This window comes from Puma concolor, chromosome C1, assembly GCF_028749965.1.
Source record: "Puma concolor isolate L17-30 chromosome C1, mPumCon1.1.hap2, whole genome shotgun sequence".
NCBI lineage: Eukaryota > Metazoa > Chordata > Mammalia > Carnivora > Felidae > Puma > Puma concolor.
In genome coordinates this window covers 28,649,434-28,720,247 of record NC_141674.1, presented here as the reverse complement: position 1 = coordinate 28,720,247, position 70,814 = coordinate 28,649,434, and the positions used below count along the sequence as shown (strand labels likewise).

General features: G+C 52.1%; 1 long non-coding RNA gene across 2 annotated transcripts; it reads right to left on the bottom strand.

Annotated features, from left to right (window-relative positions):
* Nucleotides 1-43,546: 43,546 nt before the first annotated feature.
* On the bottom strand, nt 43,547-46,716 carry LOC147577924 (uncharacterized). Of its 2 annotated transcripts, XR_015254157.1 has the most exons (3): nt 46,051-46,716; nt 45,227-45,430; nt 43,547-43,972 (listed from the first exon to the last, which is right to left on the bottom strand). It is a non-coding gene; the product is annotated as an uncharacterized LOC147577924 (long non-coding RNA). The 2 variants fall into 2 exon arrangements; XR_015254156.1 differs by having other exon boundaries at nt 45,227-46,716.
* Nucleotides 46,717-70,814: the final 24,098 nt, after the last annotated feature.

The window sequence follows — 70,814 nt, the reverse complement described above, 5'->3', positions numbered from 1 at the left end:
GCCAGCGCTCAGGCCGTGCGCCACACCCACGAGATCCCAGTATCTGACGGTGGGACTCATGCATTTTTACAGAAGTTTCTTAGTGGAGCCCAATGTGCAGCCAAGGTCAAGAACCAAGCAATATAAAAAAGAAAAAAAAAAAAAAAAAAAAAGAACCGAGCAATATGGAAGTCTCCTGGAGGGTCTAGTGTGAGTCGAGGTTTTTCCTTGACGTTTTTGTTCCAGTTGTTGCTTCTCCAAAGCCCCGTTTGCCCTGGTGACGTTGAGACCATGAAATGAGGAAGTCAGAAGGGGAGGTGTGATGCGTGGCTCTTCTGGATGAGTCTCATCAGGGTCTGTACTTTGACAGTAATAGCCCGGTTCAGCCCTCCAGGTTCAGATACTTCATATGCCTGCAGGGAATGAGACTCAGGGAACCAACTCAAACTGACTAGACTCACAGATGCCAGATGTACAAGCCAGATGCCATTTATTACAGTGCGGGGGGGGGGGGGGGTGGTGGTGGTGGATATGACTTTATTTCTATGAATAGAACTCTTATATTCACCATTCAGAGAGATTTCTTCATGGTAAAAAAAAAAACCTACTATGTATTTTCTTCCTATCTTTCTTTTTCCACACATAGTTCTCTTTTTAACAAACTGCAAACAATTTGTACAATGTAGTCTATCTTAAGTGACTTCTTGTATAGCTACATATTATGCACAATCGTGCAAACGCTCCATTGAGGAATTATACGACAGCTGATGGAACCGTTGGATTTTTAAATATTTAACTATTTTCACATTTTGGTTGTGACATCATGCATGTGGTTATTTCCACGTTACGCACCCGTCTCTTAGGCCTGATCCCCAGAAGTGGGACCTCTGGGTCACATATGTGACTCTCTCTGGGACAGCCACGCATCCTGAATCTTCTCCCTGCTGCTGTGCACTGTGTGTATGTGTGTATGTGTGTGTGTGCATGTGTGTGTGTGTGTGTGTGTGTTTGTGTGTGTGTGTGAGAGAGAGAGAGAGAGAGAGAGAGAGAGATCCATGTGACTAGATCAGTAATTTCCAAATGTTCCAGAAGGTGTAAATAGATGTTTCTGAAAGGGATGGGGGAGGAGGCTCTGTGGTCAAAGTTAAAACACAAAGTTGGGCTAAACACAGTTAATGTAAGTTTCTTTCTGTCTGGACCTCTGTGAACATCAGAGTGGAGTCAAACGCCAGTGAGGGAGCATCATCCTTGTGGCGGGGGCCTCACGGGGCACGGGGCCTTCATCACGCTAATGTGCCCCTGGCCTTGCCTTCACACCCGCATTTTTTGGAATGGGTGTCTTGGTCCCAGCAGTCTTTTTAGTGTAGCCAGTTTTCCAGGGAAGGCGTTTTGGGAAAAGCCAGGCTAGACCTTGGATTCCATCACGGGCTGAGGTCCTGAGCCTTTCAGTCCAGTAACGACCCCTGTCTGCTGTCCCTCCTGTTCGAGTTCATTCTTCCAGTACATTTCCCCTGATGCTGTTGCACGCCAGGCCTTGGTTTTCTCTCCCTAGAGTGACTCCAGAGGCGGCGGTCCCTGGGCCACCTCATTCCCCTGCTCCACCCTCCACCGCTGGGCAGACCTACTTCTTCAGACTCCCCTCTGCTCCCCGCACCCCTGCTCTCCGGCTCGCCTCCCACCTTCCCGACCCGCCTTCTCCGGCCATGCCGGCCTCCTTCCCCTCGTGCACTCCATCCACACGTGGGCCAGGACCTTTATCCAGAAGGGACTCAGCCTGTGGCTGCCCAGGGAAGTCCTGGAGGTGAGTGGGAGGTAGTGAGGACACAATGGGGAGACAGGGGAGGGCGGTATACAGGATCCCCCGTCCATGCCTTCCTTCTTAAACTGGATAAAATCAAGAGCAGCAAATGCCGCTTCTGGTGGAGAGGCCAGTGCCCTGGGCCCCCGCCCTCCCCATCTCCATGGCAACCAGTGCACAGAGGTCTCTGTGATGGAGCTGGGTCTCACCCCTTTCTTCTAGGAACCTGAACACCAGAGGGCTCCTCGGCCTTGACCCTGGCATCTGCACTTCCTGCGCTCTCTGCCTTTCTCTCTTCTCCATTTACCCAGTGCAGAGCTGTGGCACCTCTCACAGTGCAGTTCCTGTGCTTGAAGATCGGGAGACAGTGTGAGCCGAGTCTCTTGGTTTCAGCTGAGCGACCATCGGCTCCCGTGACATGTGCCGACTCCGCCAGCAATAACGTAGCCCATTTATTGCATCTCTACCGTGTTCCAGGCCCTCTTTCATATATATTATCTTATTTACTCATAAATCATGAAATGTCAGAGCTGGAAGGGGCCTTAGGGACCATCACTCCAGCGGTTTTCAGATTTGCTCGCAGCCATGAACTTCTTTTTTCCTAAGCGAAACTTTGCTGCACTAGCTCTATCCCCGGAGCAGGTCAGAGAAACCGTGCTGGCCGCGGACCCCAAGGTTTGCTCGTCCACCTCCCCTTTGCCTTACGGGGACTCCGGGGGCCCATGGGAAGCCACTGGAAAGCCGCTGATTTAGCCTCCTCCTTCATTTCACAGGGAAGACCCAAGGCTCACAGAAAGGAGGCCGCTGCCAAGGTTACACAGGGAGTGAAAGCTGCCTGGGCACGGCCCTGCGTCCCCTGGCCCCCTAGGATGTGCTGTGCTTCTCCACCCTGTCTGGGGATAGGCACTGGTCTGGGCTGAGCTCTGGCAGCCTCCGTCTGGCCACAGCGGCAGAAGCCAGGCCTTCTGTTTAGACTGTGACCCAGTTGTGTGCAAGATGGAAAGACGCCCTTTGAGCAGGTGGTGTGGGCAGTTCCCACAGATGCCGTCTGGAGTGGCCAGATGTGTGGGCACCCGATGCCCTCCTAGGGCAGGCTAACCTCTTGTGCTGCTGAGATCCAGCCGGTGCAAGGCTGCTCTGAACATTTCTAGCGCCTCCTGGGAGGTGGACACCCCTCACTTCCGCTGCCTAAGCGGGTTTGCATCACGCGGGGATGGGAAATGGAATTTGCCCTGGAGGTGGCTGATCCCAGAGGAGTGGTTGGCCTTTGGGAAACCCAGATTCCCAGCACCCTGCCTCAGGGAAGGCCTGCACAGCCGGGGGCCTCCCTTGCCAATCTGAGCTGTCATGCTCCCTGGGGGGGGGGGGGGGGGGGCGGAGGGGCGGGGAGGGTAGGCTAGCCTCCCTTGTTGAGGAGACACTGCCGGGAAGCGCCAGAGGGGGAGGGAGGTGGATCCTTTGCTCTTCTTGACGAAACAGCTTTCTTCTCAGGCTCCTCCAAAGGGTGCCCACGCCACTCACGGAGGAGGAGGGAAGGACAGCCCTGATTCTGCTGCAAGGCCCCCACTCCTTTGGGTGAAGCGGGCCGCGAGGCTGGCTGCAGAGGCAGGGATGGCCGTGGCGGAGACATGGAGCAGGTGAAGGAGGCGAGAAGGGGAGGAGACAAGAAGCATTCGGTGGTCATTCCACAAACGTGACTGGTGACGTTCTGCACGCCAGACACTGTGAGGTGCTGGGAACAAGGCTGAACACGCACGCCCCTTCCGGGGGTCTCCCTCAAGCTTTTCCGGCCCCTGTTATTTGCACTCAGGAACCCTTGAGCTTTTCCTCCGTAGCACACGCCACAGTGTGTAAATTAGGTGTTTGTGATCGGTTGCCGCCTGTATCTACCGCCAAACGGCAAGTTTTGTTCACTAATGTGTCTTCAGGCCAAGTGCGGTGCCTGGCACACACGAGGTCCTCGTGCAATGTTTATTGGATGAATAAAAAGAGAGTTGCTTTTGCCGATCACAACATGCACTCTCTTCAGAGTCCCAGAATGTACCGTTTAAAGACTGTACCCTCGCAGACCAGGCACATGGCTGGTCAGGGGCGAGCAACTGAAGACTCTGCTGCCTTAAGGGATATAAAATGCTTGAACGCTGATAGGTGGGATGGACAGCATGGATGGCAGAGCTGGGGGACTTCATCCGGGGAGAAGAGGGCTGTGGTCTTACCAGATGGAATCCCCAGCTTTTCTTTTGCCTCCGGATCCTTAGTGAGAGAGCTCCAGGGGCAGGAGTAGGAAGTGCACATGTCAAGGAGCTGTGGCAAGCTATGCTGCTCATCTGGAATTTGGGGAAATTGGGGGCTCAGCTGGCATCCAGCTGGCATGCTCAGATGTGGGCGGGGCATAGGATTGGTGCCATAGCTGTCATGGCGGAGAGGGAGAAATCCTCCTGTCTAGGGAGCGAGTCATGTGCCTGCGGTGTCCACGATAGGGCCCTGTTCCAGAATCTCCCACCGGAGGCTGCAGAGAAGCTTGCTATGAGGATGGGGGTGGGGCAGAGGTGGACGAGTCCTCCTCAGGTGGCTCTTGGCAGTGACTTCCTAACCCCGGAAGCTCGAAGAAGCATTGAGACAGACATTTTGAGAGGGATTGTGACACCTGGATATTACACACTATAATGGAACCAGCCAAGTGGTAAATGTAGCTTTTAAATAGGTTTTGTGTTCCCCATTAACTGCCCTGATGTTGATTAGCCCTGACAGCCAAGGAGAAGGGGCTGGTCAGCAACTTTCCCCTGACAAGGCTTCCCTGCTCCCCAGGGCTGTGAGAGCTCAGCCTACCAATTCAGCCATGTACCAGAAACTGCGTGGACATACCTGGGGAAGGGGCGGGGGGATTGCTTCTTGAAGGAATCTGAAGGGTGGGCTTAGCCCTAGGCTCCTACTTTCTTTCCACCCTTTTCCCTACCCTTGCACCTCAAGTAGGGTTGACCATGGAGATTTTGAGCCAGGTATAGGGGATGACCTCCCTTTACTATATAGGTGTGGAAAGGGGGCCACACTATTGAGGGACTTGCTTAGTCTGGTGGTGCCCTGGGAACAGAATTACCCTCCAGAATTTGAAACACATGGAAAGGCAACTGGTGCTGATCTGTTTCATGGTCTTCTCTAGATGCACCTTCCGACCTGGTGCTGGAAACAGGTTCACACACAATGATCGAAACCGTGGAAGATTCCAGAAATATGGTAGCTCCCAGACATATCCACCTTCACGGCGTATCAGAAGAGATTATAATGAAGGAATCTGTAGGATTATTGTCCCTGGGGAGAAAGAGGCAGGAGAGGCTGGGGAGATTGAGTCCCACCTGGTAGCTATGATCAGGGTTCATAGGTATGTTGGTGGCTCCAGATGATGGAGAAGGCTGGCTGTGTCCTTAGCTGGCAGGAAGAAAGAATTCAGAGAAAGTCGATCCGGGGCAGAGAAGTAACCCCAAGGTTCTAACCAACCCCAGGATGCTGAGCTTAGAGGAACAGGTGTGGGGGCCACGTCTCCAGCCTGCTACTGTCATCATGTATTCTCAAAGGAGAGTTTTACCAACTGATCTCATTTATGTATTGTCCAGTTCAGGCCCTGGGTCCCGAGTCTCTGATCAAAGGAGAAATATCCCCTTTGTGTGCCTTCCTCTGGGTGAATGGCTTTTGCTCAACCCCTGACTGAAGAAGGCAAAGTTGTAAAGTCCTGGAAGTTTATCTTAAGTGGCTCCCTCCTCCTTTTGCATCTGTCTCTGTGGGTGGCCTACATCGGCCTCACAGTCCTTTACTCCACTGCACTGGCAATGTCCACTCCCCCCGCCCCCAGGATGAAACCTTTGAGAACTCTTTCAACTCATTAGAGGTAAATTGCAGAGCCGAGTTTTAACTCTATTCCATCTGACTCCATGCTCGTGCTCCTTCAAGCACCCCATGTGGTTTTCCCATAAAAATGCTCATCATAGCACAATCTACGAAATAAAAAACTGGAAATAACCTAAATGTTCAACAATTAGGGGGTTGTTTAGTAAATCATGGTGCATTCATTTGTTAGAACATTACACAGACATTAAAAGTGATCATTACAGAGACTGTATAGCAACTTGGGGAAAGGTTTATGATACGACACTAAGTGAAAATACAATGCAAATACTACAATTGCTTCAGTTGCAATGATGGAAAATATGTCAGTGTGTCAACAAGGGCTGAAAGATAATATGTAGAAGTGAAAAATGGCCGTGTTAGAGTAGAGGAGTGATGGGGTGTCTTTTTTTCCCTTTTAAAATAAGTTGCTTCCCTTTTTTTCTTTTTTCTTAGTCTTTTTTTTCCCTCTGAGATAATATTTCAAGGTTGGTATAGAACATATAGAATATCCGATCAGACAAGACCAGAATCGGTGAAATTTCCACAGTGGGAAACTCCCTAGAATAGTGATGCTGACTCCTTCATGTAAAAGGAGCCCAGCTCAGACAGAGAACCTCTATGTTGTGGTTAAGAGTATGCGTGGTGCAATCAGAGAGACAAGGACCAGAGTCTCAGATCCATTATGACTATCTGTATGAGCCTGACCCAGAGAAAGTATTCCTAACTTTGCAAAAATGCAGGGTCAAGGCAATCTGATATAGAAGATAAATTTCTCAACACATTTTAATTCCATAGAATGTCTTCCTAACCCCTCCTCCCTCATCTACCATCAGTACTAAGTATTTAGATTTCCCTACTCTCTTCCAAAGCAAAACCTAATGTTTGGTGGGAGAGGGGAAGGAAGGAGAGCTGGCTTGGCTGTTGCTGTCCATGGTTCTGAGTCAGTGCTGCACAGAAGTACGTGGTTCTTTCTCTGGAAAGTTGTGGGAGCTAACACTCCTCCTGCCCTATCCTATTCATCTCTGAAACTAGATTTATGCTACCAACTTCAATGTAGTCTTCATTCACTGGGAGAATGAAAAGCATTGGGACTTCTGGAGCTGGCCAGGAAAGGGAATTAGAACAAGCTACAGGTCGGGGACAGGGAAGGTAGATGACATGTCAGCCCTGACTGACTTACGATCTTGGTTAATGACAGCAAGACACATCATATCTTGGGCAGAAAGTGAAAGTTTTAAGTACTAGTATTCTTTGTAAACATTGAAACCAGGAGTGAAAGACTACAGGACAGTTAGTGCTGGTGTCATTTCTCTAATCTGTAGTTGTCAGAGTCTTGGTATATTTTATAAGGTGTAAAAAGTGGTTTTGATGATCTATTCCATAGACTATCTCCAAAACATTGCTTGATAGCAAGCAGCAAACAACAACTCCAATAAGAAGTAATCTGTGTCCACTCTGTCTCTGTCTCTGTCTCTGTCATATTCTTTTTCTATTTATCTCTGTCTTTCTCTGTACTCAGGTAGTCTCATTCTCTCCCTTCCTCTCTCCCTCACCTCCCCTGCCTCTTTGGCATTCCTCCCTCTTCTCTCCCCTCAATCTATTTTTGCTTGTCACAAAAATACTATGTAATTTTCTTTAAAAATTAATTCTACTCTACAAATATGTCTAAAATATTCAAGAGGAAAAAAGTTTCCTTTAAGAGTAGCTTACATTAGAACTGCTTCTTCTAGTATAATCAAGTTAATGAGCACCCCCTTAGAATCTAATGCAAAGTAACTTTCACACTAGTGGTGAGCTTCAAAGATGGATGAATAGATAACTAATAGCATGGTTTCCTTGGCAACCAAGGTAAACTTTGATCCTGATTGGTCAAAAATAGTCAAAGAAAGGATGGAATTAAGTACAAACAGCCATATTTGTCACCAGTGCTCTTTGAAGCAATGAGAAGAAAAGAAATGCAATAATGGAAGGCAGAAAAGGGTAGGGATGGATTGTGAATCTGAAGTTAGGTGCACAAGTTTTCTTTTTGGACTATGGAATTTGGTCTTGACCTTGCTGGAGGAACTAGGAGGCAGGAGTGACACCCTATTCCAATGAAACCAAAAGCAAGAAAAAAAAATTCATTCCAGAGTGTTGGATATGGTCAATCCATGAGTAGCTGTAGCAAGCCATCAGATAGAGGTGGATACGTGCTGCCCATTAGCCCTGAAATCCAGAGCCCAAAGCAGAGCAAACACAGCCCAGAAGGCTGCTGATGTAAGGACATGTTCAAAGAAAATTTGCACCCCAGTCACTCTTTGAAGGCTGTGGACTCTTTCCACTTAATAGCATTTTAATTCACCCATTTTCTCCATTCCCCACTGCCTTCACTCAAGCTTTTATCATGTCTCACCTGAACTACTGCAACATCTTTCTAACTTATTTCTACATAGGCCAGAAGGGTTCTTCTCAACTACTCAAATCCAGGCAGGCCATTCCCTACTTAAATAAATCTCTTGGAAAGGACAGGGATACTTAACATAAGCCTACTTGATATAAACTCTCTAGCATTGAATACAAGGCCCTTTGTGATCTTGTTCCAGACTTCTCCTTGCCAGCCAGCCACACCTCTCATCTCTCACCTATCCTGCCCCACCATGCAGCCTATTATTAGACACTCTGAACAATCTGCCATTCCAGTAATTTTTGTGTCATTCTCTCCCTTTTATCTGGGTTCATCATTCTGACTGAATTGTCTTTTCCTCTCCTACCCATTTCCAACTACCTCATGTCCTTCAGGATTCAGATGAGGTATTGCTCCTGCCTTCCTTGACCATTACCTCCTTCAGAGTCTGAATTACCTTTACCATATATTTCCTAAACATTGACACACACTCTATTTCAACACCTATCACTTTCCCCTCTAACTGTTGATTTTCCTGTCTTTCTGTTTTTACGAGGGGCTCCTAGAGGGCAGGGACTGTGTTTTGCTTCTTGTGACACCGAAGCTCTTAGCATGGTGTCTGGTATATGCTTGGCACTCAGTAAATGTTTGTTGAATAAGTAAATAAACTCAAGATTTCCAAGTCAAAATTAATTACAGACAAGGTTGAAAGTGAGAAGGGAATAAATCTGTCCCTTAACACTGTGTTTGTTTAAGTCTTTCTTCAAATAGAATTTTCTCCTAATTTTAACATATAATTGGGGAGTTAATATCATCAATATTTGTGAAATTTCATGCTTTCAATAGAAGAAAAATAGCACCTGTGAGCAAACAGCAGCTGTGAATGAAACCTGAATGGTGATAGGATGAAGTGCTTTGGGAGAGCAGAGGGAGGGAGAGGTTGCTATTGAGTATGATGACAGAGAGGCCCTTTGTAGCACTTAGGAATCACCTGTTCTGACACTGTGCCTTTAATTCAACATGGTACCCACTCATGAGCTATGACTGGTTGCTAACATGCTGAATTTCTGGAACCTCAGCTCTGGCCATGAGAGTGGGACAGTATCTTAATTTGCTCCACCCCTATTCTCATCCCTGGTTTGTCCCAAGGTCTCCCTGGCTTTGGATCCTTCTGGTTCATTTTTGTTTCCCCTCCTGGTTCTACATTTGTATAAAAGATACACTCTCTATGCTTGCTTTCTTGGAATCCTAGGGTTTAGATCTATCAAGCGATCCCTGCTCCTAGATGTTTTGGATAAACTCTGAGATCTTCCATGTGGTGTGCAGTTGGTTCCCTGCACCAGGAGTTGGGGGAGAAGTAAGTCTTAAAGGATGGTGGTAGCTTAATAGACAGAAATGAAGGATGGAGCATAAATCTTCAAAATGAGGGAGAAAGTGAGTAAATGCATAAGTGGGCGATCAGAGGTAGAGTGCTGATTTGGGCGTGGTGTTTAATCCAACCACAGATGGTGTTCAGTGAGAGCATGGCACGAGGAGAACAGTTACTTGGAGTGGTCGTTGCACCTTGGTGAATGCCCACCACTGATGACACTGGGAGAATATGATCCAATAGACAAGGCAATGAGCTGCAGGAAGACCTGGCAGGAGAATCTGAAACACACTGCAACTGGGGTCAAGCAAGACACCGAACCAAGGACAGCCCAGCACTTAGAGCCCAGGAAGCCATTATGGACATGCTTCAAAACAAGTTTTCTCACAGGTACATAGTTGGGGGCGTGGCCAGGGTCACAGACCAGAAAGATACAATTAGAACTGCCAATCTCCACAGATCATTTTAGGGCTTAAATTTGACAGGGGAACAAGACACAAAGACCAAGACCAAGAGGGATGGGTGGTTGGCCTCTGGCAAGGTCATTCTGGGAGGCCCGCCCCATCCCTACAGGTACACGAGCAAACATATATTCTATCTGAAGTCTTCTGGACCAGAATCTAACATCTGAAAACAGGGTAGGAAGGCAGTGTTCATAGTGCTACACAATAAAGAGAATTGAATTTGAAAAAGTCATTGGCTTGGTCAATTTGGAAGACTTTCAGGGAAGAATAAGAGTGCTGAGCCGTTATAGGAGGTCAGAAGAAAAGGACCCTCCCTCCTTGACAGATATGGCTGTGGAGGAAGGCGAGAACTAGGACAGCAGCTAGGGGGCTAAATGGAATCTTTTATACTGTTATTTTAATAGTTGTAGTTTTCATGTAGAACATGGATGCTGTACATCCATTTCTGGCCATGAACTCCAAGGGAAGAGTCCACCTTAACGAGACCTCCACTCCAGTAGTACAGCCCAGTGCCTGACAGGACAAAGGAATTTCCTGCGACTGTCATCGGGAAAATGGGCCCTTGGATCTGCAGGGGTCTGTGAAGGCAGCAGGGTTTCCTTTGTGTCCTTTGAACTATTGTCAACGTCGCCCAAAACTCAACACAAAGGATCCATTTACCTGCCATCAGACTGAACGAGGTTGATGACTCAAATGGCAGATTTCTTTGCTTTTGGCTGGAAGTACAGCAACTGAGTGTGGCAACATGAGCGAGCTCCTGCTGTTCTGAAGCTCTGATTGCCAGTTATAGACGTCTTTGATGAATAAAAAATGGGAAAGTGAATAAATTATTACTTATGAAATGCAGATTGTTTGGTAGACAAATATCTTTCAAACTTTGGGGCCCTTCAGGGAGGACAACAAAAGGAACGATGAGAAGGTTGGAGTCCATGGACCCAGGGGCCACTTTGAACACCCAGCGCCATAATGAATGATGGCAGCTGTCTCTCTGTCTCTCCCTCCATCTCTGTCTCTCTCTGGGTTGCTACCCAGCCTTTCTGTCTTCCTGACTCTAGGTTTCTAATTTTCTCTGCTTATGCCCTTGTCATTTGGTTCCTATCTTCAGTCTCCCTCAGTCAGGGCATGACTCTAGTCTTCCTGTGCACACAGTCGGGTTCTCAGGGTTCTTAACTACTGTTGGTATCTGTCTCATGGCCTCCGTATCTCCTGGCCTTTTTTTGGTGTTGTTTTTCTTGTGGCTTCTCTATCTATGTCTCCTCTCTCTCTCTCTCTCTCTCTCTTTCCCTTTCTCTTCTCTTCCTCTTCCTTCTCCTCCACCTCCTTCCTCTTCTTCTCCCCTCTTCCCTCCCATCCTCTTTGGTTGGCTCACAGTCTGTAATGGCATTTTCTGCCTCTTCTTTCGTATCTTAGTCTCCCTGGTTCTCAGTTTTTCTATTACATCATCATCGTATTTTATTCTCTTGTTATCTGAAATCATTATGTTTTGGGGGGTTACTTGTGGATTGTCTGTGTCTCCTACCCTGACAGTCCACTAGCCAGGGAGTTCTTTGAGAACAGGGTTTTGCCTCAGTCGTGTCTGTATCCTCAGGTCCTAGAACTGTGCCTGGCAAGTGGCAGGAGTGGTGGGGGAAATGTGTCAATAAATAGTTGCTAATTGCCTGGGTTCTATGTCTCTGAGGGTCTCTGTTTTTGTTTTGTTTGTCTGTCTGGGTCTCCATGAGTCTTGAGTCTCTCCCATGATCTCTATCTCTGTCTTTATCTGTTATGGGCTTTCTGTCTCTTTCTGTCTCCAGGCCTCTCTTTCTCCTTACCTCATGAAGCTTTCTCCTGGCCTCTGTTTCTAAGTTGGCATTTCCCTCATGCCCTGTCTCTCCTCTCTCAGCAGCATGGGAAGGGGCTGGAGGGCAGTCTGGGCCATTCTGCACTGGCAAAAACAGGGCCCTCCTCCCAGACCTTGTCTTCTGTCCTGTGCAGACCTTGCCTTCTGTCCAGTGCTGACGGTTGCTGGGCTTACCTCAGGGATCCTCCAACAGGAACAATAAAAAGACAAGGTTCCTTTGTTTGGAAGCTAACAATGGCGGTCCCTGATAAGACAGATAAAGCTGCCTCTGATTTGATTAACTCCTCCCCTCCCCTCCCCTCCCTCCCTGCCTCCCTCCCTGCCCCACTTTGACCAGGCAGAGTTTTAAAGGGTTGCTCGGGACAGTGACTGCAGCTGGTTGGCCACTGGCTGGGTTGTGGTGTGGGAGCCCCTTTCTTGACAGTTCTTGCCTGCTTGTAGGCTGAGTCATGGACAGATGATGTGGTTACTGAAACCAGCAGCTGCCTCTCTGGACCCATAACTCTGGTTGGATTCATCCAAACTTAATGCAGGGGTCTAGACCCTGGGAAGGGTCAGCCTTGGAACAATGAGGCTCCAGGCTGTCGGGGTTAAGAGCACGAGTTACACAGATGGGTTAAAATCCCAGGTAAGACACTGACTTCATATCTCAGTTTTCACATCTGTAGAATGGGAACAGTAGCCTTTGTCTTATAGGGAGGGTGGTGGATTAAATGTGATAATACGCAGCAAAGAAGGCATCTGGCCCCGTGGTAAACACTTGGTCAGCAGGAGCTATTGGGAATGCTGGACGGAAGAGGGCATATGCAGGAGTTCTGCTGAAGAAAGTTCTGTGAGGGCTGTGTGTAGTTTGAGCAGTAACACAAGATCTCTGGAGGGGGAGGGTGCCTCCCCTGGCCATCTCGTCCAGCCCCCTGCCTCACGCAGATGTCTTTGTAGGCCACCGGGGGGGCAGACAGAAGGTGTCGTGTTCCGGAAGTTCCCCAGAGGCGGACTCTGCAGGCTCTCTCTGTGCCCCATCTCCAGCCTTCCTTCTGTGACAGTCAGTGTGGCTTCCTCATGTCCCCCATGCAAAGCCTCTTGCTTGCACACTGCCTGGTGGCCTGTGGCTAGTGTCCCCCAGACCTGAGAAGAGAAGAGCTCTCGTGCCGTCAGCCGTACACGGTGGCCCTCCAGAGACAGCGCCTCCCAGATGGGAGCCTTCACAGTTCCCCATTTCAGCAAATTACAGGAAGTCAAAGATGACAGAGTCTGCAGTGTGGAGCCAAGAACTCACTCGAAAATATCTCTTAAGCCTTTCCCAAGTTCCTGGAAATTGACGAGTGTTTCCAAGACTCAGCCTTTGGGACTGGGCCAGACTGGGCCCTGCCTTCCTCTCCAGCACCCCTCCTGAACCTGCGAGCGCCACCCCATGCCCTGAGCCTGCCTCACCGTGGCTCTTCACCAACCCCCCGGGCCCATGACTCTGGGCTCTTCGATGTGCCCCCCCCCCCGGCCCCCGGCACCTGCAGATGCGGCAGAATGGGAAGGGGGAGGTTGGGCGAGACTTCCCATCTTTGCTCCAGATGACTCACCACCTGCCTTCGTTTTTCTCTTCCCATCGTTACGTAAGCCTGGCTCCAGGATTAAAAATACTCTGCTGACTACCCCGTCCATCTGTCATTCTCTCGATCATATATATATATATATATATATATATATATATATATATATGTATGTATATGATCTTATTTTTTTAAATATTTCAGAAAGAGCACTTCCATCATTCATATTGTATTAGAGGTGGGTTTCCGAGTCAGCGCTGGCTTCCTCCAGAACAGCTGTCCTGAGGGAGCCAGATTTCCCCAAGCCTCTAGGATTGCAGTCTGGTTCGTGCCTTTACTGTCCTTCAGGCCTGCCTCAGTTCAGAGGTCTGTCTTCCGAGCATTCAGTACTCCCTCAGGTCAGCTTGTTGGCCCTTCCCACAGTCCGGGCTGGCATTTATGACATGGGGTTGTCCTCCTCTCCAGCCTGGGAGTTGGAGGAGGGGATGAGCCGGGTCACTTAACTTGGGGGTCTGGTGGTAGATGGCCTGAGTCCAGTCATCAGGACGGGGGCCCCTGCTCCCTGTTCTGCCCTCATCTCATGAACCAGCTCCTCTGTCCATGTACCAGAATCTTCCCTGGCCTGATAGAGAAAAAGGGCAAGAGTTGAGCTCTCTTCTTGTTGCCACAGAATCTGAGGGCTCTCCGGAGCCGGGGGGACCAACTCTCTTGCTTGGAAACTCACTCATCATTTGCTCATTTGATACATGCTTCTTGGGGGTTACCATGTGCTTGGTGGGTCAGACAGACTGTACCTGCCAAGAGGGTGCAGCTCAAGTAGACGAGATAGCTTCATGAGGACAAGAGAATTTAGTGTCACTGATTGAGCGACAGGTCCTAGGCAGGGTCCTGTCTCGGCTGGATGTCAGTGATGCGACATCCATCAGAGCTCCCAGAGCCTCGCTGTCCCCATCTGTGCAATTGGTATGACAAATTCCATCTCCCGGGACTGACACAGTCAGCATTCATGGGAATGGAAGTGCCTTGGGGGCAGCTGCAGTGAGCAGAACGCGTCATTCGATGTGCATGCGTGCTTTCAAAGCCGGAGATGCCTGTCGGAAATACAAGATGGCTGTGGGAGCAGCCTCCCTTCTGACCACTGCCTCCAGCCACACCTCCTTTGATCCATGATCCACCCTCTGTAGGGGCCACCGACTCATCTCTCCCCGCTGGTCATACAGCCGCCAGTTTCAATATCTCAGGATGACGCTGGAACCCTCTTCCCCCGCGTCTTCTTGGGACTGCTCCTGGCCCGGTGATTAGGTCTCTGTGTCTCAGTTTCCTCATCTGTATAAAGGGCCCATGAGAGTACACCTCAAAGACCATAAACCAGCAAGCACGTGAAGAGCACATAGAACAAGGTCCGGCACATGGGAGAATGGCCAAATGGCCCAAAGGATTTGTTTCTAGTAGTAGTTGTGACAGCCGCTGGTCCTCTGTGCCTTTCACAATGCTGTTTCCGGTGCCTGGAATATTCTGTTTCCACTACCTCCCCACCCCCCCAATCTTGTCAACTCCCACCTGCTGCAAGGTTTGTTTTAAAAAATTTTTTTCTTAATGTTTATTCATTTTTGAGAGACAGAGAGAGACAGAGCGCAAACAGGGGAGGAGCAGAGAGAGAGGGAGACACAGAATCCGAAGCAGGCTCCAGGCTCCGAGCCGTCAGCACAGAGCCCGATGCGGGGCTCGAACTCACGGGCTATGAGATCATGACCTGAGCTGAAGTCGGATGCTTAACCAACTGAGCCACCCAGGTGCCCAGCAAGGTTTGTTTTAAAAAGTAAGTAAGCCTGTCGGGGCACCTGGGTGGCTCAGTCGGTTAAGTGTCCAACTTCGGCTCAGGTCATAATCTCACGGTTTGTGAGTTTGAGCCCTGTATAAGGCTCTGTGCTGACAGCTGGGAGCCTGGAGCCTGCTTTGGATTCTGTGTCTCCTTCTCTCTCTGCCCCTCCCCTGATGGCCCTCTGTCTCACTCTCTCTCTTAAAAATAAGTAAACATTAAAAAAAAAAAAAAAAGTAAGCCTGTCCTGGTCCTGACCTTTGCTTTTTGGTTTTTTTTTTTTTTTCTTAATATATTTTAGTTTTTAAAAAATTTTAAAACTTATTTATTGTTTAATTTACATTCAAGTTAGTTAGCATATGGTGCAACAATGATTTCAGGAGTAGATTCCTTAATGCCCCTTACCCACTTAGACCATCCCCCCTCCCACAACCCCTCCAGCAGCCCTCAGTTTGTTCTCCATATTTGAGAGTCTCTTATGTTTGGTCCCCCTCCCTGTTTTTATATTATTTTTGCTTCCCTTCCCTATGTTCATCTGTTTTGTATCTTAAGCTCCTCATAGGAGTGAAGTCATATGATATTTGTCTATTTGTCTTCCTTTGACTAATTTCGCTTAACATAATACCCTCCAGTTCCATTCACGTAGTTGTGAATGGCAAGATTTCATTCTTTTTGATTGCCGAGTAATGCTCCATTGTGTGTATGTACATTCTCCACATCTTCTTTATCCATTCATCCATCGATAGACATTTGGGCTCTTTCCATATTTTGGCTATTGTTAATAGTGCTGCTATAAACATTGGGGTGCATGTGTCCCTTGGAAACAGCACCTGTATCCCGTGGATAAATGCCTAGTAGTGCAATTGCTGGGTCGTAGGGTAGTTCTACTTTTAGTTTTTTGAGGAACCTCCATCCTGTTTCCCAGAGTGGCTGCGGGTCCTGGCCTTGTGACGCTGTGGTTCTCAGACACCCAGGCCCTCGCCCTCCTCTGGCTCTGCTTCTTCCAGTTGGTGCGCATCTTGGCTTGTCAGCACTCTCTCTTTGACAAATACGTGTCGAGGAACTGTCACACGCCAGGCCCCCACCCCTCTTCCTCACTTCCCCCTTATCTGGCACTTACTGTGGGCCTGTCATCGTTTACTTTTTGGCAAGCCTGGGTTGAACCGTGTTTCCCTCACTTCTAATGGCACCACTGGGCTCTGTGAGCTCCTACTATGGGCCAGGTGATGGATCAGTGCCCCTCCCAGTCATCCCAAGAGAGATTGTGCCCACTGCAAAGGCGAGGACAATGAAGGCCAGTGGATCCCCGCCACATCCCCCAGGGCAAGACGCTCCCTTACTTTGGCTTCAGGATCATGACGGGCCCCCTGTCTGAATGCTCTTGACCTCCCAACCCTGGTGTGCCTAGACTTGCCTTCTCCATCCGGTCCCAAACTGAAAGGCTGGCAGGCACCCAGCTCCATGGCCTGGGCAGGGCAGACCAGGCTGCTGTCACTCTGTCTCCGCCTAAGCCATGCGTCTATCCTTCCAGTGATGTGCCCTCCAAAGCAGGACCTGCACCCTGGTGAATCTGAGGGTGGTCACTGAGCACGGGGACTTCTGCTCTGGACTAGCATGACACAGATGTCCGCTGGCCTCAGCTTAGCGGCAAGGGCCGGCAGGGAAAGCAGGAGAAAGGGAGGAAAATTGCTTTTTTGCTGCCCCAACTCTAATCGCCTCTAGGCTGGTGTATAATCAATAAAATATCAGAGCCTGTGATGGGCCTGTGCGTCCGTGTCCCCGGGAAGACCCAGCCTCTGTCTTGACTCAGTCCCAGTCCACTCTGTGATTGTTACCTGGGGTGGGGGGGGGAACGCTCACGAAGCCGCTCAGATGTGCCCCCCGCACGCACGCTCCCTCCCCGTGCACACAGAGCCACGCTCACACACACACACAGACGCAGCCTGCTCGCAGGTCCTCCCACAGACCCACCGCGGACCCGGAGACGTGCTCGCTTGCTCGGCTTTCGCAGACCCTTCTCACCCCGGCCTTCGTGGATGCACATCCGTTCTTAAACACGGAACCGCTTAAGGCTCTTCCCTTTGTCCTTAGTTCTGTCTCCCTCTCTTTCCAGCGTTCTCTCTCTCTCTCTCTCTCTCTCTCTCTGTTGGAGATGAGGGGGATTTGGAAGCAGCATCTCTTTGTCTCTGGCTGGCAGCATCCGCACACACACGTGCCCCCCCTCGCACAGATGTACAGGCCTCTCGACCGGGCTCTGATCTGCGGGGTGGCCAGTGAGGGCTTCCAGGAGGTGGTCCGGTTCAGACGCCTGGCAGACAGCCGTGGTGTCAGGATGTCTGATGATAGAAACAACAATACCCAGAGCAGAAACGCTGGCTTTCGCGTAGAAGGCAGGCGCACCGTGGGGACTCCGAGCAGACTCACCCCGCCAGCCTCCCTCGGTTTGCGCCTGTGGCTCCGGCACTTACGGGCCGTGCAGCTTTGGGCAACTTGCATAACCTCTCTGTGCCTGGGTTTTACCGTTGGTAAAATGGGAGTATGTCAGCACCCACGTCACGGGATGGTCAGGAGTTAAATGGATTACTTAGAATGCTTAGCACACTGGACGCATTAGCTGCCGTTCTGGCACTCCGTACTAGGCACTGTGACGAGGGCCAGATCTCTATTATCATATTTAATTTTCCTGTCAACCCTGTGAAGACGTTGCCCCATGGAGATTAAATGACCACATGCTTGTTAATGGAGGAGCTGGGCCTAGAACTCGGCTCACTGATTCCTAAGCTTTATACTCTGCTGGTCCCCCGTGCATGGCAGCTCTCCTTTCCAGAGGCAGAATCTGGGGTCGGGGGAGGGAGGGCAGCCTTGCAGAAGGACAGACACAAAACACAGGAGGAGCTAAGACCCCTCCCATTGGAAGCTCTAGGCAGATGGCAAAGCTGGGAAGCTCTTCCCTGCCTCTGGGGGGCGCTACTCCCTCTGCTGACATGCTTTCCCCCTACTCCCCTACTTGGCCAACTCCTGCCTGTTCTTTAAATCTCACAAGTCACAGGGAAACCTTCCTTTGCTCCCAGGCCGGGTGAGATCCCTCAGGTAGAGCGCCACCTACCTTCCTCCCCCTGCAGCCTCCCAAGTCGTAGTTAAGGGGTATCTCTACCATTGCACCTGCTGCACCCCGCCCCGCCCCCGCCCTTCAGCTCTAAGCTCCAGAGGGTGGCAACCATGTCTGTTTTTTGACCCCTGCAGCCCCGATGCCTAGTGCAGTGCCTGGCACATCGTGGGTGCTCCGTTAGGACTTATCAGTGAGTGGATATACTACGGGATAGATTTAAGATTATTTGTACCGTGATGACTGTTTGGCAACAGCTAATTTCCAACATTAGTAAAGTCACTGAGACCAGAATAGCAGACGCATTCCACTTTAAATATAAACCTCTATGGAGACGACTCTCAGCCTGCACCTCCGGCAGAGACTCTTGTCTTGACTTCTAATCTGGATCTTCGACTGCCCGCTGCACGTCCGACCCAGGATATCTTGGCTGAAAAAGGCCTCAAAACGCTTTGCTGGCTTTCCCGCTTCGGTCACTGGCCTGTGCTGTGTCTTCCGGGCATCCCAATCCAAACCTGGGCTGAGCCTGGTCTCCCCAGGCCCCCGGATGGCTTGTAGGGTGGCGAACGAGTGACCCCGAGCCACAGGGCTCTCCTTCCAGGGTCTGCCATGAACTTTCATTGTGGGGAGGTGGGGTGCATGGGGCAGAACGCGGCGATGCCGAGCGGCAGGGAGTGGCTGGGAGCCCCGCGGACTCCCCGAGGGACTGGTTAGTATTCCACGAAGAGCCTGGGGTCTGGGCGGGACCACGAGGCCACAGCATGGACGGCCGCTGCCGCCGAGCAGACAAGAGGGTCGGCCGCCGGAGGCAAAGACCACCAGGATTGCAAAGGCCCAGGCAGGGATGGCGTTCATTTGTTTTTCTATAATTTATGATCTTGCTACCTCCAAAAACGATGCGACGTCACTTGCTACAAATATGCTGGTAAATGCCTACAGGGAGATTGAAAATAGATGGCTGGAGATCAGCAAGCAGATAGATGGAGGGGAGGAAAATGACATCAGCCGCAGAAGCATCGTCTCCCGTCTGAACAGTGCTTGCGGCTTCCTGTCGTGACGGTCCTGGCCTCATTTGACCTCTACCATGTCCTTTCATTCTGCAGATGGCCAGGGAGGCAAAGCCGCCCATCCAAAGTCACTCAGCTGGCCAGTGTCAGGGAGAGAGGGGCAGTGGCCCCGGCAGAAGGCCCAGATGAGGCTGTCCCAAGAGTGCCCCTCCCCCCACCTTTGCAGCATCCCCTCCCAGCTCCCCCTGCAGACCCCCAACCCCTCCTCTGCTTTGCAGAAACATCCTGCATCTTTGTCCACCCGGAGCACCCTGTACACAGGGACCAGATTCATCTAGCCTCAATCATGGGCCTGCGACCCCACTGCTGCCTGGGTTCGAAACCCAGCAGCTCTCCATCTGCAGAAGCATCCACACGCCCCATGCCAACACTGCCCACGTCCCTCTCTGCCCAACCTGGAGGGTCAGCCTCAGGTCCTGTTCCCCTGCCTTTCCCACCAGGAAGCAGCCACAGTGGAGTCTGAGCTCCTTGCAGTTCTAGACCTCCCCTCCTCATGCACCTTTCCGCTCGGACAGGGAACCTAGCAGAGCGGTCAGGCGCACGGACCCTGGAGCCAGATGGCCTGTGTTCCAACTCCAGGTCTGCTACCTTAGCTGTGCCACCCTGGACAAGTCCCGTCCCCTCCCTGCTCCTCGGTTTCCTCATCTGTCAAATGGCCTCCCTTATAGGCACCTCTTTTGGAAGGTGGTCGTGAGGATTCGGGGGGTAGGTAACGCACGCCAGGGGCATAGAGTCGTGCCTGGCCCTACCCGGTGCTGTGAGTATGAGATATGCCCGTTGTTCACCCCTGTCTCCCGGCTTGGGCCCCCTGGCAGCCTCTGCCACCACATCGGCCACCGAAACCCCAAACATCCTGAGGAAACATTCCGGGGGGACTTCCTCTCCCCTTTCCGTGATGCCCTCTGCTTACGGGGATGGCTCCAGCTATGTGTTTCCCACAGTCTGAGAATTTGTTTGAATCCTAGGATGCTGCCTTTGATCAAGTGGGTTTTCTCTGCCTTTCAAGAGAGTGTCTTAATACCCACCAAGATGGTGAACTCCCAGGACAGGGACACTCTCTTATCTTCCCGTGAGAGTCATAGCAGATGCTTTGCAAACCCCTGTCAGGCTTACGTTTTATAACATATGCCCCCTTCTGCCCTGGCAAATCCTTCCGCTCACTCCCAGAGGGGGGTGCTCTGGCCTGGGGGTGTGGAGACATTGGACAGTCTCCCAAAGGCATGTCATAGATATGTCGCTATGAGCCAGGTGACACAGTGGGGCCAGGCGGGGGTAGGGAAAGGGACTGCCAGTCCAATCAGATGGCAGGAGGGTAGCTTCCCAGACCTAGAGGGTAATCACGGGCCAGCGAGTCAGACCAAGGCCATCCAGGATAGGTTGTCTCTGCTAAGGTCAAGAGCGGCCATGGGAGCTGGGCACCAGGAGGCTGACAAGAGGCCACAGAACTGGGAAGGAGGAAACAAGATGGTCATTTCCTATTGTTGCAATCATTTTTCTTGCTTCATTCATGCCGGGCATTCTAATACCTCAACCAGCCCCCTCCTGTCTTCTCTCTTGCTTACTAAGCAGTCCTCAGCCGCAGCCCCCGGCCTGTACCCACTGGCTGCTGACCTTGGGCAAACACTTGACTTTTCCGGCCCCACCTACACAGAGGGACCAACAGTATCCTTCATGGCATTCTGGTGGCGAACGTGATGTAAAACACTGGTTCCCAGACCTAGCCGGGCAGGGGAAACACCCCAGGGGTTACCTACCAAGGCAGGTACCGGGCCCCACCTCAGTTCAAGGATGCTCATCAATCTGTAGTTTAAAAGAAATCCACAGGTACTCCAATGTAGCTGGTTCAGAGACGACATTTGAGAACCACTTAAAAAAAACATGTCAAGGTAATAATTGAGATGAATATCATCCCTTCTTTACTATTTTCCCTCCTTCTTAATTAATAGGGAGGGTTGCCAGGCTTAAGGAAAACTCCCCAATACCCAAGGGTTTGAAAGAATTCGTGCTGTTAAGGATACCTGCTCCATCGGACCAGGGCCACAGCAGGTCCTGGCAAGGCCCTCGGAAGATTCTTGTTGCCCCCAGAGTTGAGTCTGCAGGTATTGGGAGGTAGGGTAGGAAATGAGCTTCTGGAAACAACATTTGCCCCTCTTCAGTAATGTAGAGCTGGCCGTGATTTCTTTCTACCCTATATATTTGCTCAAAAATTCTCATTGATTCAACAAGCACGGAGCGTCTCTTAGGCACCAGGCGCAGTGAGGAACCTGTTAGCAACCCAGAGAGTAAAAAGCAAACACATAGTCAGTCCCTGCCCTACAGTCCAGTGGGTGAGACAGAGCCACAGAAAACAGATCATGGAACGAAAGCAAGCGACAGATCTTGCCAGAACAGGCTGGAGGCCTGGGGGGGGGGGGGTGTTCCACAAGAGGGAAGGTTGGCCTTAGACTAGAGCTCTTTTATTAAGTTTCACAGAGGAGGTGCCATTCGGGCGGACGTGTTAGCATAGTGGTGGCAGGCATGGCCTCTGGAGCGGGCGCTGGCTTTAAATCCCAGCGCGTGTCCTTCAGCAAGTTACTCAACCTTTCTGTTCCGGGAGTTCCTCGGCTATCAAATGAGGATGATCCTTTTCTTCATTTTTTATTGTTTTTAATTTTAATTTTTTGAATGTTTATTTATTTTGAAGGAGAGACAGAGCGTGAGCGGGGGAGGCGGGGAGAGAGAGAGAGAGAGAGAGAGAGAGAGAGAGAATCCCAATTGGGCTCCAGGCTCTGAGCTGTCAGCACAGAGCCCGACGCGGGGCTCGAACTCACAAGCCGAGAGATCATGACCTGAGCCGAAGTCGGCCGCTTAAACCAACTGAGCCACCCAGGTGCCCCGGTTTTCTTCATTTTTTTTTTAAAGGACTGTTGTGAATAGTAGATAAGTTAACGTATGTCAGATACTCAGAACGGTGCCTGGCATATAGGAAATTTTTAAAAATGCACGTGCACTATTGTTATCACGGGCAGGGGGAGATCACGTGGAAAGGCACCGTGGTCGCTCACCGGCCACTCACCCGAGTCTCCCCCAGCCCTCCCACCCCGCCAAAGGCCCTTATGCTGGACAGAGCTCTTTCACCCCAGCATTTCATCCGATCCGGCCAAGGTCAGGCTCTAGATCGGACTGCCTGGTGAGTAGCAGACATCCGGCTCGTTCCCGGCTCTACGGACCCTTGGATCACCCTCGATGTTTGGAGAACTTCCAGTCCCGCATGCTCTGTGTCTCCCGGGGGAAAACCCAGAACTCTCTTTTTCCCCTCTTTGCAACCAGGGAGCTGGCAGGTGAGCTGGGCTCTGCCGGCCAAACCCACCGGTCCAGACTCTCATGAGAAGTGAGAGAATCGGGAAAGAAGATGCTCTGTCAAGGCTGCTGGCTCTGGGGGCGGCAGGGGTAACGGTGGGATCCCTGGGGCAGAAGCGGTAACCACGCTGGGGCCAGCAGCAGGGGGCTGGAGCCGAAAGGCAAGTTCTCAGCCACGGTGTAACCAGCAGGGTGTGCCTGGCGGTGGCATCGGCTACAGAGGTGGCTTTCTAGCCAGGCTGAGCTCCGGGGCGTGGTTTTGGAAGCACGACCCCAAACTGCTTCTGGTCACGCTTTGGATGAGCATCTTTTCCGCTCAAACATCCAGAACCAGCTTCTGGTGCTGTTGCAGCTAAGAGCCCGCTGAACACAGCTGTGCCACTTCCTGGCTGTGTGTCCTTAGAGACGCGAATCAACCATTCTGTGCCTCCGATCCCCCCCTCTAGAAAATAAACGCTAACACGAGCTGCCCTACAGTCTTGTTACTAAGATCCAATGAGACACGCCGCGCGTTCCCCGGCACGCGTCTTCAGCCCGCCGTCAAGATTAGCTATCATTTTCACTAAATCTGAGAAAGATGAGGAGAATACCTTTGTTCCATAAAGAGGCACAGAGGACCGAAGCGACTTATCCGGAGGCCCCAAAGTGAGCAAGGGAGGAGGTCTCTGGCCTCCCAAACCCAGAGGCTTGCCTTTCTCCTGCAGAAGCGAGTACATGTGTACGTGTGTGTGTGCGTGTGTGCACGTTCTTTATTGCATAAAGCCACTGTATTATGTGGGCTGTCAGATATCCTATTAAAAAGCAAAGTGGAGAAAACAGTGAGCAGTCTTCCTCTGCCTGTGCTTCCACTGATTACAAAATTAAATTAAGCTTTGTGGCTTGCTGGGGCTGTTTGATGGGGATACAATGAATTGCTCTTCGCCTCCTCCTAAGAAGTCCCAGAGAACAGTGCTGTGGGAGCTCGGCCCAAGACACTATTTCTTCCTTCCAATGCCCAGGGGGCAGAGCCTTCCTCTCTCCAGAAATGTTAAGCCCCTGAACCAGACTGCCTTTTTATTAGGTTAATAAAACACCAGGCCCATCAAGTCTCGGGCTCGTAAAGGTCAGTGAGTCACGTCTGAGTGCAGGGGAGAGCTAGTAGGGCAGCGGCCTGCTCCCCGGGGCTGCTGGGAGGGAGGAAGCCCTCCCCCCGGGCCGGCGCTGACGCGGGTGCCGGGACAAAAGACGCAGCCGCGATGGCAAGATGGACGGAGATCCTCGTGCGCCATTCGGGTTTCGTGGGCGGCAGCCGAGCCGGGTCCCCGGGGAAGGGTCAGGCCCAGGAGGTGGCTGACAAAGTCAGAGCCGGCAGGAGCAGGGGAGACAGGCAGGCAGACGGGCAGGGCCATCACACCAGGGCAGCGGCACTCAGAGACTTTGTTGTTGCGCAGCTCGGTGGACAGAAGCAGGATCTGGGAGTCGCGGGGGGCTGGGTCCGGATGCTGCCGGTCCATCGACTTCCGCTCACCTTTAGGTTTCGGTTCCCTGCTGCGGTGTCACACGCCACCCCAAAACTTAGTGGCTTAAAACTGCCACGCCCATTTGTCTCTCAAAGGTCCGTGAGCCGCCCGGGCTCTGCGGAGCGGTTCTCTGGCCCCACGCGGTGTCGGTTGGGCTGCGGTCCCCCGAGGCGGCTCGAAGTTCGGCGAGCACTGTTACCTGAAACGCCTCTCCCACGTACCTCTCCCCGTAGCTCGGGCTGAGTGTCAGTGGCAGAAACAGAAGCTGCACGCGTTGGAGGGCCCCGTCTTCGAAATGCCCCCGCATCCCTTCTGCTGCATTCTGTTGCTCAAAATAGGGCAAGGGCCAGAACTGAGGGGACAGGAAATAGGCTTTGCCTATCTAGGAGAAGAGCAAGAAGGAACCAGAGGCCGTCTTTAATCCTCATGCTGCTCAACACCTAGCTCACTGGGCTCCAGCCTCACCCGCCTCCCTCAGTTCCCCCACCATGCCAAGCTCTTCCTACCTCAGGGCCTTTGCACATGCTGTTCGCTCTACCCGGAGTTAGCCACGCTTTGTCTGACTGGCTCTTTCTCCTTCCTCAGATGTCAGCAAGAATGACTTTCTCATTTAGTCAGTCAGCAAATACTTACTGTGTGCCTACTAGGCGTGAGGGCCAGTCTAGGCCCTGTTAAGAATAGATCCTGTGTTACTCTCCACTTTAGCAACCTCTCTCACTCCTTGCTTTAATCAAAGCCTATAGTTACCTGGTTTCTTTTGTTTTCTTCCTGCTCCTTATCTATATCTTCCACTAGAACGAGGGCAGATCTATCTGGCTCACTGTGGTTTCCCTTAGCACAGGGCCCAACGCAGAGTAAGCACTCGACAAAACATGCGCTTAATGAATGAATGCTACCTACAGAGGCACGTGGCCTTGGTCAAGTGGCTTGCACGTGACTTGGTCCCAGGTTCAAGGCCCTGGTGATGTAGGGCAGACATAAGGGTGATATCTTTGGCAGCTGTGAGACTTGGCTTCACCACGACGTGCTGTGTGACCTCTGGAAAGTCGCTTCCCCTCTCTGGGCCTCAGCTTTCAGAAGAAAACCACAACTACTGCCCTTCCGATTTTCCGGGGCAGCTAGGAGTCAAGGCAACACTATGACACAGCACCGCAGGCACCCAGTGCTGCGTGACCTTGGCTGTCAGAGGCTGGCGGGGACGCTGCGCTTGGGAGGCGGGGTCGGGGCCCCGCTCTTCTTCGGCAAGGCTAGCTCCGGGGTGGGAGGCGCGAGCGGGCACTCCCCACCAGGGTCTGCGCCCGCCTCCCAGGCCCCCTGTTGGTCCTCAGAGCTGACAGCGATGTTTGTGCGCCCAGAGGGGTGAGATACTCTGCCTGAGAATCCTCGTCCCTTCTTCCAGCCTGCCCAGCCAGGACTTGGCTCTCCTCCTTGGCGGGCACGCCAGCCTTAGGCGCTAAGGCCGCGTACCTCCTCCACCCGCGTGTGTAAATGTTAAGTGCCGCCGAGGGCAAACACGTTCAGGAAGCCCCGGCTGCCTTTTCATTTACCTTCCCCTCCGGGTGGGCAGAGATCCGACAGCCCAGGAGATGGGATGCTAATTTCAGCCCGGGTCTGCACAAGATAGCAATGCCCCCGTGGCCTGCAGAGGAGGAGCGGGGACAGAGCCGGTGCTCTGGGGAGCAGAAGGAACCCCGCCTAGGAGGACTAGGCTTGGGGCATGCACCTCAATCCAGGGACCCTTTCCCAAGCCCTACAAAGACATCTACAAGAGACGTGTCCTCCTCTTGTTGGGATGAGCGCTGGGTGTTGTATGGAAACCAATTTGACAATAAATTCTATTTAAAAAAAAGAGAGAGAGAGAGAAGTGTCCTCCTGTGGGCCGTGACAGTTTCTCTTGAGTATGGTCCTCACACGTTTACACGCGTTATGTCAGCCGACCCTCCCCACCATCCTTTGGGGTTGTCACACACCTGGGCTGACGGGGACACCGAGGCCCCTGTGCCCAAGGGCTGGAAGACAGCAGTGACTCTTCCTCCAGTGCTCTTCGCCCCACACCACATGCACGGATGCAAGAGGCAGTACAGGCAGAAAAAATATGGCTAGGGAGAGAGATTAAAAAAAATTTTTTTAATGTTTATTTATTTTTGAGAGAGAGACAGGGACAGAGTGCAAGCCAGGGAGGGGCAGACAGAGAGAGGGAGACACAGAATCGGAAGCAGGCTCCAGGCTCTGAGCTGTCAGCACAGAGCCCGATGCGGGGCTCGAACTCACTAGCTGCAAGATCATGACCTGAGCCAAAGTCGAGGCTTAACCGACTGAGCCACCCAGGCGCCCCTAGGGAGAGAGATTTTAGATAAATGCCTCATAACTGACTATTTGGGTGAACCAGGCGGCCCGGGAAATGAACATTCTAGAACGCCCCTCTGGAGCTGGGAGTCCGGGGAAACACATTCAGGAAGCGAGGACAAGGTGGCATAATGCACGGGAGAGTGTCTTATAGCCTGTAAGGGCCTCACACAGGAAGGTGTGTTATTCTTAAGACCAGTAAGTTCTCCGCAAACAGCACTTCAAAGGTCAGCGTGGGAAGGGAATTCTTTCTGAATCCTTGCCGCCCATGACTCTGTGCCTGTGGGTCTCCGTCCGTCCCCGCATGTGCGCATCTTTCCCACGTGTCTGTGCCCCTCTCTCTGGCGGCCCTTGTCTCTTGCCTCCTCCATCTGTCTGACTCACCTCCGATCTGTCCTGTCTGCTCTCTGTCTGTCCTTCCTCTCCCCCAGGCCCCTCACCATTTCTCCTGTCAGATGCTGTTTCCGAGTCCGCACACAGGTTTCTCCTGTCCCGAGTGATTTATGGGCCTGGCTCAGCCCGGGAAACGCTGAGTGGAGTCTGGGCTGATCCAGGAGCGGGTCCCTGGGAAGCAAGCTCCGCCCTCGGTCCCCAGGCAACTGTGCTCTGTTGTCGCTGCTTTCTCCTGGCGGTCGGGCCCCCCACTGCTGGTCCTCCAAGACCAAGACCGATGGCCAGGCTTGGAGCTGCCCCCTCCCTGGAGGTCCCTGCTCTGTCTCTCTGAGCCACAGCTGTACCTCTGCCTCTGCCCCTATGGGTCTCTGCTCCCAGTGTAGTTTCTGTCCCTCTCCGTCACTGAGTGTCTCTCTCTCCGGAAGCCCAGCCCCATCTCTGAGCTGCCACCTCCCCTCTCCCCCACCCACCTGCCTCTCTGTCTGTGCCTCTCGTCGTTACCTCTGTTCTTGTCCTCCCCGATTCATCATGCAGCACCTAAGTGTCGCCAAGGGTGGCAAAGACAACCTGCGAGCGTGTTCTCCAAGGCAGATTACCCTCAGACAGCTCGGGACCTAATCTGGGACCTTGGGCCACGCTGCCCCCACCCCTGCCCCGCCTTGTGTTTCATGTCACATCGAGGAAGTTTCCTGAACTCCCGGTGACACGGCTGTCAGGGCCTGACTTACCAGGAGAGCATGAATAATTAAAAGCTGTAGCTGAGGCTTGTTCCGATTTAAACTGTATTAGTGTTGCCAACTGTCCTGACCCATTTAATATTCATGCCATTCTTGGCTCTTTTAAAGAGACGGGAGTTTGCTACCTGATTTAAATTGTGCCTGTCAGTTTCGATTAAAGATCAGGTTGACCACAGTTGCAGGGAAATTAAATGAACATTCTCTTAAGCAATATCATAGAATTTAATGTAGCAATTAATACCTATTGCGATGTGCTGCCCCCGTGAGCTGCTTGGAGTATAATCCGGGGCTCTTGGGGGTGAGGCCGGCGGTGGCCCCAAATCTTGATTGTCGGCAAATGGGGCCCCAGGAGGGTCTGGCCATTGGTGGGCCTCTTCCCCGAGAAGCAGAAAGTACAGATAAGAGCTGTTGCTCTTTAGGGCTCGGGACTGATCACGCAGCCTTTTGTCTGGTTCACATTTGGGGAAACTGAGGCATGGGGCATCAGAAGTTTTTTCGAGGCCGGTTTCGATTTGTAACCGAGGTGGCGCCCGGGACGGAGGGAGGACCAGCCCCTGGGGACCGGAAGTGCCCAGGCGGCATTCAGGAGCTGCGCACAGTCGAGGGAGACACGGAGGAAGACAGGCAAAGCTTTCAGACAGAAGGGCTGAGCGGGTCTCTGAGCACCTGCAGAAACAGAGCTCGTTCACAGCTGAGGGGTTCCACGGTGTGGGCCGCCTCTGATTAATAGCACCTGCCTCCAGGGGGACCTGAGTTTGTGCACAACCTGTCAGCTGGGTCTGCCACGGGCCTGGCAAGGGGTGTGGTGTATGAACGGGTACTGTGCCTGCCAGAGAAACCTTGGTTTCCTCTTCCGGGACACGGGGAAGTAGAAACTGCTCCCGAAAGGGCCTGTGCGGGATTAAGTGCGCTGATCGTGGCAAACCACAGGCTGAGGAAAGGCCGTGCCGCCCCACGGTCAGAGACACGGGCTCAGGAGCCTGAGGGGTGGATGTGAATCCCGGCCCCGCCACTTAGAAGGTGCACGTCCTCGGGCAAGCTGACCTCCCTGACTCGGTTTCTCCAGCGACAAAATGCACATAGTAATAGTACTTTATCTCATAGGCTTTTCATGGAGATCGGATATGTTAGCGCCGGTCGTGTTCAGAGTGGGTCCTGCTCCAATGGGTCACATGAATACTTGCTGTTATTAATGTGGTAGAAAGGACGCAACAGACCAAAAGATGGGGATTTCTTCTTACTCCAACGTGAAGTTGCTTGTGTGACACTACACAAGAGAAAGGTGTTGCTTTATTGTCCCTTTTCTCTCTTTGTATTTCATCTGATTCCAATAAGAGCACGTATCATATATATGTGTGTGTATGCATGTATAATACTTACGCATGGGTATAATATGTATTTGTAAGTGTGTGTATAATATATATTATATATATAAAGTGTGTGTATAATATATAATATATATAATAATATAATATATATAATATATAATAATATAATATAATATATAATATATAACATATAATTATATATATAAAGTGTGTGTAATATATAATATATATAATAATATAATATATATTATAATATATATAATATAATATATATTATAATATATATATAATATAATATATATTATAATATATAATAATATAATATATAATAATATATAATTATATATATAAAGTGTGTGTATAATATATAATATATATATAAATGTGTATAATATATGCATGTATATGTGCATATAATATAAATGTATAATATAAATATGGATATATATGTACATTTAATATATATTTGTGTCTATTATATATGTGTGTATATGTGTGTATTGTGTATATAGGTGTATTATATATGTGTATATTATATATGTGTATAATATATATGTGTGTATAATATATGTGTGTGTCTAACATATATACGATAAGATAATAAAATGAATACCAATGTTTCCACCCCAACCTAAGAACTAGAACATTCCCAAACCACTGAAACTCTGCCAGGGATAACTAGTTGACTTTTATGCCGATCATTCCTTTGTTTTCTTTAACAATATAAAGTCTGGGGGGTTTCTTTGCTTGTTTTTGGTAAACAAAAAAAGTATTTATTTTGCAACTTTTCCGCTCCACCTTATTTTTTAAGATTCCTTCAAGCAGGGGCCCCTGGGTGGCTCAGTTGATTCAGCGTCCGACTTCAGCTCAGGTCATGATCTCGAGGTCTGTGAGTTCAAGCCCCGCGTCAGGCTCTGTGCTGACAGCTCAGAGCCTGGAGCCTGCTTTGGATTCTGTGTCTCTTTCTCTCTCTGCCCCTCCCCCACTCATGCTCTGTCTCTCTCTCTCTGTCAAAAATAAACATTAAAAAAAGTAAAAAAAAAAAAAGATTCCGTCAAGCTGTTTGCACAGCTGTAGTTCATTCATGTTCAGGGCTGCATCATGTTCCACAGTGTGGCTGTAACATACCTCATCTATCCACTTTTTGGCTTCATGGTCACTGCTGCTCTGAGCGTTCCTGGCCATGTCTCCAGGTGCACATGGCAAGTGTTGCTCTAAGGTGTGAACTCGGAAGGGAATCCCTTGGCCGGGGGTTGCTGGTAAGACAGTCTTATTTTGTATGACTTTATCTAATCTCCAATGTATTTGAAATCACAGGGAAATCAGACTAGGTCAGTCCCGGTCCCGCCAGAGGAGGAGGAAGATGGGAAATAATGACCTCTGGGCTCCGGGATTCCATCGAACCGGGGCCAACCCTTTTGCTTCTGCCCATTTGTCCCCCTTTTCACACCCGAGCTCTGCACAGAGCTCCCCAGGACACAAGCTCCGTCGGCGGTAGGGGTGAAACAAAGTGGGTCCAGGTGCTGCTGGTGACTTAGTGGGCTCGGCCTCTACCAGGAGCTGGGGGACAACATTTGTCCTTCTTACTTCTTAGCATCGGAGACAGAAAAAGAAGCAGCATTAGTGGAGAAATGGAAGACTTATTGATACCTTACGAGAGAGCTCAGGTCAATATACGGCTCAGCTTCCGCATCTATTAAATGGGATAATAATGTCTGCCTCATAGATTTTTGTGAGGGTTGAATGAGTTAATATAGCACAGTGTTTAGAACAGTGCCTGGCACGAGGTAAGCACCCAATAAATACTAGCTACTATATTATTACACATCCAGGTACACAAACACACATCTATGCACAAATAATGGAGGCACACGCGCACACAAATTAATATTGCCCCTTTGTTCGCTCATTTATCTTTCTAACAACCCTGTGATAGAGGGGTTAATTTTCCCATTTTGCACATATGGAAACAGAGGCCACAAGTCAGTACTTGACAATTCAAATTGAAGCCTCCCCGTCCTCAAAATGCAGGCTCGTAATCTCCATGCCCTTCACGCTCTCTGTCCCTCCTCCTGTAAATGCACCTGGTCATCACAAATATCATCCAATTCATTTGACATTTGACAACTTTCCCCATACACGGGGTAAGTACTGGGGCTGTGAAAAATATGTCCCGGACCCATAGTAACTATGGAAGGCAGCTATTATTTTATCCCCACTCGGCAGGTAGGCAACTGCTGAGCTGAAACGGCTCGCACCCCACTTACCCCCTCCGTAAGTGGCAGAGCTGGGACTCAAATCACCCTGTGCTCTGGAGCCCATGTGGTCAGCCTTCACACCTTGGAAAATGGGGGACAGTTAAGAGTCAACATATACAGCAGGTATGTGCCTCCCTGCCCCACCCAACCCCACGCTGGAGATGGATGGTGAGGGGATGTTGAGGCACGATGGGAATCCTCCTGGGATGACCTCAAGGGCATCACCTAACTCATTATGTTGGCTCCCGCCGACCCAGTGGCTGGGAAAGTGGAAGGGTGGTATTTAGACAGGACATTGTTTAGGTGCTTCCAGAGAGGTTCCGGAAGCAGGTGCCCTTTTTGGTCTGGGCAGGACATCTCCCAGGTGAGTGTGCAGTGATGGTTGGGAGAGTCTCAGGCCACATGTCTCAGGCTGAGACCCTTTAAAATCCCCCTTTCCCAACTCCCTGGGGCTGATTCCAGGGCCACAAGTGGTCTTCAGACAGAAATTCAATTTCTTTCATTTACACGTGTCCATGGAAAAGACAGTCCTGGCCAGGTGACCGAAGGATTCCACTCTGCTCGACAGTATAATTTCTCACCATCACGTGGTAAGTTTGAGTGTGGTTGAGCAGTGAGTGATTCTGAAACTTCAGGGAGAATACGAATCACTAGACAGCTTGCTGAAGGTGTGAACTCTTAGGCTCCTCCCAGGATCTGTGGTTCCAGGTCCTCTGGGGTGGAGCCAAGGACGTGTACTTCTAGCCATCTTCTTGGGGGACTCTAACGCTGGCGGTCCCAGGCCACACTGGGAGAAACCCTACGTGTTAACCTTCTGTAATCAGTCTCGGTTAGGCTCCGCTGCATTAATAAACATTAATCTGATGTCTTCGTAGCTTAACACAACAAAAGTTGGTTTTTGCTTGTATCTCAGTCGGAAGTGGGTGGGACAGCAACCCTTGAAGCTTTCCTCACAGTGAAGGCCGCAGGCTCCAGGCACCTTCTGTCTTGCCGTGGTACCGTCCCCAACACGTGGCTTCCAAGGTTAGTGATGAAGGGGGAGAAAGGGCGTTGGTGATCACTACACTAAGGGGTTTATTGTGCAGCCTAGAAATGCTATGTATTAATTCTGCTCATAGCCCAGTTGGCCACACCAAGTCACATGACTTCAACTTAACTGCAAGGGATGCTGGGAGATGTAGTCTTCCTGTGTGCCCAGGAAGAATGACATGAAATGGGGTTTGGTAAACATGCAGCATTGTCTCGGTCACAAAGCTTGGCCCAGCTTGGGTGCATTAACAATACCAAGTTTCTACACTTGCAGAGCTGCAGACAAGTGGCTGGGCTGTCTGCCACTGGGAGGCCCTGCCAGCTTCTCTCCCATGTCTTGTAGCCTATTTTGCAAGAGGACCCATCCCTGCTTGGGTTGGTCACAATTCACAGCATGGTCACCATTCATCCCTCTTGTCCGTATGGTGAAGGACCGGCCTGTAAGATTCATCTTTGGTTGAGTCCAACGTTGGGTGGAGAGGATTCTTTGAAAGCCAATTTGGACTCAGTGAGCTAAGTTCTGTGATTCGGTAGGGATGTCTGCCATGGGCTAAGAGGGGTGAGTGGTGATACGAATGCTACACATTTGCCCTCCTTGTCATGGCCATTATTAGGGCTAAGTCTGACTGCACAGCCTGCCTCCACCTCCATACGTCCAAGTCTATCCTGCTGGCAAAAGAGTTAAGAATGAGTTAGGAGTGGCTTCTGGCACATAGTAAAAGATCAATAAATGTTAGGTGTTATCCCAGGTGGCTTTTCTGAATGCAAGCTCGTCTCTGTATCCCTCTCATGGTGAGATTCCTCAGAGTTCAATTCAACTTTGTTGATGTGGGCTGATCAGGACAGAGTAGAACAGGGTTTTCAGCTTCCTTTTTCTACACTCTACCTCTATTAATATAGCCAAAGATTATATTCACGTTTTGGTGACATCTCACTAGTGGCCCACGTTGATCTGTTTTCTAATCCCACAAATCTGTCTCATATCTATTACAGCCCAGCCCTGTGTCTCAGCCTACCGGTCTTTGTTCAGATTTTCTTTACCTGAGAGTAGAGCTTTGCATTTCCTCTCGTTTTATTTCATCTTGTTCAATTCGTCTTCCAGATCGTCAAGGTCTTCTTTGTTTATACCATGAATGCTCTTTTGTCGGCCCTTCAAGTAACATTTCACAAGCAGTGTGAAGTTGGGTTGGCTGGCAAAGAAACCCAAGTTGTAAGAATAATAATAACGATTGTCTATCCAGCATTTTCTGTGTGTCTAATGTTGTGCACTTTACATACATTATCTCATTTGGGCTTTATAATAACCCTCACTGCCATTTGATAGGTAGAGACACCCATCTCAATCCCAAGGTATCATTGGTAGAAAATGATCAAACTGAGACTTGAACCAGGGTCTTTCTGAAGCTCCTGACCACTGTATATATAGCCAGAGAGGAAGGAAGCCCAGGGAAGAACTTGCTGCCATCATCAGGAGTCTTATCTGCAGACAGAATATACTTCAACCCATTTAAATAGAAAGGGATCTATGCTATTTATTCTGGGAGGGTCAGGAAACAAAGCTAGGAGAAATGTCCCGCCATAAAATAGAATTGTGCTAGCGAAGCCCCATGGCCACTGCCTCCCACTGCTCAGCACCTACGACTAGAAACTTCACAGTGGATGCTTCGCCAAAGCTTCTGTAGAAGATCCCATAGCTACCACCTCCCCTGGCTCGTTTTCAACCTTCCGTGCATCATCCATTTTATCTGCTTGGCAAAACCTAGGTCACACGTAAAACCTAGTTAGCAGAGGGTGTCTGAGGAATGTTAGCTTTTAGCCTTCCATCTATTTTACAGGAAGGCATCGCTAAGGAGGAGAGTGAAGTACCTTCCATATTTGGGACCCTCTGGGAATTTAAGGACAATTTTGGAATCCTGCCCTCTGTATAAGCTCTTACTCAGCTGACCTGTCACTTCCTGGGTGAAGCCTGCCCTAATCCCTCAGGCTGACTTATCATGCCTTCTGTGGCCTCCTAGAATCCTTTACACCCGCTTCTGCTAAAAACCACGCACCTTATGCTATATGTGTGTCTCTGTTCCCCACTAGCTTGAGCCTCTCTTAAGACCTGGATTATGTGTTTTTATCTGCATCTGAGGTAACCAGCAGGTGATCTATCATATAGCAGGTGCCAACAAACCCATGTTGAAAGCACAGATACGTATGTGGGTGTTTGTAGAAGATACCCTCCTATCCTCCCTGTTTTCAGAGGGGTGTGTCCTACAGGAAAGAGTATGGGAGGCTGCTGGTCTCTGAGCATGAGAGCATCACAGAGATTTGACCCCTCTTCCTAGGAACGCGTGAAGTCCAGTATACTGAACTTCAGGATACGGTATACAGTACGGTTTACTGTGCCCAGGGTACTGCCCGTTCCTTGGCAAGCCTGGAGTAAAGTACACAGAAATCACAGCCATCAGTCTGTTTCACGGAGTCTTAGAAAACTCAGTTGATCTCACGATGCCCAAGAACTCTGAGTCTGGGCAATACTACCTCCCAGGACCAGCCCATGGAAGTGAACTTCGTAAAAAAAAAAAAGTAGAATTGTCCAAATCCTTTGTTTGTGGCTCCCTGAGAGGTCAGGCTCCCTCCATTGCCATGACTACCTTCACCCCGTGGTAGACAGTAAAAATCATGATCCCGGGGAGCTTTTCATGTTTCCCTCTAGGACTCCCACCCCAGTGCATTCTTTGCTATGCACTGATATAGTTTTGTATGTGCACTGTGACAGGCTCTTGGTTGCCAGGGGTAGAACCCAACTTCCAAAATGTAATTAAAAAAAGGGACTTTATTAGAAGACTCATGTGATAATCGAAGGGGTGTGACTTGGCCTTGGGGAGAACTAGAACCACCAGGTTTTCTGTCTCTCTGTCCTCACTTTCATCTCTCTTGCTTGTCTTTCCGTGCCAACGTTGTTCTCTCAAGCCAACTTCCTTCACGTGTCAAGAAACGACCACTGGCATCTCCCTTGCTTGCACCCCACAGTGTAACTACCAACGAGGACCAGCCCCCGCCCCTTCCCTTAGTTCCAGTCCGTGACTCTCAGGAAAGGCCTCCACCCAGCCCAGCGCAGATGTCTTGCCCATGCCTAATCCACATCTGGACTCAGTGCAGCCATGAGGTGGGTAGTATGACCGGAAGCCCCCCCACAACCTCGTTGTGCAGAGAGAAGAGGGGCTGTTATGCCAAAGAAGGGGCAGCTGTCCCCAAAGATGGGGTGCTGGGCACACAGGAATTAAATGAGCCCCATCCAACCAGCACTCGATAAGGCTTCATGTGAATCAGGTGCTCCCATCCTTCTGGGGCCAAACTTGCTTCTTGGAACCATCAACGTCCTCTCGAGCGCCCCGCACTGGTACATCAAAACGAAAGCAGAGGCTGGGAAAAAAAAAAAATGATCCTTTGTGGCCAGGAGCGGGGAGGTCAGTTCCCATTCTCACCCAGCTGAATCATACAAGGAGCTATTAAAGCAGACAATCAACTAGGTTTTATTTCTTGTTCGGTTGGTAGTGGCTGGCTGGAGCTCTGCGTTGAAGTAGTCTGAATCTACATCCAGCCTTAGCCAGAGAACGTGCCATGATGGATTAGTGATGTCTGCCACAGGCAAAAGGTAGAGGATTGTGGATCATGTCACTTCTCGAAAATGCTCCCTAGTGGAAGGGATTGTGGGACGGAGCCCCGAACACTGGCCAGAATGGAGACGTGTCTTTAGGTGTTTGTTGCCGACCTTTGCACTCTCAGGCCAGTCTCAGTACCTAGTTAGCCGCCGTCCCTTTGGAGGATTCCTCTTCCTCAGCCTCCCCTCGACTCTCAACGGCTGTTTCCCAGGCAGGATCACAGGTTCAGCTGTGTGCACGGATCTGTAAGCGTCTCACTATTTAAAGTCAGCCACTCACCTCCTGACTGCATTGTCACGGGCCCTGCTGTCCCATAAGTGGTACTGAGATGATTTGGCTACTCCTGCTCCGGGGAGATCCGTAGCAGGTGATTGTCTCTTCTGCTGCCCTGATTCATCCTAATGGCTGAGTGTGGAGGGGCTAACAGTGATCAAATGAGAGCCCTTGTCAGGCTGAGCAGAAGCCCAAGTGATGCTCATGGTGCGTTCTGGAATAATTGCAGTTGTTTGTAGTGGCACCTTGTTGGTGGCACAGCTGCTGAAAAGAAACTCTGATTCCAGGCTCTCCTCTTAATCAGTTAAAAATAGTCTTGAGTCTTTGATTAGATTTTTCCAGGAAAGCAAGAGGGCTGGGCACTGGGTGCAGCTAACCGCACATTCAGTTTCCTGAGCATTGATTGTAGCTGTTGGCGGGCTGGGTCCAAAGTCAGCAAAGAGCAGATGCATAGATGTGGTCTGTGTCCTGTCCTGTCCTCTGTGGGCCGAGGACTCACACACTGGCCACTCGTGACCGGGGAAAGGAGGACACTACACCAAGTGACCTAACTGCCTCCTAAACCAAAGAGTTGTGAAAGTGGTTCTAAGGCTCTGTTAGAGATTTGCCCTTGACCTCCAGAGCCAAGTTCGGTCTGCCTTTCCAAGATCTCCACAATTTTCCTATTGCTAGAGCCTGGATCCACTGCAGACCCTCAGGGGTCCACCGTCCCGCCTTATCAAGAAGGAGCGCTGTGATTGATTAGTGATGTCTGCCGCAGGCAGAGGATTAGTGAGTGTGCCATCAGCTGGGCGCCGCCTCCCTGGTTCTGAGCCCTCTGGAACTTGCCTCACTTGTTTGCCTACTTGCCCCTGAGGGAGTGAGGGTCCCTGTAATTGGGGGAACTCTCTCTTTTTCTCTATCTCAGGTGGAGGAAAGAACCGACATCCTCTTGGGCTCTGTAGGACAGTCTATTCAGGGGACCCCCTAGGATTTCAGGTCATATTCTCTCTCTCTCTCTCCTCCTATCTCTCCATGTCTGTCGGTCTCACTCCAGCCTGGCCCAGGCCTTCTCCAACCACAAGTGGTCCCGGAATAACAGGCTTTCCCTTCCCCAGGCTGAGACCTCTGGGTGGGCAGACCACAAACGCCTCACCCCAACCTGCACCACCTGGTTTTATAAGTCCACCTTTGGGGCACTGGGCATGAGGGAAGCCACGATGGGGCACTGGCAGGAAGCCTGGTCCCCAGAGGCAGAGAGGCCCGTGGGGAGGTATCCGAGGCTTTTGCACCATGGACTGTGGAGTCACGTTCATCTGCGCGTGCATCGGGTGGCCGTGCACAAGCTATGGAGAGTCATGAGGTCGTGAGCTCCCAGTCAATGGAGGTTTGCAAAAGGCTCTGACAAATGGTTTCTTGGGGATTTCTCACCGGGCAGAGAGCCAGGACCCTTATTGTCTTGTGTGTAAAAGGAGAATAATAGCCTCGACCTCACAAGGTTGTGTGTAGATTAAATGGGCTGTGCTCAGTGCACGCTGGGTCCCTCTGGGCTCTGCAGAAGCTGGTGGGCCCCCTCGGGCTATATGGCCCCACCTGGTCCAAAGAGGTCACCCCAGCTTGGCGGGATTCTCCCCAAAGCTCTTCTGGTTCTCCGCCTTTTGGAGCTGGTGCTCACCCAGCAGGGGGGCCTCTCCAAACCTCCTCCTGCAGTTGCGAACTCAGGCCTGGCTTCCGCTCCTTCCTGACTCGGTCTTCTCTTCTCCAGCTCATCATTTCCTCCCCGCCCCCAGGCCTTAATCCTTCACCCACTGTTTTGCTTCCTCCCAGTCAACCTCCAGCCCACTCCCAATTTGCATTTAATCAACCTCATCTACATGAAACACCCATCCCAGGGCTCCTGAATAATGGGAACAGGTGCATGTTACTATAGTCTTCTGAGAAGGGACTACGTACCTCACTCTTCCCCAGCTCAGGGCGACTCAGTGTCTTTACAGCAAAGCTCAGTCGTCTTGCTGATGTTTATGTTAAAGAGATCTGGGAGGCTGAGGGGACTGTATGCTTTATGTGGGCCCCAGGGAGGGAGGTGGCTGTGAGGCTGTATTAACAGAGGTCTGCTGTCCAGAATGAGGGAGGAGATGGGCTGTGCTGGCCGTGCCCTTGCCTGAGGTTTTGACACCACATTCTGGGGCATGCCAGGTTTGGCCTGGCAAGGGTTAGGGTGGCATCCCTCAGAGGGGGGTACTGTGATGGTCCCATTTTACACACAGGGAAACAGACTTGGGAGGTTCATGTAACATGTACAAAGTGACTCAGGTAGTGAATGGCTGAGGAAGGATGTGAGCCTCCGCAGTCTAACACTGGCCGGATTGGCTAGGGAGAGAGCTGGATAGGACTGGGCACTCTGGGTCCTCAGTGACCTGTTTCTAAACTGTCAGGACAAACGCTGAGAGACAAGACGCTGGAGGGCTTTATTGACAGACAGATTGGACGCAAAGCCTTGTCTTTGCCATTTCCCAGCTGAGTGACCTTGGGCAAGTTCCTTGACCTCTCTGAGTCTTATATCAATTGTAAACTATGGGTGACGTTTGCGCCGAATGTGGGGCTGTTTTGAGGACTCAATGAGCTAATGCGTGTAGAGGGACAGGCACCGAGCCTGGCCCTGACACATGGCCTGCTGGGGTTGGAGGTTTGTCCCCACACTGTCCCATCCCGCTGCCCTTGTTGCGCGGAGGCTGAGAGCAGGAGCCGACGGGCGGAGGGAGAAAGAGGCCCGAGCTGACAGCTGCTTCTCCTTTCCATCGCTCAGTCTTCTGAAGGCACGGGAAGCCTGTCTGCCTTCCTCTGAGGGGTCTGACAAGTGTAATCACACAGTTTAGCAGTAACAGCAAAGAGTCTCTGGATACGAGCTTTGTCGCTGGCTGTGAGCGGGGCTGGCTGCGGGCATTGCCTCCAGAAGACACCTGTAGGAGATTTCCCCTTGATGCCCAGCCCAGCCTCTCCCTGCCACTCCCCCACCTGCCAGAGCTGAGGCTGGCCTGACCGGTGGGGCGCTCTGAGCCCTCAGGACGCGGCTCAGGAAGGGAGCTGAGCGGGGCTGTGGAGGGTCTGGGAACTAGTGGAGTGCTCTCGGGGCCCGCTGGGGTCCCGGACAGGTGCGGGAGGGACAGGCAGCTCAGGGCGGAGGAGGCCGTGTCCTTCTGACCCCTTGTAAGTCAGGAAAGATGCTGGGTGGTCCTGCCCTGGGGGCTGCCCGGGATGAAATAACCTCGGGCAGGAATCACCTCTAACCCCTCCTCCCTGCTCCTCTTGGCCAATTGACCACCTTCCTTTTTATTTCCCTGGGAAAACAGAAGCAATCAGACGTGGACTTCACGGACCCCTACCACCACCTGTACAGAGGTCCCTGTGCCCACATGGTCTGTCCTCCCCCTGTGACTGCGGATGAGCCGCGCGGCTCCTATGCATGGCCACCCCCTGGACTCCGTCCCCTTGAACCCACCTGTGGATGTGGCCCTGCTCCTGGCCCCTGCAGGGGGCCCACCACGACTGGATCGTTCCCTTCCCATCATAGATACAGTGCTCTGAACCCTACACCCAACCTTCCAAAACCCCCTCTCTTGACCTCACCCTCCCTGACAGCTTCAGGCCCGCTTCTGGGCCAACTCCCAGAGAGGGTGCTAGTGCCCGCTGGGTCCAGGCCTTCCCTTCACTTTCTCCCATGAGCCTCTTCTGCCAGAACTGCTCTGCTCAGGGTCCTGGTCTTCTTCCACCTCCACGCTGTCAAACGCAACGGGCAGCCAGCAGCAGGGGCCACGCCCTCCTCCCTGGTGCCCTTTCTTCACTTGGTTTCCTCCCCTCGGCCCCGTCTGCAGGCCTTTCATTGTGTCCCGGCCCCTGGACATCGAGGGGCCCCAGGGTGTGGGCCGCAGTGCCTTCTCCTTCCAGCCAGCACAGCTCCTGAGTGATTCCAGTCCATTCCACCTGCTCCGGGGGCTCCGTGCACGGAAGGGGTTGCCGGCAGCGGTTGCTACAGATGATCACCGGCTGAGGTCTAGCCGGGGGCTCGCTGCCCCGTCTGCCTGGTACCTTGCAATCTAACCCCCGATCCACATCCCTAAAGACGGCGGAGGCCTTCGTGCGCACTTTCACTCTGCCCTCTGAGTCCCTTCATTCACCGCTTCCACTGATGCTGCTGTGTGTCAGGCCCTGGGGCCACCAGCGCACAGAACAGGAATGAAATGAGGTACAGCTCCCGCCCGTGGGACCCAGTGCTCTAGAGAGGGTAATAATGGCTACCGTTGCTGGGGCTTCTATGTCAGGCAGTGAGTCGGAGGCTTCTGTCTTCTGTCTTCACCTATCACCGTCTCCGTGTGTAGACGTGTAAACGGAGGGGCAGAGAGGCTGAGTCAAGGTATGGTGGACATGAGTTGAGAATCCAGGTCGTTTGGTTTAAAAGCCTGAGCGCCCTCCCAGGGAGCCATCCCACCGCACAGAAGGGGCACAGGACATCTGCCTGGAGCTCCTGTCTTCCGACCCCCAGAGGGAGCCACGTGGCCCAGCCCAGCCCAGGGGCAGGCGTCACATGGCACCTCCCGTGGGACCAGCCTTACGGAGCACGTGGACGCCTGCTCCCCAGGGTGAAGCGCCCAGGACCCAGGATGGGAGGGGGTAGGGCCCGTGCCCTGGGGATGCCCCCACATCGGAGCAGCCCCGCCCAGCCTCCCCCCCACCCCCACCCCCCGCGCCACCTCTGTTCTCTTTCTTCTCGCTCCCAAGTCACTGGGTGACAGCCCGCTCCTCCTTCCGGAGGAAGCTGCGATCTGAGTCAACACTGGGGCCTCCACTGGAGCTGCTCAGAGGAGGCTCCACAGAAACCCTGCCACTGTGGGTCCAGGGTCTTGAAATCTCTGAAATAATTTTTGGGCAAACACCTCGCACTCGCAGACTCTCCACTTGCACCAAGAAAGAGCCGCCCGCAGATGCAGGGGCCCCAGGGTAGGCTTTAACTCCCACTGCTGTCTCCTGCAAGCCCTTCCGTGAGGAAGCTGGTGTTTGAAAACATGCATGTGCAGAAGCGTGCCTCGTGTGTACGTAGGGGCTGCGGGGATGTGTGTGCACCGCTGTGTGCGTGTGTCTCCCTGAACGTGTCTATTGATTAGCTCTTGCCGCACAGCAGAGAGCACCAGTTATTGTTGTCCACGCGTCTGGATTGCCTGGGGTGGCTGATCTGTGCTGGGCTCTGCTCCACGCATCTGTCACCCCCCCTGCTGGAACGGGCGGGCTGGCCCAGGCACCTTCTTTCCGTGGTGTTAGCGTGAGGACAAGAGGGCAAGCGGGTGAGGTCTCACCTGGGAACTGGCCCTCCGTTGCATCCGCCTTATCCTATTGGCCAAAGCAAGTCACATGACCACACGCAAAGTGAAGGGGCCCGGAACTGTGTTCCGCTCTCCTCAGTGGGAAACACCAAACCATCACATGGCAAAGGACGGGGATACAGGGAGAGGTGAGGGATTGGGGCTGACACTGTGTTCTGCCTTCGTATGCGTGTGTATATGTTTGCATGAGCTCTTCCACGTGTGTGTGCAAGATGTCTGTGCATGTGCATAGGCGTAGATAGCTGTGGGTGTGCATAGGCGCCCTTTCACATGTATGTCAGTGCGTGCAGAGCTCTGCGTGTGCACGAGAGTGTCAAGCTGAGCACAGACCTGCGTTTCTTTGGGCGAGGCAGCATCCTTCAGAAACACATATGCGGCCGCCAGCCAGGCGACGCCAGAAGAGCGGACAGGCCAGTCCTACGAAGCGAGTTAAACCCTCACAGAGATACCTGTGGGGCCCTCCACCAGTCTCGTGCCATCCCCACGTGCTTGGGAGCTCTTGCTCTGTTAGTGGCCCTGAGAAAATTCACTGGTCAGTTGTCTTGTAGTCTATTATTACCAGATGTATGTGTGTTCCAAACAATCGTTTTTAAATTGCCTCATTAGTCTGTCTCAACAGACCCAATCCCGCTACACTTGGCTGGCTCAGATTCTCTGGGACAGAGCTCTGGGCAGGCGGCTTGCTTGCTGATGCATTTCGTCGAAGCGGGTGCGGAAGGGAGGGGTCCCCAGAGGAGATGAGAAGGTGCCCCCACCCACCTCCCCAAAGAGGCAGCACGGAAAGGTGTGGACTTTGGAGTTCGAGCTGGTTTCAAGTCCAGAAGCGGCCCTTTACAAACTGCATGACTTTGTGTAAGCTCTTTGAGCCTCAGTTTCCCCTTCTGCAAAACAGAGCCGTGGTCCCAGTATCATGGGTGGGTGTGAGAAGAGAAGGGCACCGTGTGGTGTGTCAAGCATCTGCACGGTGCCCGGCCCGCCTGGCAGTGGCTAGAACACGGATGTCCCCTTCCCTCTGCTTTCTCAAAGAGCCTCTGAGCTCCGGGCAGAGGCTGGGCCACAGTCAGGGCTGAGCAACTGAATAGGTAGCACCGTGGCCCCGCCCACAGGAGTCCACCTGACTCAGATGAGTTACCTCCGGGTAACTTTATCGGAGGACCTCAGGACACGGGCCCTAGGGTCAGACTGGGCTCAAATCTCTGCTCTCCACCCCCGGTGGCTCACTGCCTGTCTTCTCTAAGGCCCCCGTGTGCTCCTCTGAAAGCAGGGATGATTAATAGTACTCAGCTTCCATGGTACGTTTCCTGCCCAATCAGAGCCCTTTCCCCCAAACCCCCAAACTCCATTTTACTCTCTGGGATGAAAATCATCCTGAAGTCGACCCATGTCTCTGCCTCGCCAGCCGGCGGATCTTGAAGTTACAGTCTCTCTCAAGAGCTCCGCACGGGAGTGTCGGCACCCATTACGCCGTGCAGGGAAACAACTCTGGGCTTCTGAGTTGTCGCTTCCTCCTGTCGTTAGCTGTCACTTCTCCGGCAGCCAGGGGCTGTCACTTCTCAGGCAGCCCCCGGATCTCTGTTCCTAACCCGCAGTGGACACTTTTCTTTGTAAAGGGCCACATAGTAAGTAATTTAGACTTGGTGGGCCACATGTGGTACCTGCCCCATGCTCTTTGTTTGCTTCAACCCTTGAAACGTGTAAAGCCCATCCTTAGCTTGGCAGCCACACAAAAGTCCTATGGGCTGGAAGTGGCCCATGGGATGTGTTTGCTGACTCCTCGAGAGGCAGGTACACCGGCGAGTTAAACACGTACCTCGAGGGAGCCAAAATCAAGAGTCGGACCCTTAACCGACTGAGCCACCCGGGCGTCTCTAAAAATTTTTAAACAAAATACGACACGTGTTCGTGATTACAAAAATGAGTCACAGAAATAAACCAAGGAGAAAGTTAAAAAAAAAAAAAAAAATCACCCAAAACCCTGCTCCCAGAAACAACCCTGGGTACCGTGTTGGTGAACATTCTCAGCCACCTCTGTCTGATTGTAAACACATATGGACGCAGTTTTGAATGAACGGGAGCAGACGCCACAGGCTGTGGTGTAAAACGCTTTTTTCTCTCGACAATATGTTGTGGACATCTTTCCATGTCAATAAATACAGAGCGGCAGCTTTGTGTTAAACGGCTGCACGAGCCTCTATCGCGTGTACGATCGGGGCTTGGAAATGCAAACCGGCATTCGGTCCCGCGTGGCTCCCAAAGTGAGTGTTGGTGGGACCGTGCTCAGGGGACAGCCGTGGTGGCTGAGCCATGCCACGGCTGCCACAGACGGGGTCTCAGACTTGTCCTCGGAGCAAGTCCTTTGAGGGTGGGTCCCAGGGCGGCCTTAGGCAGGGCTTTTGAAGAGGGTCAGTGGCCCCAGCTGGCTCCCTGAAAAAGTATTGCTGTCCTCAGGGACTCGGCTCTCCTGGGGTTCTTTTTGAGGCGCAGGCAGTCGTAAGGCTGGGCCATCGCTGCAGGGCTATGGGCATAAGTGGGGATGACCTGGGGGAAATCTTTCCAGAGCAGTCTGTGAGAACAAAGGTCAGTGCCCCCGCCCCACTGAAGCTTTTGGTGCAAGCAGAGGCTGGAGAGCTAAGAAGGTGCAGCTTCTCACCTGCTCCCCGGGGACAGGCGGGGGCCCCAGCTGCCGCCTCTGTGATTTGCATTCAGCCCTTGTCTCTGACAAACTCCGCAAGCAGCAGCCTGCTCCCAGAGATGTGCTATTTTAAGTGCTTCCCCTCCGCCCCTAAGGGTGCCATGTGTTTATCTTGCTTTCCAGTTAAAAGGGAAAATCAATTTCACTCTTACCTTAGGAAGGTTTGGGGGTGGGGGCGGGGGGGGGTGGCTTCATTTCATTAAAATGAAAGTGGGAGTGGGGGCGCGAGGGGGGGGGTGCTTCAGAGTCCCACCCTCCACCCCCCTCCCCCCAGGCCAGTTGTGAATAAACAATAGCCTGGGTCCACCCAGACTGTGGGTCCCAGGAAGCCCCGGGCTCACCTACAAGGGGCCAGGGGCGTGTGGGTTACAACCTCTTATCCCAGAGCGAGGAAGGGAGGAGCCAAGCTCATCAGTGCTTGTGTGTGTGTACGTGTGTACGTGTGTGTGCACACACGGCTGGAACTGGTCCAAGGATGCATGTGTGTATGGGCCTGGCTTGGCCCTGAGCTCCAGGCACCATTCTGTTGGACGGACAAGGACTGTAGGTCTCGGCTGGGCCACCTTCCTCATCCCCCACCAATGGCTGCCTCCTTGGTGGTCTGCATTTCTACCGTCCATCTTCTTGGCCGGGGAATCCCAGCTCCAGCCTTTGGTACAAAGGCCTGCTCAGGCTGCCTCCTGCTCTGAGATGGGGGCCCCTGGGGGCTGAGCTGCTGAGGTAGCCAAACAGAGCATGCCATCCGCAGGGCAGAGGTGTCTGACCAGAGAAGGGCCAATCAGGGGTCCCTCTTTCCTGACTCTGGAAGTTTTCACTGAGAAGAGCCTTTGGAGTAGAAGGTGTAGGAAAGGAGCTCCTTGGGGGTGGGGGGCGGATTCTGGAGACGGGGTCTTCCTGCAGAGCAGTAACCCTAGGAGTAAAAGGTAGCCATCTTCTCCCAAAGACCACCAGCCCTGACTGAAGGCTGCTGGGTAAGAGCGTAGGTTTGAGGACTGCTTTTCTCCCCCGTCCACCCACATATTTAACGAACATTTATGGAGAAGCCTTGGGTTCCAAGCAATTTAAAAACCTCCTCACCTTCCCTTTGAATGCCCCCTCCCTTGCATGGGGCTGATGGAGACTGCAGCGACAGGGGCTAGACAATGCTCCTGTCCTCAAGGAGCTTCCGACCCAAAGGGGACCAGACCTGGGACCAGACGCATCGAGGCAGGTGCTCTGATGGGATCGTGAGCCAAATGCTGTGGGAACGCACGCGTGGGGCTGAGTCCCTCTGATGGAGACCTGCAGGAGAGAGGCTCACGGGAGAAGTGGGGCTTGACTTGTCCCTGAAAGGGTGAGCCAGCCTTTAAAAGATGCCGAAGCAGGTGACACGTGGCCCAGCCCGGGGGAGTGGCTTGACAGATGTTCAGTGATCCCATGTGCGTGGTGGGTGGGTGGCAGTGAGTGGGCTGGGGCAGGGCAGGGGGAGGGGCTGAGGATCTGGAAGGTTTTGAGGACAGGAGTGGAAGAGTCTCAACTGTTGTCTTGAAAAGATCACTTTGTAAGAGTGGGCGGGGGGATGGATTGGCCCCGGGGGAGCAGTAGGGTTTGGGGAGCCCTCAGGGGGGCTAGCAAAACAGCCCAGGATGGAGAGAAGGAGCAACGGCAGAGGCAACTGAAGGGTCTGGGCAGGGCGGGAGAAGTGTTGTCTACGATCACTTTGTGACAGCAGGATGGGGGGTGGTACTTGTAGAAGTGACAATGGTGGGGTTCCCACCACCAGCTCACAGGACCCATGGGTTGGAGATGCCCATGAGGTCATGTGGTCCACACTCCTGCCCCTGCCCCTGTGCCTGAACCCCCTTGTAAGCCACCTGGGCTTTGGGACCGCAGTGAACGCCTCCGCCAGGATTCAAACATACCGGAACATTCCACCACACTCTTCTGGTGAAGTGGTGTTCACTTCCTTCCAGCTGGATGCTTCCGGCTGTTACAAAGGTCGCCTTTCAATTTAAATGAAACTTGCCTCTCCACCGCCTCCCTCAGTGTGTCCAATTCTGTTTCTTGGAAGAAAACAGAAAGAGTCTGATGCATATTTCATACGCCTGGTCATCAGGTACTTGATGGCAATTCTCCTGTCCTCCCAAACTCTTCTTATCTCCAGGCGATATTGTAAAAATGGTAATAATGTGAACATTTATTGTGTGCTTTTCCTGTTCCAGGCGCTGTGCTGAGAGCGTCACATACGCCGTCTCAGGGGCTGGATCATGAGTAGCTTTGAAACGTCTTTGTAAGGGGTTCCATTGTAATCCCACAGGCGTGAGGGCTCACTGCAGACTTTTAAGTAGGGAGGGGATATTTTAGGAAGACCACTCAGGTGGCCAGTGCGAAGAGTGCCAGAACGGATGCGGTGAAGTGAGGGGGCTGCTGGAATAATCCAGGGGAGGAAGGAACAGGGTCTGAATTTGAGAGGCGGTAAAAGGCAGACAGGCATGAGGTGAGAGACATTCAAGGTCAAGTCAATAGGAGCTGGGAGGGGTTGGACATGGGAGGTGAAGGAGAAGAAGAGTCTAGGGTATCTTCAGATTTTTATCCTAAGTGGATTCTATGAAACAGAAAGTCTAAGCAGTATATCTGGATCATTTTGAAGGCGAAGAGAAGGAGAGATTACATTTGGCTTTGCACATATGGCGTTGTAGATGCCACTGGGACACTATTTATTGACTTTAACACGCCTCTGTTTAACATTTATTGAGGATCAACTACGTACCAGGCACTTCGCTAGATGGTAAGGTTATGAAAATTTGGTCACTCTTGTTCTTAAGGGGCTTACTATCTAGTGGAGGGAGACATACATGTAAATTGACAAGTGTAAAAAAATGACTACTGGGGCACCTGGGTGGCTCAGTCAGTTGAGCAGCCGACTCTTGATTTTGGCTCAGGTCATGATCCCAGAGTTGAGAGATCGAGCCCCGTGCCAGGCTCCACACTGGGCGTGGAGCCTGCTTAAGATTTTCTCTTGCCCTCTAACCCTCCCCCGCAAAAAAAAATTAGTACTACAGGGTTTTCTTTAGGAAGTGAATGGATAAACTGTGATACATTCGTGCGAAGGAATATTATTCACTACTAAAAAGAAATGAGCTATCAAACGCTCATGAAAAGACACAGAAGAAACTTAAATGCACATTGTTAAGTGAAAGAAGCCAATATGAAAAGCCTACACACTGTGTGATTCCAACTATCTGACATTCTGGACAAGGCAAAACTATGGAGCTACAGTAAGAAGATCAGCTGTTGCCAGGGGTTAGGAGGGGGGAAGGGACAAGTAGGCAGAGCACAGAGAACTTTTAGTCAGTGAAGCTACTCTACGATACTATGATGGCGGATAAATGTCGTCGTACATTTGTCGAAACGCTTAGAGTGTATAACACCAAGAGTAAACCCTAATGTGAACTGTGGGCTTGGTGTGATCATGCCTTGTCAATGTGGGTTCACTGATGGTAATAAATGTGCCGTTCTGGTGGGGGGAGTTGATATAGGGGAGCAAGTGCATGTGTGGGGACTGTGGGTATTCGGAAACTATCAGTACTTTTTTGCTTAATTTAGCAGTGAACTCAAAACGGCTCTAAAAATAAAGTCTGTTTTAAAAGTGAGTATTACAAGATGCTAAGATTGAGATCTGTGTAGGGACTAGAACTCTGAAGGGGGAGGGGTGGTCGGGAAGGGCGTCATCATGGAGGGGACCTTGACTTGCGAGAGACATTCAGTGGAGACCAGTCTGTAGCTCAGAAGAGGGCTCTAGGCAGGCGATAAGGATTTGGAATTCGTTGGATCATCCGTGGAAGCCAGGGGAACATGGGAAGAGTATATGAAGTTCAGAAGAACGGAATCGTGAAGGTGGGACCCCAGCTATGCCAGTGCCTGAGGGCCGGGAAGACCTTGGAGAGGGTGAGAAAGGAAGAAGGAGGATGAGACGAGAAGGACCCTGGGTGAAAGGAACATGCTGTGAAAAGTGGAGAGTGTATGAGAGTGGCACTGGGGAATGGGAAAATAAGGGAAATAGATAAGTGCCCGAGAGTCCATTGGAACCCATGGACTAGAGCAGACATAGGCTGGGTCATCTAAAAATGAAAAATTGTTCAGGGACCAGGAGTGCTGGACTATAGCCTATTTTGTCTGTCTAGGAAATCTAAAATAAGAAAACCGTTGGCCAGAAGGAAGTTGATCATGGAGCAGAAGGGAGTGGGAGTGCCCAGAGAAAAGAGAGGCAGTGCCCACCCCAGGGAGGTCTAGAAGACAAGAAACCGTGACCTTCGGGAAATTCTGTTCTTAAAGACACATACAGAGCATTCAAGCTGTAAGATTTGGAGTTTTCTGGTCCCAATGGCAAGAGCTTCTCAAGGGCAAGAGGAATGGATGCAGAAGGCTGTGGTGGTCTCTAGTCTGTTCCACCAGACGTCTTTGTTCTGAGTCTGTTCGCCAAGCAGCCTTCCAGCGCTTGTGCAGATCTGCCCTTAAGTTGCCAGGGCCTGAGTCCAGCCTTTTCCAGTGGAGACTAAGAATTTAGTTACCTCCAGCTGCTCATGGAATCCCCTATGTGCCCTTTCTTCTCACTTGACCTCATGCTCCATTGACAGAAGGAAACTCCTTCACCTTCTGCCCCCACCACCAAATCTACTCAACTACAGATACTCGTATCAAAACCTACAGCTGGTATTTTCCTTCCCATAACATGGTTGGAAGACTTTGCGCATATGTCCAAATCCTCCATTTATGCCCTGGACTCGAGCCAGCTCACCTTCCTCAGGGCTTTGCACCTTCCTTCCCTCTTGCCGCTCTCCGCAATCCTCCTCACCTACAGATGTGCATGTTCTGGAATGACATCTTTTGAAAACCCCTATAATTGGCCAGACACCTTGCTCCAAGCATTGTCCCATTTCCCTGCTTGTCTGTACAGCGAGATAGGCCAAACAAATAATTGCCTACAACTGCTGTAATCACGTCTCCCCCTCTGATTCTCCCTCTCACCTTTTCCACCTGGGCTTCCATTCCCACCATCCCACCAAAAGTCCTCTTGGCAAGATTACCTGGTGATCCCCGTCCCGCCAAATCCAACGGTTGCCCCTCATTGGCACTCAACCCTAACGGCTCCTCCCTCTTCCTTAAAATGGCTCCTCTCTTGGCTTCTGGGACACCCACTCTTCTCAATTCTCTCCCACTTCATGGGTCTCTCTTCAGTGTCTCTGGCAGGCTACACATCCTCTACTTGCTGGATGACCAGGAGTTTCCCAAACTAGGTCCTCAGCCTTGACTGAGCCTCATGCTCACCTGTCAGGCTGCATAGTTGTCAACACTCCGCGGACGTCTGTCAGGACTCTGGGATGGCACATGGCCAAAGCTGAGCTCTTAATTTCTTCCAGAAATCGGTGCCCCGTCTCAGGAATGGGAACACCATCTTCCCCAGTGCTCAAACCAGATACTTGGGAGCCACCTTTGATTCCTCCCATGTTTTGTCTTACAGTGAGGCCAACTATGAGTTCCACTGGTTCTACCTAGAAATTATAATCTGGCTTTGCCAGATTCTCTACATGTCTGTAGCTACCACCTGTGGATACTTCATAGCATGCCCAGGGCACCCGATCCTCCAGTGGCGGCGTCCTTCTCCAGGAATTCCTCTCCGTTGAAGAGAACCCTCTTTTGTTTGAGGCTACGTTCCCTCCCCAGGCCCACACCTCGTCGTCCAGGGACTGGTTGAGTCTACGGTCTGAAAGCCTGACCCTCTGACTTCCATTTAGGACAGCTCCAAGGACGTCTCCCAGCTTGGTGGCTTCCCTTGAGGGGAACTGAGGGCTCTCAGTTGCAACTTGTTCACAGTTGGAAGTTGTGCCTGCTTTCCTCACTCCCCCACAGGTGTCATCCCTGAGCGCATCCCCCAGGAAATCACCTGTATGCAAATCACAGAATTCCAGAGTCTGTCTCCAGAGAAAACAGTCTACACTAGTCAAAACCGCCACCACATCTCCCCCCACAGCCCTGCGATAGCCATTCCGCTAGTCTCTCTGCTTTGGCCGTTGCCTCCCTCTAATGCATTCTCCAGGTAGCAACCAGACTGCTCTTCATAAAACAAGAACCACATCATCGACTCCCCTGCTTTAAATCTCTGTTCATTCACCGTTGCACTTGGACTAAAGTCCAGACTGGGCCCGGGGGGGGGGGGGCTGAGCCCGCTAGTGTCTCTGGACTCATCTCCCACCACTCAGCGGTTCGCTCAGCTCTGCAGCAGCCACACTGGCCTTCTTTCTGTTCTTTAGACACCCCAAGATGCTGCCCGCTTTAGAGTCTTTGCATTAGCTGCTCCCTTGGCCTAGAGCTCTCTTCCCCCCAATCTCCCCATGGCTGGCTCCTTCATTCAAACCCCAGTTCAAATGTCACCTCCCTGGAGAAGCTTTCTCCGACTGCTTGCTCTAATATAGGTTCTCTATGTAGGATTCTCTGTCACTTCATCCTCCCTTGTTGTCATCACAATACTTCCACACATGAAATCTTACAGTCTATCTACTTCTGGGCCTATTTTAATCTGTGCCCCTGTGCCTCTAATGCAATCTTCTTTGAGAGTAAGGACTGTGCCCGTATCGTGGAGTGCTTTAGTGCTGCGTCTGCAATACCCACAAGTATGCAAGGGTGTATCAAGATGAATGAATGAAGGAAGGAATGGAAGTTTCCAGGAGCCAGCATGCCAGGATCTAATCGCTCTTGAGTCCTCCCGAAAGAGGTTCAGATTCAGCGAAGGTCTTGTTGGGACAAGGCTCTAAGCCACTTCAGTCACCAACATCAAGGGCCAAAGGGAAGTCAAGTACAGGAAGGACACAAATCATTCAGCAGATTTAGTAACTAGGAGATTATTGGTGACCTCGAGGAGAACAGCTTCAGTGGAGTAGAGGAAGCGGAGGAATTAAATTGCAGCAAAATGAGAGTGAATAGAAGGGCAAGAAATGAATACAGAAAACTCTTGGAAGGAATTTGTCAGGGATGGAAAATAAAGGCTCACTTGTTTTCTGTTGATTGCTTGAGATGGGCTTTGCTCGGTTATAATCTAGGGGAAAATTGTTGATCTGGTACTGCCGTGAGCATCCACTAACACTCTTAGGAGCTGCTGGTGGTGCTAGGCTCTTCTCTAAGCTCTTTATGTATGCATTTGTTTTCTGTTACTATGGAACAAATCGCCACAAACTCGGCAGCTTGCAACAACACATATTTATCATCTTATAGTTTCTGCGGGTCAGGAATCCTGATATGGCAGAGTTGGGTCCTCTGCTCTGGGTCTCAAAGCTTACAGTCGAGGTGGCAGCTGGGTTGAATTCTCATCTGGAGGCTCAACTGGGGCAGACTTCACTTCTACACTCACTCAGATTGTCAGCATAATTCATTTTCTTGTGGTTGTAGTGCTGGGGCTGTGGAGTCTTGGTGGCCATTGGCTAGAGGCTCCTCTGAGATCCTAGAGGCCACCTGCAGTCTCTGGAGGATGCCCAGGGTTCCCCAGTGTGCCTGATTACTTCATGAAGCCAGCAAGGAAAGTCTGTACCTCGAGTCTTCTAAGACAGAGTCTTATGTAATGTGACATAATTATGGGAGTGACATCCCATCACCTTTGCCATATGCCATTGGTTAGAGGAGCAAGTCACAGGTCTCGCCTCTACTCATGCCAGGGGATTTCACGAAGGCCTGAACAGGAGGAGATGGGGATCTTGAGGGACCTCAGAATCTATCCACTGAACTCATTTAATCCTCACAAAACCCCAGGAGGTGGACCTTACTGTTATCCTCATTTTATGGAGGAGAATACTGGCAGTGAGAGAGAAGGGGGGACAGACAGAGCAAGACCCATCAGGCAGCAGGAAAGGGGATAATGCAGAGCATAGCTGGAGAGTTCTACTGTAATCGGAGGAGAGACACCTCAGTCACTGATACTGGAGAGGAAGGAGAGAAGGATCCAGACCAGCTCGTAAGATTGGGGCGAGTTCCTAGGCATCTGCCCAAGAGGCATAAAAATATATATCCGCACAAAGATGTGTATGCAAACGTTCACAGCAGCATCACTCCTCACAGCCAAAGAGCAAAAACAACTCAAATGTCCGTCACCTAGTGAATAAACAAAATGTGTTTTACCCATACGATGCGAGAGCATTTTGCAATAAAAGGGAACCAGCTTCTGTTGCAGGCTGCAACACGGACGAACCCGAAAAAGAAGTCAGACACAAAAGGTTACGCACTGTGCGACTCCATTTACGCGAAATGTCCAGAAAAGGCAAAGCTGTAGAGACAGAACGTAGATTCGTGGATGCCTAGGGCTTGGGATAGGAATGGAACATGACTCAAAGATTAGAACGGGGTGATGACTGCACAAGTCTGTCAAAACAGCAAGTATCAGTAAATTGTACACGTCCACGGAGGAATTTTATGGCATGGAAATTACACCTCATTAAGCTGTTCAAAAAAAAGAGAGGGGCAGTAAGTTGGTGGAGTACTTCCCACCCCCGCCAAAAGGCCTTTTTCTCTCCCACCCAGGTCAGGTCATATGCGGAGAGTGAGGAGTGTGGCGTGCAGGTGAGGGGGGTTGTCCAGAGGGGACAAGGACTAAAAAGCCAGGAGTGGGGACTAGAGACGTAGCTGATGTGTGGAAGGCCCTTGCTGGGGGAGCGGAGACACCGAGCTTGACGTGTTCCAGTCTTGCTTTCTTCAGAAACCCAAGTCCCTAAGAAAAACAAGGGTCACGGTCTTAAGCCAGACTTGGCATTTTGCCGGATGGGATGGAAAAAAGGACAAGGAGGTTGAGGGTGTTGGGAGAGTGGAGTCAATAGGATGGCAGTGGCGACTCAGGACAGGGGAGGAAGCAGTGCTGGGGTTCCGGGGACAGCTGATGGAGGGGACAAGAGGCGAGTCCAGACATGGGGGTTGCAAGGAGGCCGCGGGCCAAGTATGGTGGGAGTGGGGGTGCGCGGGGACAGTGAGAGTGGGTGTTGCATACGCTTTTCCTTTCGTGTCCTCAATTGTCAATATCCTTCTGGAACCGTGGTGCCCCGGCCTGGGTGTGTCCCATCTGCGCCGTTACTCGCTCCCACGGCAGAGAGCTGACTGGTCCTGAGCTTACTGTCCAACTCACAGCCCTAGAGCTCTGTATGCAGTGGGCGCGTCCGTAAGGCGGCAGTTGGGTTTAGGACCCAAGGGCAAATTGCACATTTACGCTTGTGCCGCTTTAGCTTGTAAACCTCAGCCCGTTGGTCCAGCCGGAGGACGTCTGTCTGATCCCACCTCCTCGGTGGTGCCTGTCTCCGGCTGTGTATCGTGTACCTGTCTGCCAGCAGGTGCTTTCTGGTCCTCTCTGTCACTGGTGTCCCAGGCCACCAGAGCGCCTCATGCTGACTGTGGCTGGAGCTCTTGGATCGTCCATCCCAGGAAGGAAAACACAAACACTGCAAAGCCCTCGGGTCTTCAACCTCTTGCCTGGGGAGTGGGGAGCAATCTCTTCCATCGGGTGCCTCCCTGGGGTTCAGAACCTCCTGTCCCCAGCCAGCCGGCCCTTTGGAGGTGAAGGCGAGTCCACCCCAGCCTCCCTTTCACGCTCCAAGTCCCACAGGAAGGAGGATCGATGCTTTCTGTCTCCCGGAGACAGACCGCGCATTCCTGCAGGGCTATTGACAGCCTCGGCGCTCTCTCGTATCTTCCATACTTCATTTGTGAAAAGAACTGTAATTACCCTCAAGGAGTCATTGGAGAAAAGTATACAAATTGAAAAGGACTGGAATTGGGCGCCTCTGGCTGCGGAGAGAACACTTTCCATATTGAACCGTTCTCTCTCGGGCCCGAACATTCCCGTTTGCTCGGCCCTTAGCTTTTCTGCCGAAAACTGTGGCAGCCTTTGTGCCCGCCCTGACAATGGGCGTTTGACACGGAGGGCAGCGAGATTAATGAAAGACCAGAGTTTTCCATTTCTCCCTTCCACAGCTAACTACTTTCCTTTCAACTCCTACTGCTAAATAGCTCAGACAATTAATAAAGCTTCGGTTGTGCTTTGGGAGTTTTTTTTTTTGTTTGGTTTTTTGTTTTTTGGGGTTGCTTTTTTTTTCCCTCTCTCTCTCTCCTTTTCTTCCCACACAGTTGGTTGTTGACACGGCCTTAACCCGACCATCCAGTGGCCTTGTTAACTGGTCCAGAGACTTAGATCTTGCCAAGAGTGGAGAGTTCTACGATCTGGGGAAGAAAATGTCCCTGTTGCGGGGCAGTTATCTGAGGTCGAGACGCTGAGAGCCTTGTCCCAGGCCCTGCAAGGTGACCCTGGGCCTGGGCCAGCCTCTGAGCTCCCTGCCCAGCTGCCTGACCTGACGGTGCCTTGGCCTTGAGGACTTTTTGTTTGGGGAACTGTATTATTCATTCCCTGGGGCTGCTGTAACAAATGACGTCAAACCTGGTTGGCTTGCAACAGCAGACATTTATTCTCCCACAGTTCTGGAGGCCAGAAGTCCAAAATCAAGGTGTTAGCAAGGTCGGATCCTTCCGGAAGCTCTGAGGGAGAATCTGTTCCATGCCTTTCTCCTAGCATCTGGTTATGGCCCGCAGTCTTTGGTGCTCCCTGGCTTGTCGATGCATCATTTCATCTCTGCTCTGCTTCCCCCACCTCCCTGCTTCCCTGCGTCTTCTCCTTTTCCATCTCTTATAAGGGCACTTGTTGGTTTTAGGGGCCACCATGATCTAGGATGATAATCTCATTTTGAGGCCATTACCTTAATCACTTAATGACGGTGCAAGACCCTCATTCCAAAGAAGGTCACAACCAGAGATTCCAGGCGGACGTACATTGCGGGGGCACAACTCAAACCGTTGTAGAACCCAACAGAACTCCTCTGCCCTCCGGAATTCAGAGCTTGGGCCGCTTCAAGCCCCATTCTCTGCCTAGTGCGAGAGGCTAAAGCCCACTGTGTGCGCACAGCAGCCGTCGGGGAGCAGGTGGGGGTGGCCATGGGGCAGGCGGGAAAGGAGGAGGGTGAGCACAGACCATCGCAGCCGTGGACTCCCACTCACCTGCTCCCCGGCTGTCCAGCCTCCTGAAGCGAACCCTCAAATACCAGCTGGGATTTGAAGAAGCTGCTCAGGACCACCCCCGTCCCCCCAACCCATTTCCTTTCTATCCTGTTTCCCCAGCTCTGAACTCTCAACCTTGGGGCACTGAATTCTCCCCTCGTTTCTGCCCTTGGACCTCTGTTCTTGCAGACTCTGCTGGGTCTCCCCTTAGCCCTGCCTCCTTCTACTGCCCCGGGGGACAATCATAGCATTAGGAGCACATGTCTGGAGTGCTTATTCTGTGCCAGGCACCGTTCTAAGCACTTCGTACACATTAGCTCCTTTAATTCTTACAACAGCCCTGTGAGGAGGGTACTGTCAGTGCCACCCCCATTTTAGAGATGGGAAAACCGAGGCCCAGAAATGTCCAGTAATTGGGCTAAGGCAGGGTTTCTCAACCTCATCACTGCTGACAGTTGGGGCTAATAATTCTTTGTTGGGGGAGCTATTCTGTGTGTTGTAGGATGTTTAAGCGGCATCCGTGGCCTCTGCCCACTGGATGCCAAGATCACCGCCACCCCCTCAGTCGTGACAACAAAAATGGCTCCAGACATCGCCAACGTCTCCTGGGGTGCGGTGAAACCACCCCAGGGTGAACCCCCTGGCCTAAGGCCATGTGGTAGTGACTGGAGAATCTAGGATTAAAGCTCAGCAGGTCTACACCTGGTCCAGTAGTCCCCCCTAATCGATGCCTATTCTGGATTTCGATCCGTGCAGGCACTACACGTTCAAGGTTAGGGCTGACACCGTAGCTTATACCCCGTGAAATCTAATGTCCATCCTTGCCTGACACTTCACACCGAGACAGGCTAACCAGGCACGGGGAGGAGGGGTGCACACTTTCTAGGGCAGCTCGGGGTCTCCAGCCCTGCACCGCTCCTGGCCGTGGCCGTGCCTCCTAGCTGCCCGAATGGCTCAGCATTGGGGTGTGGACACCACAGCTCCATGTGCATCGCGACCCTGGATTCACAAGTATACCCTGGGATCCTCCCTCGTTTCTGGTTCTCAGGACAGGGGGCGGGGGTAAGGGGATTCGCCCCCTTGATGGCCTTCTAGGGACGGTGCAAGGACTCTACCTGTTCTCCTTAAGCACGTGAGAGATTCCCGCTTGTGCTCCTGGGGGAGGGGATGGCCTTTTGAGGTCTCTTCCAACCTGGCTTTTGTCCATTCTAGAAATGGTGAGGGTTTTGGAGTCTTCGGAGAAGGACTAGTAATTAAAAGGGCGAGTTAATTGCCCCTGGTGGTCATGGCTACTGCCCTTGGCTTATGGCCCTCCCTTTCACAAAGAAAAAAGAACGTGTTAAACTAGGAAAGCCGGAGAGGGTTGTTTGTTCTGTGTTCCTTCCCCTTCCCCACCCCCCGGGCCCCCGCCCTCCAACCACACACACAAGTGGGGACAGTGATGGTGGAAATCTCTGCGTTTCTTTAACAAGAGCTCCTCTCTGCCTGATTCCGTAACGAAGGAGAAAGGACCAGATCGTGTCATTCTCGGGGGAAACGTACCCACTCTTTCCAAACACACAGTGGCTCCGAGGCGCTAGCTGCTTTTCATCGTCTGCTATAATCGCTCGTTTTTTATTGGCACATAAAAGGGCTTCCTGTAAAACATATTAAAGCTTCCAATTCTGAATGAAAAGCACTTGATGTAAAATCTCTCCAGGAACAGGAGCCACAATCAAGCGGGGGCTGGTGGCATCTCCCCTGTGTGGGAGGGACAGCAGCCTGCACAGTGGGTTGACGCCACCCTTCAAGGAGCTGGGGCTGAGGAAACCACCCTGGGAGGACACAGCCTGGCTGCCCCAACCCCCCCCCCCCCACCCCCGCCAGGAACCTGGGCCTTCGCTCCTTCTCCTATGGGCTGAACCCTCCCCAGATGTATTCAGACACGTACCAAAGAAGATCCGAAGCCCCAGGCAAACATGATACATGGCTCCCGGATGCCTGTTTTATTAGAAGATTCAGAAAAAAAAAAAGTTATTATCTTTATGTGCAAACAAACATGGCAATATTAGGGAGTAGAATACAAAACACGTGTGCGTTTTTAGGATTAAAGCGCAGTTTCCGAGAAACTGTTCTGGCTCTGAGCAATGCTCCTGTCTAGTAGGGATCCTAGAGCAGAAAAGTTTGAGCCGCATTGATGTTTGGGTCCAAGCCCTAATTCCCTGGCATTCAGAATCCTTTGTGATCTGGCTCCATCAGTGGAGTGGAAAAGTCCACTGCCTAGAACATAAGCTTCCCAAACGCAGGTGTATCTTTCCGAGGAGAGAGAACTCGGGCCAGAGGGGAGACAGGGTCCCGCATCACACGGCTAGGTGTGATGTCAAGCCTGAGCCTCCTGCCTCAGCCGTGCTGTTTCTGGAGTTCCTGCCCTCCCCGCGGCCCCCTCTCTAAAGGAGTTCCTATTATTATACCCATTTTACAGATGGGGAAACTGAAGCACAGAAAGGTTAAGCAACTTGCCTGAGGTCACACAGCCAGGAAGTGGAGGAATGTAGCATCTGAACCCGGGTGATATCCGGCTGCAGGACAAGCATACGTCTGCCTCTTAAGCTTCTCTGTATCTGTTTTGTCTTTAGTGTTCTCCAAGAGTAGTCTTTAGACCAGCAAGGTCAGGATCATCTGGGACCTGGTTAGAAACGCACATTCTCCGGGCGCCTGGGCGGCTCAGACGGTTAAGTGTCCAACTTCGGCTCAGGTCATGATCTCACAGTTCGTGAGTTCGAGCCCCGCGTCAGGCTCTGCGCTGACAGCCTGGAGCCTGCTTCGGATTCTGTATCTACTTCTCTCTCTCTGCCCCTCCTTCACCTGTGCTCTCTCTCTCTCTCTTTCTCTCTCTCAAAAATAAATAAATAAACTTAAAAAAATACTTAACAAAAAAATGAAGCGCACATTCTCAGTCTGGACCCTGGACCTTCTGAATCAGGGGTGGGGGTGGAGAGCAGTTGTCGGTGGTTTAGAAAGCCACACAGGTGATTTAGATTCCTGTGTAAGTTTGAAAATCACTGCTTTCGAGGGTTAAAGTGAAATAATGTTTATAAAATTCTTAGCGCAGCATTCAACAAACGTTAGCTATTATCACGACCAGCTTTATTTGATAAGAGTGAAAAAACCGTTGTGGGGAATATAAAAAAACACCTGTCTCCTTGGTAAAGAGCCATGGAAAGCAACTTACACTGGCAAAAAAAAAAAAAAAAAAAGAAGAAAAAGTATTCAAGTGCACTGGGGGGAGAGATACCGACAAAGCCGTCATAGTGGTGCACCTGGCACCTGGAACTTGATCCAGTGCAAATAGATGTACCCCCCCACCCCCGCCAAAGGGGCAGAGCCCATCTCGTCATTTGAAGGACGCCGTTGCCTCCTCCTGGAACCTGATATGATCTGGTTAACGAGCTGGCCGGCTGATTCACTGGCTGGCTTAAAGCTAGACCTCACCCTGGTCCTCTCCTGGGCACCCCCATCCCTGCCCGCATGGGCTCCGCCCCACGACAAGGACGCCACGTCCCTTGGCCTCCTATGCTTGCTCAGGTCTCATGAAGACACTCCCTTTCGGGCGTGACCTGCCCCCTTGTCACTGCGTGTCACCCTCAGTGGCGATGGGCTTGCCCTTCCCCGGGCCCGGCGTGTAATTGGCCTGGCATTACCCCGCAGTCTCCTGGGAATTGCTTCTGTCAGGAGCAGAACAAGCTTATCTGTTTAGCCTGAATTATGTCACCATGTGCTCAATGTAAATCTGACCGCCTTCCCGAAGCACCCGTCCTGGATGGATTTGTGAATAATTTCGCCACCACAATTATTTTACAATTTTGAATCTTGGCTGGCAACTTAATGCATAGTTTGCAGCAAGAAGCTGCATGAATCAGGACTTCAAACAAAGGCTCTCCAATCGGGCATGGGGCTCCCAGTGCTGAGAGAGGCGGGGAGCCCCTCCTTCAGGGGGCGGGAGCTGGACTTCCGGCCCACACCCCCAGGCCACGTCCCGCTTGGAGCTTCTCTCTGCTCAGGGGCCTTTCCGGTGCTTTCCACGTCAGTTTTCTTTCTTGTTATCTTAGTGTTTAAGTTGATTTCCACTTTTATAAATTGGAGGGGGGTGGCAGGTAGTGGTCTCGCCTTCTCTCTTCCTGTTTCCAGGGCCACTTTCCCTGATCTCCTCACCCTCCGGGACAGGACCTGGTCCATAGAGATCATCTATTCCAGCATGTTTAAATGTCTGTCCCCCCAGGTCCCAGAGGTGCCTCGGGCTGCCTTGGGGTGGCGGAGGGAAAGGCTCTGGGCTCTGTTGCCTCAATCAGGGCAGCTCCCTTTTGATTTATTTCATACATTTTTTTTATTTGAATAAAAGCGTTCAGCTGCTAGAAAATTCTGAAAACCCATGGTGTAATCTAACCCTTTTGTTTTACAGAACGGGAATCTGAGCCTCAGAGAAAAGGGGCATTGCTAAGCAAATTTGCTGTAAAGCACACGGATGAGAAACCCAGGCTCTGGCAAAGGTCCCCCAGAACTAGCCTCTTTCCTTGACTAGCTCGTGCGACCTTGAGCTCGTGCGACCTTGAGCTAAGCTGAGGCTTCACCCCTCCCAAGACTCAGTTTCGTCAGCGATTAAATGGGAATAATAATAGATTTGTTCTGTACATTAAATGAGATCACATGTAAAGAGCCCAGCCCAGGGTCTGTACCCAATAAATCAATAAATGTTAGCTCAGGGTATTAACCTGGGTCCACTAAATCCCAGCCATAAGAACACACACCGGAAACTACGTGTGGTGGAGTCTGTGTGTAAGTAAAGAAGAAACTGACATGGGCTGAGCACCTAATACCTGCCAGCGTCCTATCATTTCATCTTCAAACCTGCATGTGGGTCTCACATCATCGGCATTTTGCTGGGAAGGAAACTGCAACCTCGAGCGGCGCACTGGCCAGGGCAGCCTCCCCGATGGGATTCCACCCTCCTGAGACCAGAGGCTGAGACCAGACGCTGGCTCCAGCCGTTCCAGTAAAAGGATTCATTCGGCTGGCACTTGGGCCGGGCTATTAGCAGTTTCTTCAAACCACGTAAGCTGTTTTCCCCAAGTACGTTTATTAACAGACTTTGTGTCTGCTGCCTTTTGCCCGTGTTTACTTTTATAGCATTCTATTCCTGCCGCATGTTGTTCTATTAGCCACCTTTCCTCCCTAGTTTTGTTTTGTTGTGTTTGTATCCTCTCTCCACTTTCATAAGTGATGAAAGAGACTCGTGAGGGGCCTCTCACCAGGGAGGAGGCACCGGGAGAGTGGGTGATGCGGTTCTTTACAAGCTTCAAGGCTATAGACGAATGGAATGGACGTATGGGGGAGGGACTGGGCACCCCTTTATTCACTCGATTATTTGGCTGGTATTCATCAAGACAGATCTGGTCTCTGCCCCCGGGGGACTCAGGGAAGTGCAGAGGGCAGATAAACTAGCCGTGGGAAGACTGAGCAGTGCTGCCCTGATTAGGCAAGTCCTTGGTGTGCGGCTCATGGGAGCACCTCCTTGGGGCCCCACCTCAGCACCCAGCTCGGGCATGGCCCAGAGGAGGTCTCGCAAAAGGTGCCGAACAACCATTTGTGAGAAAGTCACAGTGGCGTCAGCTCCTCGCCTGTGTGCCCCGTCCTTTCCCTGGGCTCCACGGCCAGGGTCTGTTCAGACCTGTAGCCAGACAGCGCACCCCTTGGGGGGAGTTTGCTCAGCTCGCCTTCAGGACGGTGTCCCGTTCCCCAGCCATTCTGGATACCCCGACTTTCCTTCCCTGGTGTCTGTTGGGGACCTAAGAGACCCCAGCTAGGGCAGAGATAAGTGGAAGAAACAAACATCCTGCCATTTCTTCACACACGCAGACACACGTACATGTACAGATCTCTACCGTCCGCACAGATCTGTGCACACAGATCAGTGTCGGCATCCAGAGAGACATGCCCCCCTACTTAGAAGTTCATGGCAAATACCCCCCGCCACACACACACACACACACACACACACACACACACAGCATAGAATCATACAGTCACTTAATTCTTGTCGAAAACCTGCATAAACCAGACACCATTCAAGGCCCAGAGAAGAGCAGGGTTTCAAAGAGACGCTCCATACCCTCCTGGAGACAAGGAAGAGGCACGTTAACACAAAAATAAATGTACAGTAACAAATACACGTAAGTGCACTGAAGGAAAGAACACCGTGAGAAAAAACAGCAGGGAATATGTTCTTTAAGTTGAACGGGAAGGTAAGTAGCAGAGGAAGCACGCGTGCGGAGGCCTTGAGGGAGAAAAGAGTTCCCAACATTCAAGGAGTCAAAATATGGAATCAGCATTCACATCAACACAGACTGCACATCCATAGGAGTATTACGTAGAAATCTACGCACAGGTGAGTGTGCGCCCCAAGCACATGCACCGCGCACCCATAGACAGGTGCCTGGGGCGCTCACGCAAACACATATACGAGTGGGGAGGAGCACACACACATATACACACATACTTGCACACACATGCACCTGTGTATATGTGCAGAGCACGTAGAGACACGCACAAACGAACAGGAGAACGAACCTGAAGGCACCGAGCACAGAGATGGCCGTGGAGCACATACAAATACTTATTTTTCCGTACGCGTACAGACACAAGATGAGCGTGCACCGTATCCATACACGTCTGTCCACAATCACCCCCCACGTGTGACACGCACCCCCGTGCATGGAAGGAAATAGCACGTGGTCCAGAGCATCAGAACACACGGTGATTCGCAGGCCCCGGACCATGAAAGTCAATGGCCATTAAGGAGCCGATCCCTCCTTGGGTTCTGTGAACACCTGGGGGCATAATCCGTGGCCACCTCCATTTCTGCACAGCTTTGGAAGGATTCTGGACGGTGAGGACGAGGGGAGGGGGATGGAGGTCTTAGAGTATTTGACATTGTCAAGCCCTGCCCACGGCAGCTTTTCTCCCTGAGCTGTATGCGGATGGTGTTCTCTCCTTCCAGAGGGCGCTTGGCTCCTTAATCCATTTTCCTTGGCCTTTCTTTGCAGGTCAGACAAGTGGCCTGTTGGCCACAGAGGTCAGCTAAAGTTCCCTGGGGACTGGAGGCTTTCTTTTTGCAGTTGGTGGTGGGAGGGGAGGGCGGGGTTGATTTCCTGAGGGTCCGGATATCCTTCTCCCCTGCTGGGTGTGAACAAGGCAGAGCCTGGGGGCCATGCTCTCTGGGGACTTGAGGCCCAGCTGAGGGGGTTGGGAGAACTGGGCAAAGTTCAACTCTCAAGTTCAAAGTTCAGAGAAGTGGCTAATGTCTAAAATAAACTTTAACAAAATCAAGTGAGGCTTGTCTGGGAGCAGGAGGAGCTCAGTGTCAGCTGAACAGCCCAGACGGACAGTTCTGAGTCTCAGTTTTGTCATCTGTGAAATGGACTTTGTCATCTGATACCTTGGCCCCCGCCTCACTTACAAGATTTGAAGACGGGGCACCTGGGTGGCTCAGCCAGTTAAGCTGCTGAATCTCGGTGCGGGTTCAGGTCATGGTCTCACAGTTTGTGAGTTCGAGCCCCGCATCAGACTCTGCGCTCCTTGCGTGGAGCCTGCTTCGGATCCTCTGTCTCCCTCTTTCTGCCCCTCCCTCTCTCTCTCTGTCAAAAATAAACAAACGTTAAAAAAGAAAAAAAGATTTGAAGACAAATGAGATAATGGACTCCCAATTTCCTGGCTGGACTTTGGAGGCCCCTCTCTGACCTGACCCCTCTTACTGCCCTGCCCTCCCCAACCTCGCTTCTAGCCTCTCCCCCACTACTCTATAGTCCAGTCACACGGAACCACCGGAAGTTCTGCAAACCCACTCTGGTCTTTTTTTTTTTTTTTTTTTTTTAATTTTTTTTTCAACGTTTATTTATTTTTGGGACAGAGAGAGACAGAGCATGAACGGGGGAGGGGCAGAGAGAGAGGGAGACACAGAATCGGAAACAGGCTCCAGGCTCTGAGCCATCAGCCCAGAGCCCGACGCGGGGCTCAAACTCACGGACCGCGAGATCGTGACCTGGCTGAAGTCGGACGCTTAACCGACTGCGCCACCCAGGCGCCCCCACTCTGGTCTTAAGAGCAGTACCTTTGCGCGTGCTATTTTCTCCTCTTGGAATGTTCTTTCTTCACGTGTTCCCTCAGTAAATTTCTTCTGACTTACCCAGACCCCTCTGAGCTGTGGCATCCTGAAGGGAACCTGCCCTGATCAACCCAAGGAGCCCCGGATGTTTTCCTCCTCTCTGTCCCTGTGGTTCCTGGCAAAACCACCGCCCCTTGGTCGCACTGTGTCACCACATCCTCCTGCCCCATGGGGGGGGGGGCCATAAGGACAGGGACCGAGTCCTGGCCATCCCCCCATCCCCAGGTGTTCCCTCAGAGCTTGTCAGATACTGGTGGATGAGTGCAATAAACATATCAGTGTGTGTAGATTTTAGAAATCTGGCTCTGTTGGTTAAGTGTCTGACTCTTGATCTCAGTTCAGGTTCTTGATCTCAGGGTTGTGAGTTCAAGCCCTGCAATGGCCTCCATGCTGGGCATGGAGGCTACTTTAAAAAAAAGACAGCAACTTAATTTTAAAACCAGATGCAGGGGTACCCGGGTGGCTCAGTCAGTTAAGCGTCCGACTCTTGGTTTTGGCTCAGATCATGGTCTCGCAGTTCGTGGGTTTGAGCCCTGAGTTCGGTTCTGCTCTGGCAGCTTGGAGCCTGCTCGGGATTCTCTCTTCATCTCTCTCTCTCTGCTTCTCCCTCACTTGCTCTCTCTCATTCTCTCTCTCTCTCTCTCAAAATAAATAAATAAACCTAAAAGACAACAGATGCAGAATTCCTCTCTGGGAAACAAGTGCTTTTGTTGAGGAAAGTCCCTGAATGATGTCTGGATGTGGGGAGTGAAAGGTGAAATCCACTGCCTTCCTCCCCATCTCAGGACGTGGTCAGAAGCAGCCAGAAAGAGAAGGAAGAAGAGGAAAAGAGATGAGTTGCTTTCTAAAACCGAGTAGAAGAATTTGGACTTTCAGAGCAGTTAGGAGAGAGGAAAGCCAGGAGCCAAGAGCAGGGACCGGGACGGGGAGTGAGACCCAGCCACACTGTGGGCTCCCAGGAGGAATGCGCTGTCTCCCTGACTTGTAAGGGCAGACTTCCGGTTTGTGCACTGCGCTGGCCGACGTGCAAACCTCTCCACCCCCACCTCCCAAACTTCACTAAAGTCGGGGGCACACAAATGCCGCGTGTTGGAGCACTTGGAGGAACCCAAAGGAAAGGGGCAGCGCTGGGTGCCGGAGGGAGCGGCCGGCCGTTCTGGAACACAGATGGCAGAGGGGATGCTGCGAAAACCTGTCTGCATCGATTGGCAGGACCCGGGCTCAGGCCCTAACCGCCACAGTGGGTTAGGGGGAGGGGAAGCAGGTCCAGCCACCTGCCTGGAGGCCTTGGGGACGCTGGGCTGGCAAAGGTCCGTTGCGCGACAATAGGAATCACTGGTCTCAAGAAGCCCCGTGGCCTGGGAAGTGGGGGGAAGTGGAGGTGGGGACCAGGGGTGACTTTCGGAGGGCAGGGGAGTTAGATCTGTTCTCAGGAGGAGGGCTGGAGGAGCCCGGTAACGTGCAGCACCCGCAGGGAGACTGGCCACACTGAGTCTGAAGCTAATGGGCCTCATCAGGGGGCAAAGAGGAGCTCTGGCGGCGACCTGCAGATCCAGGGGAGGGGCGGCCCACACCTGCCCCCGGCCAGAAGGGGCTCCATAGGGGCAGCTCTGAGCTGCGCAGGAGCCTCTGTTACAGCCCCCTGTGCCACCACGTCCCTCCCCGGGGGCCCACACAGTGAGCAGGAGGCTCCAAACATGAATTCCCCCGACTCAGCCACTGGGCAAGGAGACTGAGCAATTAGGTCAGTTTAGAGCCAGAGCGACGGGACAGGAGGAAGGCGGGCCAGCGAAGCGGTGTCCATCCTTACTTCCGCGGCAAAGCCGCACTCACAACCACGGAGCACCCGGCCTCGTCCGATCCACGGGCTCCGGGGTCCCGGTAGCTCAGGCCGGGCTGGGGAGAGCGAGAACCCCGAGCAGCTGAGGGAGACAGCTGGAGGCTCCGGTGCTGGTTGATCGGAGGGGAAGGCGCAAGGTGTGGCCATAACATATGGAGCAGTTTAGGAGGAGCCCCTTAGGGACCGCGTTCTCGGGAAAGGGAAGGAAAGCAGTTCGTTCATTCGGCAAACATTTCCTGGGCACCTGCTACGCGCCAGTTCTCGGCACTCGTGGGAGAGTTCAGGAGAGCGATCAGGCCGGAGTTTAAATGTCTGCACAAAGAGCAGACACCTGAACCCGAACGGTGAACTTGAGCCCCACGTTGGAATGCTCTGATTTCCTCGTGATCCGGAGAGTTTGGAGGAAGAATCCTGGACTTGACAGGGGGGCGGGAACAGGGAGAGAAGCCAAAGGTGGAAACGGACTCGGAGATGTTTCTAGCAGCCTGACTAATGAACCTTCAGCGCCAACCCAGCAGACGCGCCTGTGCCCGTGGCTGGTGCCAGCTACCTCTGCAGACAGTGATGGAGGCCTCTGTGCTCTGACCAGCTGAGCGAGGCCGCGCGTGTGCTGACGATGGCTGAAGAGGACTGGGGGTGGGGGGGATAAAAACAAAAGCGCAGGTGGGACCACCGAAGGCTCCCTTTGGGGGGGTGGCAGCAAAATGGAGGCGGGGCTTGCCTGCTTTTGGAGGGCCTGGGCCAGTGTCCAGGGAGAGCACCTGGGGGTGAGGAGGCCTGGCTTCTGCCTCTAGCTGGGCAGCTCCAGAGCGTTTGGGGTGGCCCAGCGAGCAGCCAGAGGGAAGGGAGGGCAGAGGCAGGGGCAGAAGCATCCAGAGAGGCTGGCGGAGAGGTCAGGCAGGCACGTTAGACAAGGCTGGGCACGCCCCTGGCATGAGTGGGGTTCCTTCCCTGCCTCCGCCATGCCTGGTCAGGCCGGGTCAGGAGCTCGGTGATGAAGTGAGCAGAAGGGGCTGAGGAAGGCTGGGCAGACGAGGGAACAGATGCAGAAAACCCACATCATGGAGCAAAAGAGATCTTTCCGCAAGCGATGCTGTTTAGATGGTCCCATTACGCTTTGGCCCATTTTCCTGATGGTATTGCTTTGGATTGAAGGGTGTGGCGGTGACTCGGGGGAGCTCGTCGAATGGCTTTAAGGAGAGGGGGAGAGAAGGAAAGGCCTTGGGGTCAGAAGTGGAGGGGTCTTGGGGCGCCTGGGTGGCCCAGTCCATTGAGCATCTGACTCTCAATTTCAGCTTACATCATGATCTCACGGTTGGTGGGATCGAGCCCTGCATGGGGCTCTTCACTGACTGCAGATCCTGCTTGGGATTCTCTTTTCGCCCCTCCCCCACATGCGCGTGCACACTTTCTCTCTCTCTGATAATAAATAAATAAACTTTGGGAGGCTCTTCAAGGCAGCCTGCACCAGGGTTCTGGGGGCCTGGGCCCATTTGGGTTACGGATTGAGGGCTGAGTGAGGCAGCCCTCAGATATCAGATATTAGCCCTTAGATATTAGAAAAACAAACTTGGACTCCACCCGAGGTCAGAACCAAAAAGGCGGAAGGGACTGTGGAGAATCTGGGGAAGGCCACAGCGGGCTCCCATTCACGCCCATTCAGTCAGTAAAAACCAAGAAGCCTGACGATGCCACGATGTGGCTTCAAATGTTGCTAGAAGGGCAAGTTGTTTTGTTTTGTTTTTAATTTCTTTTTAACGTCCATTCATTTTTGAGAGACAGAGTGTGAGTGAGGGAGGGGTAGAGAGAGAGGGAGCCACAGAATGGGAAGCAGGCTCCAGGCTCTGAGCTGTCAGCATGGAGCCCGACGTGGGGCCCGATCCCACAAACTGTGAGATCATGACCTGAGCTGAAGTCGGACGCTTAACCGACTGAGCCACCCAGGTGCCCCTAGAGGTATACGTTGACACGACGACCCTGGAAAACAATCTGACATTGTCTTGTCAAATCAAACGATTTAAACATCCTCTGCCCCACCAATTCCGCCCCACGGTATATGTGCGCAGAAGCCCTTGCCCCTATGCCCCAGGAGACACCGAGGAAGGCTCAGGGCAGTGGCGTTCATAAAAGTAAACGTAAAGACATAGAAAGCCGGAAAGAACCCAAGTGTCCCATTCCGGAAGCAAGGTTAAACACATAGGGTAAAGCTCACGCTGTGGAATGATGGGGAACAGCGGCAAATGATGGGCCGGGGGCTACACACAGCAGCCTGGGTCAATTCCGGTGGCTGACGGAGGGTAAAACCAGGGTCTCAGAAGACTTCATACCGTCCGAGGCCTGGTTGATGAGGCTCCGAATGAAGGCAGAGGAGATGATGAATCGCTTAGGCACGTATCCTGGGCTAAAACTGAGGAAGGAGGAAGGGAGGAGAGAGGGATAGAGAGACAGAGAGAGGGCAAAGAAAGTCAGGAGAGGAGGGAAGGAGTGCAGGGAGGGAGGAGAAGAGGGAGAAGAAAGGAGAAGCAAGCTGTCCTTGCCCCTGGCTCTCGGTGACTTCCTGATCTCCCTCGCTGCACCTTTGTGCCCACGACCGGTGTGGTGTGTGTGTGGGGGTACTTCCTGTCAAAGATCTGCAGGCTCCCAAATCAGAGCCCCCCTCCCCCCACATCCCTGCCCCAGCCACATCACCAGCCCCTCTTCTCTGTGTTCATTGTTCATTCGCTCAGATGCGTGTGCTGAGGGCCAGGCGCTGTCCTCCGTGCTGAGAACACAGCGGCGAGAAAAAGGAGCAAATAGCCTTGCCCTTGCCACACTCGTCTTCTTGGTGGGAGCAGGGCAGGCAGGGAGGCGTATGGTGACAAGATAAATGTGAAAACGACCTAGGGTGGTGTATGGGGACGGCAAGGGCTGTGGCTGGGGAGAGGATATCGGGGCTTAAGGGTAGGGAGTAGGCTGCCCTTTCCATCAGGGAGGCCAGGGACGCCCTGTTGCGAAGGTGACATTTGAGTATAACGATCTTTGTTTTTTAAGTTTTATTTATTTGGAGAGAAGGAGAGAGAGAAGAGAGGAGGGGCAGAGAGAGAGGGAGAGAAGGAGACCCCAAGCAGGCTCCGTGCCATTAGCGCAGAGCTCGATGCGGGGCTCAAACTCTCGAACCATGAGATCATGACCTGTGCCGAGATCAAGAGTCAGATACTTAACGGACGGAGCCACCCAGGCACCCCTGAGTAACAACTGAAGGCGGTGAGAGGGTGAGCTCTGGGGATCTGGTGGGGGGTGGGGGAGGAGCCTTCCAGGCAGAGGGAACAGCCAGGGCGAAGTTCTCTGCCTGCAATAGCATTAGCTGGACAGAGAGGCACAGGGGAGAGGAGGAGGTAACCCAAGAACCAGGGCAAAGGGGACAGGTAAGGAGGCTAAGGTGACACCTGGCAGGGATCAGGGGTGACCGGGGCCAGGCTCGTGGCAGTGGGAGCGGTGAGTGGTTGGGTTCTGGACCCAAGGAGGTGGAGCTGAGAGGGTGGCTGTGACGTGAGGTGTTAAGAGAGGGTCAACAAAGCCACTGGCTTTTTGTCCTGAGCCCCTGGAGGGAGGGTGCTGTCCTGCAGTGAGATGACAAGACCGTGCAGGACAGGTCTGAGCAAGAGCAGGAATTCCATTTCTGACGTGTCAAAGCAAGATGGCTGTGGGATGTCCAAACCAATGGTCAGTGGGCAGTTGAAGGGGTAAGTCCGGTGGGGGGGGGATGGTGGCGGGTATAGGGGAGAGTCCTGCTTCCAGAATACTCGGCGTCCCTTTGTTGGTCACACCCCGGTGGGCCTTGAGGCTTCAGGGAGGCAGAGGTCATTTCCCAGGCATCTGGATTTCTCAGTGCCCACTACAGGGCCCAGAGGCAATGTTGAATGAATGAATGAATGAATGAATGCTCAAAGAATCATAGGGTGTCGGCTGCTGGCCTGCCCCACGATGACTGGGTATGACCAAGATGGGTACACAGTGACAGGCCCATTTTCAGAGGGGGCCATCTAGAGACAGTGGCCCATCCCCCCTTGAGGACCGCCCCAGGCACTTGGGTGAAAATTGACTGGGGGGTGTCAGGGCTGGTGACAAGGGTACAGTTGGCCTCAGGGTGCTTGTTATGACAGCACTGCCTCTGCAGCTGTCATCAGCCCCAGGGAGGGCAGCACGGTCTCTGCACGGGCCTGGTGTCTGGGCAAAGACAGTGACCCCATGCCCCGGGGATCTCCTGGGATCTCCCTGCCCTCTCTCTCAGATGGTTTGGTCCAGCCCAGTGGTCTTCATGGAACCCTTGGGACGCCTGGGTGGCTCGGTCGGTAGAGCCTCTGACTCCCGATTTCAGCTCAGGTCACGATCTCAGAGTCGTGGGATCGAGCCCCGTGGCGGGCTCTGTGCTGAGTGTGGAGACTGCTTGGGATTCTCTCTCTCTCTGCTCCTCTTTTTCTCTCTCTCTAAAAATAAAAAAAAAAATAAAATAAAATAGTTAAGTCATGGAACCCTCTAATGAAACCTCCCTGGGAGTGGGGAGAGAAGGAAGAGAATCCCCAGGGGTGTGGGAGCCCAGGAGGCACAGAGCACAGCAGGCGGAAGGCTGGGTCCCCAGGGCTGGGTCAGCCGCACAGATTCCCAAGCCCCACTCCAGAGACTCCGAGGCCATTGGTTCTTTGCCTCGTGGGTAAGTCTCTGGTTTCCCGTCCTGCTCCCTAAGGTCTGGGATTTGGGCAAAGTGCTCCCCTCCTCTGGGCCTCAGTTTGCTCCTCCTGTCAAAATCCAGATTCTGCCCAGTACCTTGTTTGTGGATGAGGATTCAGCAAGACAAAGCACCTAAAGCCTTCTCTATTGTGACTATCAAAAGGCCTCCTCCACAACACAGAGCTGGAAGTCACTACCACCCTGAGGACGCCATTGTTGTCAGATTCCATTGAGCTCCTCCACGATCTTCTCTTCTCCCTCTCTTCTCCCCGTTCAAGCACTTTCCCCGCAGCTGCAACCATCTGCCTCTCTCCTCGCCCTTCCCCCCTCCTCCTCCCTCCCTCCTGCCTCTCACCTGCCTCCTCTCAGCCCCCACCCTGACCCTGGAGAGGGACGCAGCCATTCTGCACAGCCTCACCTGGGAGACTAGCGGGTCCTACTGGGACAATGGACTTCTGGCGAGTCGTCCTCTCCCCAAAGCCTCTCAGAAATTGGGGGCAGCTTCTGGAGACGCTGTTTTTGGCCCAGGCACCACCAGCCCAAACAAAGGCATTTTCTATGGCTGCTGGGAAGGCGACAATTGTTTTCATTTAGCGAACGTTCACTGCCAGTGCCAGTGTTTTCTCTTGGAAGCCAACGTTTGGTTGAGAAGACAATGCCAAGCTAAATATTTTCTCTGCATAGAAATCCCTTTAATTTTTTAATCATTTGGCAAACATCGCCTCCCTCCCTCCCCTCGCCCTTCTGTTCTTCTCCCCCTCGCTCTCGGTCTCTGGCTGGGTCTCTGTCGCACCCAACATCTGGGCTGGAAGGGAACGATTTGGTGGGCCACACGATTGTTTCCAGACCCACAAATGGGGGGCTTG